Below are 72,089 nucleotides of genomic sequence, written 5' to 3' on the forward strand. Positions count from 1 at the left end.
CTCAAATGACTGTATGAAATTGCATGCACGCTTTGTATAAATCATTTTCGCTCTCAAATAGCTGAATTTTTCTCATAGCATATCCTTAATTCATTCGAATATCATTGTCATGGAGCTTGATCTATTATGCAAACTCATTGTCATGGCCGTGGATCTACATGGCAAGATATTCGTATAGCGGGATGTAAGGAGACCCATATATAGTTGAGCATGGATCCCCAAGACAAGAGAATCGTGAACTCATCATGATGTTCTTTTTTTTTTTTTAAAAAAAAAAAAAACAAATTGGAGAATAACTCATTTCCAGGTATCCATTCCACCAACCAAATTACCTCTTCCAAGGAGATATTAAAACAAAACTTATATGAAAAAAAAAACGAAGCGTCGATCGAACGATATCATAGAATTAAGACTTAATTCGATATATTTTTCAATATCAAAACTAGGAAGGGATTCCAAAAGTCTGAGGGAACATGCATGAACCCAGCCCTCTCTCTATCCGCCACTCATGATCGAGTACATGCTTATGCTATATTCTCCGGCCATGTGCTAGATCTATGAGGAATAGTTTCATTCGATTGATCATCTGCTAAACCAGTAACGTAAAGTTGAGAAATTCTGCATCCAGCTATTTTTTATACCCACAATGGGGACAACATTGGGATCGCATGTCCCAATGTAATAGACCGCTCAAAACATTATGTATATAAATATAAGTGAAAAGACAATGCAGATCATGAAATGAGGTGACAATGTTGATGAAAGTCGCATTCCATGAACCTATATCAAATTAGAAGCATCAACATGATAGACTATGTTCGTAGTACCGAATAAATATATGCGCCATTTTATGTCTCCTAAATGCACAGTTGCTGAAACAATAGCTGCCAAAATATGGTACAGATCATGAACATCCCTTCTGCTGTTCCACGAGAAAAAAAGGTGAAGATTTTTATAGCTATCCAGCAATATATACCAACAGTTTGACCGTTGATCGATCAAAATGGCACGTACATATTATATATGATCATGCATGTGTTATATATATAGTACTAGAATTTGTTTTAACAGTTTATATATATATATATAGTACTAGAATTTGTTTTAACAGTTTATATATATATATATATGTTAGTAATCTGGACCTCTCAAATTCACCCCTTAGGATCTACCATTTGCAGGAATAGTAAGAAAAAATAGAGAAATAATAACAAGACAAGGTTTTACATAGAAACTCCTAAATCGGAGAAAAACTACCAGATCCAGAGAATAAAATTTACTATGTGAAAAATTATTATAATCACACAATTTCTCTCATCACTCCAAATACACCCACAAAATTTTTTTCACTAACAAAACTTTAACTAATTACACCTCTTGTCATTTTACAAAAAAGTCCAACAGAAAATTTTAACTAAAGTCAAAAGTTACTAGATAAATTTTTTAACCAGTGTACGCACTTTACCAAAGAGGATTAACCTCCTTTTATAAGCCGTGGGTCTTGCTCTTCCTTCACTCCCAATCCATGTGGGATAAAAGCGAATGAGCAAAACCCAAAAATATATATATATATATATATATTTCAATCTTCAGGCTTCAGCACCAAAACGAGTCCGTTGAAACAACATGATATTGCTTAACTCTTAATACCGAGAAGCTTTTGGAATTGACCTTGTCAATTGCAAAGCCATATATCAGTACTCCTACATATATACTATCTCTACCGATTGTGGCAGATGTATGCGTCAGTACTAATCTCTCTTCTGGGCAAGTTAAGAGGATTTGATTAATATATGGTATTAGGAGGCTTGAAAGCATATATATAAATATATATATATATATATATAAACAGTTGAATATTGTTTCCCAGAATAATGCCACTAGAATTGGATTCCAATCCTAACTTGTTACAGAAAGCTGATGGATGATGGATGATGGATAAGAATGAATCATGATGTATTACCGTGCTAAAAGGAGCATGCATGCTTTCAGTGGCTTGAAAGAGATCATGCATCGTGCTAATAGTACTAAATATAGTGGAGTCAGGCTCAAAGCGATCCTCAGCAGCTGAATTTAGAAGCCTAGCTCGTTCGATATATATTATATGTATGTCGTGTGTGCGTGTGATATTTACCAGGGAATTAATGTCATCGATCTAAATTACTCACTACCTAACAAGTAGAGCAAACGTATGGTAATTAGATATTATATACATGCAATACACAAAAATGTCCGGACCATATAGACTCTGTTGCACCCTATAATAATGAATTTGGGGTGATAAATATGATTCTATTAGAAACGAGTATAAAACAACAGCAGATCACTAGAACGGCATTGAAAGAGGCCGGGATAACTATTGGTAATAAAAAATTGCTATTTGTATTTCCATTCAAAGAGCCCCACTGCATGGAGATAGAATAACTCCTCAACACAAGAATTTTCTAGAAGGTAACCACTTTAATGATCTAACTCATGCTCCAAGTCGATCCCACATGTGGCAAGAATCTATGGATCATGATCTATTTGATCGTGAGTCTCCCGTAAAAATGGGTAGTCAATCAAAATAGGAGGTAATGGATTCATTTTGAAGTTTTGAACTCTTTTATATTCATTGAATTTCTCTATATATAAAACAATGGATATTAATTTAAGGAAAAATCTAGTTGTAAGCGATTTTGCGCATCAATATATGCACCCTTTAATAGGATTGATCAGAAATTTAGATTTTAATAAAAATGGTGCCAATTTGAATTTTGAATATAAAGGTAGCAGTATTAGTACACAGATTGGTACGCAAATTCGCTTGTACATAACAAAACTCTTAATTTAATCATTAGAGTTTTCCAGTCCTCTGAACCTAAAGGGTTATGATCCATCCATGTTTTAAATTCTATTTTGGTGATCATTTTAGTTGAAATATCAGAACGAAATATTTTGATACCAGTGCATTTCGGTATACTATTTCAAGATTAGCTATATATATATATATAAGCTGATAATTAATAATAAAAAAAAAATACACTTATATATAAGTGTATATTATAGGTGTATTTGTGTGTCTATGGAAGAATTGAAGATCTCTAAAATGAATATATGTTGAAAATATTATAAAAGTATAGAGATATTCGTATCAAAAGATAATATTAAAAAAAATCATAAATTTGAGTTGAGATAATATAAAAAATAATAACAATAAATAAGAGCAGAGAAATGATTAAAAATAATTAGATTTAAAAAAAATGAGATGAGATATTTAAAGTTACGAAAAAACTAAACTTATATATATATATATATAGACACAGATACACACTAGTCTTGCCAATTTTTAGAGAATCTCTTGACCAAAGAAATTAACCAATTAGAAGTGATGCTTCTTTTTAATGGACGACGGAGCTGCAAACATGATCATGATATGATCGGCAATTGCTTTTCTATATATAGCAATTGCTGCAAACAAAGGATATGCCTATTAATGCACCTACATCAAAAATTTTAAGTGCAATTATTTTTGTGTATTTTTTTATGCACTCCAGTGATATGATTGGTTAGATATTAAAAAAAAAATTAATCCAGCCAATTATATCAGTGAAGTGCACAGAGAATACGCAAAAGTGACTATATGTAACATTACTCCATATAAGATTTGTATATAGCAATTGCTAGGCTGTTAGCTAACTAGCTAGCTCATGTTTTGTACCTGAAAAATGAATTTCTCTGCCAAGGACAAACCCATTTTCAACAGTGGCACCATGAAAAAAAAAAAATGGGAGTCTTCTTTTTGGGAAATTAAGTAAAGTCGCCATGCGCGCAACTTTTTTCTCTCTTAGTTCTAAATGGAGTAATGTTATATATAAATCTGATCTATACGTAATACAATATTAATTATTAAGAAATCCATCTTATTTATTAAAAAAACTCCAATTATAATTAAATAGCTTTTTCATATAAGCTGCTATGGTGATAAATTTTTGTATCAGTAATATGTTTGGTGCCTTAATAAACAGACAGCTTGTAAACAAACTTCATGTAGCCATTAAATTTCCATGCGAAATCGCTAAGATCATAGAAAATATATAACAATTTTGATATATATAAGAAGCAAACTGATACGTACTACCTTCACGCAGCCATTAAAATGCGCCATGTGCAATTAAACGCTAAGATGTCAGTTGCAAGAAAGTAGCTAGCTAGCAACTTTGAATATCTACCCATATATGAGAAGCACAGCCTCACCTGCCTTGACTTTAACATACCCCACCAGATGCTTGTGAAAAAACCCGTACGAACTCTAGGGTCAACAAACACAAAAGTCATAATCATATGAGGCATTACTCGTCTCTATATATGTCTCAATCACTTTTAATTCCCTCGCCCGCCCCTATGTGGCTATAATATAGCCAAGCTTGGTCCCAGCCTAATTTTACGGTACTCTAGTCATAGCTTGTGGGGGATAAACTATTATATCCAATTATCTATTTCATATTTTAATTCAACTATCTTGTAAATTAATAAATATCATAGTAAGGACAAACAATTTAGGTTTTGGACCCCCAGAAGCCAACCGGCCTAGGGGAGTACAAAAATTTGACCATACATTAGTCCGATATTTATCCCACTTTCTTTTTAATGTTAAATTTAGATATTGAAATGATTTAAGGTACTTTAAGAATAATATGAAAAAAATGATAAAAACATAATAATAAAATATTAAATAATAAAAAGTAGGTAAACGGTAATAATAATATAATAAATAGTAATAATAAAATAATAAATACTCCACTACTACTCAAATTGGAAGAACAGATTGTACAACATTAAAATATCGACATTGTCTTATATTAAGGTTTGACAGATTACATGAAATGTTTGATATTGTTTGTTATATGAATAAGATGTGTACAAAGCAACATCGTTGTGTAAACAGCAAGGTCGACCATACTGTTAGACCCTCTAGAAAAGTTGTCCCAGAAAAAGTCTCGACACACTCACTAACATGCCTAGTCAGCCCTCATGGTGAGCCATCAGCATGCCATGGCAAGCCCACGGATCAGCCAGCATGTTTCAGCACACTGGTGAGGCTGTTGGCCTTCCCTTGGTGCCGCACAGCATGCACCAGCATGCTGGTGAGGTTAGTGGGCTGGTCTGCCAGCCCAGCCTGGCCAGCCAGCACGCCAGCCAGCCAGCCCAGCGTGCATGGCCAGGCCACCTGCCTGGCCAGCACGTCCAGTAGGCAGGCCAGCATGCCCAGCTAGCACGCGCAGCCAGCCAGGCCACCTGCCTGACCAGCATGCCCAGCCAACCAGCCAGCCCACCAGCCTGGCCAGCACGTCCAGCAGGCCAGCCAGCCAGCTAGGCCACCTGCTTGGCCAGCAGCATGACCAGCATACAGGCCATGCATGCTGCCCATCAGCACCAGCCATGCAGTAGGACCAGACCAGCCGGCCAGCAACCATGGCACCAGCCATGCGGCCAGACCATGGCTAACCAGCCAGCACCTATGGCCCATGCCATGGGCCATTTTCAGCACCGGCCAGCACTAATAAGGTCGTGGCTCCCACATGGGCCCCACGACCAGAATTTTATCAGCATTTTATTATTTTAATAAAATCATCTAGTATTTATATATTTCATTATTTCCTTGGTTTAGTACAACTAGGAATTAATTCATTTATAGGATTTATTTTCTTGTTCAAGCACCATTCGGACTCTCCCCTTGTAAGCCTATATAAAGGCCACCCTAATCCCATTTTTCATTATCTTTTGACAAATTCCCTTTGTGGTTGGCTTATTTGTTCTTGAAATCTCTTTCGGTGCTTGGCACTTGGGCTATTTGGGTGCAACCCGTGTGAATCCCAAATAGAGATTCAACACCTTGACGTTTGTGGATAGGTGTTGCTTCATCTATCAATATATGAGCAAGTTTGTTTCTCTCTCCATTATTGAGTTTCAATCTTGTTATCTCCTTGTTATTTACATTACTCTTTTTGCATTTAACATTATATCACACGCCCCATATCATCCAAACACACTAGATCTACTTTGCCAAGTAGATCTATCCTTGTTGGATTATTCCTTTCATATTTCCTTCACTTCCATATCATTCCATCACCATATTATCATCCATATACCTTCCATAATCCTATATCTAAACCCCTTTCATCATAAAGTCCTAGATCTACACTAGATCTAGTGCCTCCATATTCCCTACCATAAACCCTAGCCTCCATAAGGATTTCTTATATTTTAGGAAATCTTAAACCCTAGCCTCACTTCCATATTTACCATAATACCACCCAAGGGGCGCCTACCATAGCCTAATCACACCATTCGGCCATCATCATACCATACCATACCATCATCATCCCATACACTATACCATCCCACCAAGATCCAATTCACAAACCACAAATACCCATCATCCATACTCACCAAATCTCATCACTCAAGTCTAGACTCAAGTAAGAAGGCGAGCAAGAAGAATAGGCTCATCGGTCATAATTGGCTGAAGCGGATCTAGAGAACCATAGTGTTTAGGGACTAGACTGAGGTTTTTAACACATACGTACGTGATAGTGTTGAAACTACAATCCAAGCCAAACTATACATTTCGGTAACTATTATCTGATGAAGTAAAGAGGTGGGTAGAAAGACATCTCTATTGAGCTAGCTAACACCGCTAGAAGGAGTGGCACGTGCCACACAAGCATGCAAGTAAATAGGAACTCAAAAATGATGTGGATGGTTGAACAAGCAATGGAGAGTTTCATTTGGAATGTGTCCAGTGAAAAAAGAAATAAAAATAAAAAACTATTTTTTGAAATGTAATGGACGTCGGAGAGGGGGAAGAGGTCCCAAAGTAAGAACTAGAGGGCAGCAAGGACATTATTGTCAAATCGATCTTATGAAATTGAAATGCTATATGTACCCATCATTTATAGATGATCCCACCACGATAATTTCTGTAAACAAATAACACGAACTAAACTAATGATGGAGGGCCTATTTTGTGCTTCTAGCCCAACGAATAAGGGTCTCTATCACACGACCCAAGCAAGAGGTCTCATGCCCAGTAGGACTCTATGTGCAGCCTTGCATTGGAGGATAAGAATTTCATACATGTACATGACCATTCCGGTTACTCAGAGATAATCCAAGCTGATAAACATCACGTGACATAGGTATCATGTGAGCATGATCTAACTTTAGTATTTATCTAATTCAACCTAATGCCTTTATATATACCAGGGAATTTCAAAGACAATCTTAATCTGAATTCTTGATTACTCGTGTGTTATATTTTATTGACTTAAGCATTGCTTGTAGGAGTATCATGCTGAAGTCCTCTTACATCTTGCAGGTGAACCGTTATGTTTGGGGGTGGTGTGACACATCCTTAATAGTGGCATCTTCTGTGTGATTTGAGTCTAGTTTCTCATTGCTAATGTGGTTCTCAAATGTCGACTGTAACCTATTTCTTAGCAAACTATGAGATGGATATGTTACCAACAACCATGGAAGCATGACTAGTAGTAATAGAAGAAAAGCTGAAGAAGGCATTGGATGCTATGAAGGCTTTAAAGAAAGAAAACGATGACTCGCTACAAATGTAGAACTTAACAACACCACCACACCTGGCCACAATGAGCAGGGTGAAGGCGAAGTGCATTACAATGGAGAACCGAGCCTAGGAGAGATGGAGAAGAAAAAGATGCACGACGAGTTGAGAAATCTGGTAGAAAAATATGAAGAGATGGTGAAGAAAATGGGAGGATCTTCTTTGGTAGAATGCCTATTAAATCCATCCTATCTGCCATATAGTGAAAAGATTATGGTCATGCCGCTCCAGCCAAAATTCAAGGTACCCCAAATAGATATGTACGATGGATCCAAATATCTAGTGAGACAATCTAGAGAACTTTAAAACCTACATCATACTCCATGGTTTTTCTGGGGAGCTTGTCTGCCCAGTTTTCCCCTAGACCATAAAGGAAACAGCAAGAGGGTGGTTTGGAACCCTTAGGCCGAGGTCAATAAACAATTTTGAAGAATTAGCTAAACAATTCCTGACATAGTTCAAGCCTAGCAGGAGACGTCGGTGTCCAACCGCCTATCTGCTAAATGTTAAACAGAAGGAGGATGAGAACTTGAAGGCCTACCTTACCTGTTTTAACAATGAAAGGTTTACAACGGCTGACCAAGACAAGAAGATTACCCTCGCCACCCTCTTGGGTGAGATTTGGCCATGCAGTCCCTTTGTGACTGAATTGGTTAGAAAGACCCCTTCCACCCTGAAGAAATTTATGAATAGGGCAAATGATTTTGTTAACACCAAAGATACAATACAAGTTTTCATAGATCCAAGGAAGGGGGAAAACAAGATCGAATGGAGAAATGGACAAGTTGAGAGGAAGCCTGAATCAAATCGTCAAGATAGAAGAATAGAAAGGCAGCTAGACCACAATCCCAGATTGATACACAGCAATCTAAACGTGCGAGAATATGAGAAGGACAACAAGGAAAGGCATCAAGCTAGGATAAGCAGTCGTTACTGCAAGTACCATCAAACAGGGTCGTATTGGACTGAAGACTACATAACTATGATGAAGAAAGTGATTGAGCTAGCAGGGACAGGAGAGTTAGAGTGTATGGTTGCAGAGCGCTCAAAGCCCAAAGGCACCATGAGTCTGGACGCAATTTTAGAAGAAGCAATAGTCCTGACTGAAGACACCAATATCGAACTGATGCCCACCGAGAAAACAGGGACAAGGCACCTCAAAGGGTGATAGGAACATGGCACCCATGAGGGAAATCCAGACGATAGCTAGGGGTTTTGCTGGAGGCAGCGTGTCCATGTCTAGCTGAATAGCGCATGCATGAAGGGCAAGTTATAAGCAAATATATGTGACAGACAGGGCCCCTAAACATCAAAAATTTGATGCCTAGGTGATATTCTTTGGGGAGGAAGATGGAGAAAGAGTATTGTACCGGTACGATGATGCATTGGTAGTTACCCTTATAGTAGCCAATTATACGACTAGGTGGATACTAATTGACAGTGGAAGCTCAGCAGATATACTATTTTGGAAGGCTTTCAAAAGGATGGGTATTAGTGTTAATAAGCTAAGACACACCCCGACACCATTAAAGGGTTTTTCTGGAGATATAATACAGCCAGTCGACTCTATTACCCTCCCAGTGACGGTCAGGACGGGCACCACCATGACCGACTTCTTGGTGGTAAAGGCCCCATCCTCTAATAAAGCCATATTGGGGAGACATCTCAAGGTGGTTACATCCACTTACCAGCTCAAGATGAAGTTCCCAACCGATGGCCAGGTAGGTGATGCACGGGGTAAACAAGCTCTAGCTCAAGAATGTTATGTATAAGAACTAAAGAGCAATCAAAATGAAGTGTGTGCCCTCGTAAGAGGAAGTGAAATGTCGACACCACCCTTACTGCCACATTTGGTGGTGACTCTAGAAAAGAGCGTGGAAGTTAGAGATGAACAGAGTCTACAGCAAGCCGAAGCCAATGAGCCACTGGAACTTGTAACACTGAACCCTGACCACCTCAACACTACCACACGTATTGAGACCCAAGTCCCTCCAGGGGACAGAGAAGCTCTAAAGCAGTTGTTAAAACAACACATGGATGTTTTTGCTTGGAGCCATGAGGCTATGCCTAGGATAGACAACAATGTCATCGACCATCGATTATGCGTAGATCCCGTGCACAAGACAGTGCTCCAGAAAATGATGTTTAGCAGAGAAAAGTACGCCGCCCCTAATGAAGAAGTAAAACGTCTGCTCATCATTGGATTCATCAAGGAAGTTGTTGCCCAGATGACTAACACAAGAAGAGGGGTGAATGGAGTTGTATTAAAAAAATAATAATTATAAATCAAATATATAATATAAAATATAAACAAAATATGAAATAACAATAAATATAAAGAGTAAGGGTAAGAGAGAAGGAAACTCAGTATGTTAACGAGGTTCGGCCCCACTGCCTACGTCCTCGCCTCAAGCTACCCCTTGAGGATTCCCCAATTCACTATTCAACCTCCTTCATGTGGAGATAGAAACCTATTACACCTTTGAACAACACCGCTACAAAGGATCCGTGTAGAACACCCTCTACACTTGCAATCACCTTACACGTGGTGATTCAACTATTTCCCGTGTAGAATACTTTCTACACGCACAAGGGTTATACACACCCTTTTTCTGATACAAAAGCTGATAGTGGGTAGGTTATCAGAAAACACTCCTCAATGAGTGAAATAAGAACAATACAGCGCAAACTATATCTCTCAAAATGAACAAGGATTAAGGTTCAATGCATAGAGAAGAGAGAATGAAAGTTTTAAATGAATGTTATATGCTCTAGGTGTTGTGAATGTGAAACTCTCAAATGATCTATTTATAGGCATATGAGACTTTATATTCAAATTTAAAAAGATTCACATGTCAAAGATAACATCATTCACTTTTTCAAAAAATTCAAATAAAAGGTTCTTCTTTTTCAATTGTCAAAGACAACATCATTCACTTTTTCAAAAAAATCAAACCTAATATTTTACTTTTGGCATATGACAAAAGGAGCACACTTTCCTTTTCAAAAAATTCAAACCTAATCTTTTACTTTTTGCATATGACAAAAGGAGAACACTTTCCTTTTCAAAAAATTCAAACCTAATCTTTTACTTTTTATATATGACAAAAGAAGCACACTATACTTTTCAAATTTTTCAAACAAAATCATCTACCTTTTGTATAAGTATAAAAAAGCATAAATCACTTTTGAAAATATTCAAATAAAACATGCACATGTGAAAGATGACAATCAATCATCTTTAATATTTTCAAAGTTCAACCATTTAATCAAGGCATGCACATGTAAAAGATGACAATCAATCATCTTTAATATTTTCAAAGTTCAACCCTTTAATCAAGGCATGCACATGTAAAAGATGACAATCAATCATCTTTCAAAATTTTCAAATTTAATTTAAAAAAAAAAATCATGCACATGTGGAAAATGTATTTTAATGCTTTATGATAAAATATTAATTTTGAGCATTAATCCTGATTTCGAATTTTAAGAGATTTACAACATTACTCTATAACTTTAATGTGAACTTATTTCCTTCTTGCTCATGCTTGGTTCTTTGATGTGCTTGACTCCATTGTGTGGACAACTTGAGCTTGAAACTTCTTTATTCTTTGAATTCATTTGTTATCATCAAAATCCATGTGTAGATTTATAATCACATGAAACTTGAAACCTTGGGTTCAACAGAAGCCCATTATCCGAAGTGGTTGTCCAATGTCGTTTTAGTGAAAAAGGCAAATAGAAAGTGGAGAATGTGCGTGGCTTTCACTAACTTGAATAAGGCCTGCCCAAAAGATAATTTCCCTTTGCCACATATTGATGTTATCATAGACACAACAATAGGACACAGGATGCTAAGTTTCATGGACGCCTATTTAGGCTACAATCAGATCTGAATGCACTCAACGAACAAGGAAAAGACGTTGTTCATTACAGATTGGGGACTGTATTGCTACCAGGTTATGCAGTTCAGATTGAAAAATGCAGTAGCAACATACTAAAGGTTGGTTAATCAAATGGTTAAGGAGCAGATTGAGAAGTCCATGGAAGTATATATAGACGACCTACTAGTGAAAAATAAAGAACCAGCCCGACACCTTAGCAACTTGTGTGAGGCATTCAGAATCCTACGCTATTGCAGGATGAAGCTAAACCAAGCAAAATGTGCTTTCGAGGTCGAGTCAATTAGATTCTTAGGATTTACTGTGTTCGAGAGAGGAATTAAAGCCTCTCCAAAGAAAATAGAGGTCATCCTTAACATGAAGCCTCCAAAAAATCTAAATGACACTTAGTGGCTGGCAGGAAGGGTAGCCGCCATGAGTAGATTCATAGCCAGATCGACAGAAAAATGCCTCCCTTTCTTCTGGGTGCTACGCAAGACACACCCTTGAAATGAAAAATGTGACGAGGCCTTTGAAAAGCTAAAGCAACACTTGACCAACCCGCTACTCCTAAAGAAACCAGAGAAAGGTGACATACTCTACACATATCTAGCAGTCTCCCCGCATGCAGTTTCTGCCATCTTAATAACAGAAGGAGTCACCCAACTTTCTTGTATACTATGTAAGTCAAGCTTTGAGGAGAGCAAAAGTAAGGTATCCCCAAGTGGATATGTTAGCCTTTGGTGACGGCAGCCAAAAGGCTTTGCATGTATTTTTAGGCTCACACAGTAAGGGTGCTCATGGAGAGCCCGTTGGCAAAGGCCCTACAAAAACTCGACAACTCAGGAAGGTTGGTGGGGTGGTCAATCTAGCTAAGCGAGTTTGATATAGAATATATGCCAAGGAAGGAGGTAAAGGGGTAAGCATTGGTGGATTTTGTGGTAGAATTCTCAGGTTTCCCCCAAGAAGATGCGGTAGCTCCGACAATAAAACCATGGGTGCTCTTCAAAGATGACTTCTCCTGCCAGGCGGGTAGAGGCTTGGAAGTGCATTTTCTAAGTCCCGACGGTTAAGAACAACACTATATGGAGACATTAACATTCAAGTAACCAATAATGAGGCAGAATATAAAGCACTAGTGGCAAGGCTATTTATAGCCGCCATAATAGGAGCAATCGAGGTAGAGGTGAAATCGGATTCATAGGTAGTGGTCAATCAGGTGTTGGGTCTATACCTCATGAAAGGGTAGAGGTTGAAGAAGTACTAGGCTGGGTCTAGGAAGCATGCGATCTTTTTTTGTATTTCAATATATCTCAAATACCTCAAGGGGATAACAAAGTGGCAGATAGATTGGCACACACAGCATCGAAAATGGAATAAGTGCTCCTCCCATGACAAGTCAAAAGGAGAATCATTGAGATCCCAGCCATCAGGAATGAAGTGGGTGTCTTAAGCTCGAATATTCCAGAATGGGCTGGTGACGTGGTTGAATATTTAGACATAGGTAAATTGCCCGAAGGAAAGAAAGAGGCAAGGAGCATAAGGAGAAGGGCGGCGAGGTTCATGCTTATCGATGGGGTCCTTTACAAAAAGGATTTTTCGACTCTGCTACGACGATGTATCTCACCACAAGAGGCACAATATGTTATAGTAGAAATATACGAATGAATATGCGGGAACCATCCTGGCGGAAAAGCCCTATGTGACGCCCCCAAATTCCGTTTGGGATCGGACGGACATTTGAAGCGTCGAGACATGCAACACAAGGTTACCTGCCCTCGTTCATGACATATAAGATACAATATTCCTAACATGCATATAACATTATGCAATATTCGCAGCGGATAATTTTTTTTTTCTTTAGCAATACTATGCACCAAATTGAAAATATCCCAAATACTTAAAACATACTTCATATATAAAGATCTATTGAATAACTAAGATCACAACACTAATCCAAAATAGTTATGATCCAAAAAGTACTGGAGATGCAACTCCATCGTACAAATAGTAATTTAACTACTATATTAACATTAATGACGCACCGTCGTTCAGTCGACCGTGTCTAGTTGGTCAGCTCCTGATCCTCCTTCAAGTCCTTAACAAGATCTACCATTCGGGAGAATGGTAGTTGGGACTACCACAGTGAGATTTGATTACAAATCTCAGTAAGTTAACAAAACAAACTTCCACATAGGCTAATGATGCATGGATGACAGTAAAAGTATGAATGCATAATCAAATTCATAAGCAATTGAAGCATAACTTGACGTACAATGTAGCATAATTGACATAACTTAAATTGAAACGTGAACTGAACTTGACTTGACATGAACTTGATCTGAAACTTGACTTAACATGAAAAATACATACTCCACAGTTGTTGTGGCCCCATGTATTCTACTCGTGATCCTTCAGTTGTCGTGAAGCATAAGCAACCACTTTCCCTTCTTGCATTAGCACACATCCGAGTCCTGCCTTAGATGTATCGCTAAATACCACAAAAGGTTTAAGAGGTTCCAGTAGTGTAAGTACCGGTGCGGTTGTGAGTCTTTTCTTCAACTCAAGAAAACTTGTTTCGCACTTGTCATTCCAAGTAAATTTCACATTTTTCTTAGTCAGGGCGGTGAGTGGTCCAGACAACTGGGAGAATCCTTCCACAAATCTCCTATAGTAACCAGCCAGTCTTAAGAAACTTCAGATCTCATGCACACTGGTCGGTCTCTGCCAGTTCGTTACAGCTTCAATCTTGCTTGGGTCTGCTGCTACTCCTCTACTAGAGATCACATGACCTAGAAATTTTACTTCTTCCAGCCAGAACCTACACTTACTAAATTTGGCATAAAGTTTCTAATCCTTAAGTATAGATAAAGCCATACTTAGATGACTTCCGTGTTCTTCCTTACTCTTAGAGTAGATTAAGATATCATCGATAAATACGACAAAAAAATTATCCAAATAAGGTCTGAATATTTTGTTCATCATATCCATGAATGTAGCTGGAGCATTGGTTAACCCAAAAGGCATCACCAAAAACTTGAAGTGGCCATACCTTGTCCTAAAGGCAGTTTTCAGCACATCCTGATCCTTGACTTTTAACTGATGATATCCGGATCTCAGGTCAATCTTTGAAAATACTGCTGCTCTTTGTAATTGATCCAACAAATCATCGATTCTGGGTAATGGGTATCTATTCTTAATCGTGACCTTATTCAACTCTCTATAGTCTATACACATCCTCATAGATCCATCTTTTTTCTTCACGAATAACACGGGTGCTCCCCACGGTGAAGAACTGGGGCGGATAAAACCCTTCTCTAAAAGTTCCTCCAATTGTAGCTTGAACTCTTTCAATTCGGTAGGGGCCATACGATATGGCGCCTTGTGAGTCGAAGTTGTTGTCGACTCCAACTCTATTTGGAATTCTACTTCTCTATCCAGTGGTAAACCAGGTAACTCATCAACGAAAACTTCAGGAAAGTCTTCAACCACAGATATCCCTTGGATTCCTATATTTTTGGTTGTCTCCTCTACAGTTATCAATAGAAACGCTGAGGCTCCATCATCGATACACTTCCTAGCTTGCAACGCCGAGATCAAAGGTGGGGTAGCCTTAACTGATGTTCCTGCGTAACTCATCCTGTCTTGAGTTGGAGGTTCAAACACAACCTCTAGTTTCTGGCAATCTATCTTAGCGTAGTGCTTGAAAAGCCAGTCCATCCCCAAAATCAAGTCGAATTCCATCTGACCGAATACTAACAAATTAGCCTTCAGTGTCCTTCCTTCTAGCTCTAACGGACAATCTTTAACTAAACGGGTACAAGATACTGTATTCCCGTTGGGAATTAATACTACAACTCGTCGTGGTAAAAGCTCAGTCTGTAAACTACAAATTCGTGCAAACGCTGTAGACACAACAGACTGCGATGCACCTGAATCGAATAGTGCACAAGCCGAGAACCTAAACAAATCAACCCTTCCTAAAAAAAAAAATATACACCAATATTAATACTAATTCTAACATGTTCATAATACCTGCAACATCATAAATACTAAAAGGAAAGGAGAAAAAAAAATACCAGTCAGGATGCCAGCTTCATCAGTTTCAGGTGTGTCAACATCAAAATCACCTAGTGTTACTGCATACACGCGTGCTGGGATGTGGGGCCTTGGCTTACGATCACCAGCTCCACTGCCTTGCATGGTGTTGGGACAATCTCTAATCATCTGTCCAGGTTTCCCGCATCGATAACAGACTCCATATCCCCTATGACATTCTCCAGGATGACGCTTACCACACTTAGAGCATGGTAAATAAAAGGACGGCTTCTGTCCTCCTGTCATTATTCCCTTACCTTTCTCCGGACTAGAAAAAGACCTCCTTTTCTCAGCACTACTACTGGCAGCAAATGGCATGGCTCTCTTTCGATCGGTAAGATTCTGGATCGCCAATTCCTTCTGCTCAGCCTCTGCTATTGCCGCTACATTTACCAACTCTTGGTAATTCTCTATTCTGAGGCAAGCTACTTGACTTCGGATTCTTGGCAGAAGTCCTTCTTGAAACTTTAGTGCTTGCATCTTTTGAGTTGAAATCAAGTGGGGTGCAAACCTTCCTAATGCCATGAACTTAGCAGCATACTGCTCCACAGTCAAATTACCTTGTGTTAAGGATGCGAACTCCTGGGCCTTCAGTTGTTTGACAGAGTCTGGAAAGAATCTGTTGTCAAACTCTTCCTTGAACCTCTCCCATGACAATGTAACCATACTTCCTAGTTCCCTAACTAGAACCTGCCTACGTGTATCCCACCATATTCCAACTTCTCCTTGGAATAGGTATTCAGCATATAAAACATTTTGGTTCTCAAGACATCTACAAATCTCCTACGTTCTCTCGAGATCTATAATCCATTTCTCAGCTCTTAGTGGCCCTTCATTACCAAAAAAATTCGGGTAACGATACATCAAAAACTTATCATATGGACAACCCCTAACTTCGAGTCTATGTTCGTGCACTTGTTGCTGTTGCTGATGTCTAAGAACGTCAGTTAGCATACGCACAGTTTCAGCTAATCCTCCATCCATCGAAGAATTATGATTATCCTGACTGAAGTCTTTCTCAGGGTTTTGAAGTATTCTATCACGAGTCATTTGTCCCTTCCTGAAACACACGAATATACTTATTACAACCACATACTACCTTTCATACTTTTAAGAAATCCAAGCCTAATGTCGACTAACTTATTTTGATTAACCTTTTGATCTATAACTTATAAAGATGTGATCTTCAAATCAAACAATCACATGATTTAAAAAGATGTCCTAAAACATATATAAGCTTCTAATTCAAGATCACATGGTTAAAAATTAACCAAAACATAAATTTAGCCAATAACATCCACACTTTGGCTTATCTGAATATATCTTTGCATAAAATTTCATAACTTTGAAATTAACATCAAATATCTTCAAAATAATAATATAACATGTATATAAGATACTTAGGATCCTCCAATAAAATTATCAAAGTCATTGGAATAGGTTTAGACCACCAAAGAGTTAAATTTTCTCAAAACAGAAATTGTTTTTCCTCTTCCAGTTTCTAAGTTTCTAAATCTAAGAAAATCTTTCATCAAAACCTTTAAACATGCAAAAATCCTCAACCAATAATCATATATACATGTTAAAAATACTCTATAAAAATTTTAGACCAATATCTATCCATTAGCTTGGTCAAAAACTCCAAACTATAACATATTCTCTAGTTTATCTCCCAGAATGACATTTTTATAGTTTATATAATATTTGACTAACCAAATGATCTTAAAATGGGACAAATAAGATACCCACATAAACTAGACTAAAAAATAAACAACTTATATGAAAGATACTTTATGTTAAAACATTTACAAAAGCTTCGAAATGGGCGTGCAAAAGAACTCCTAAAAACTGTCTGAGAGTAAGTGTTTGATATTCTTTTAATGGAAAGTGTAAATGAAGATAAGTTCGTAGGTTGTGACTGGAGATACTTATGGACGAGATATGGAAGAGGATAAGGCTGGAGTTGAGAGTTGAGTGTAGTTTTTTCCTACCCAAAATATCTATAAAAGATCATCTTAAGATATTTCTATCCATTAATATCTACAAAAATCAGCTTAAGATATTTTTATCTAATAATATATATAAAAATCAGCTCAAGATATTTTTACCCAATAATATTCACGAAAATTAACTGAAGATATTTCTTTTTTTATCCAATAATATTTACAAAATCAGCTTAGGCTATTTTCCAAAAGTGGAGAGTAGATTTGGAAGAGTAAGGTGGATAAAATATTTCCATGTGTCCAATTAAAACTTTCTAACTATCTCCAATGATCAAAAACACACTTCTAATACCACAGTGAGTAATAACATTAACTTTACGATTCATAGATTCGTGAAAACTTATCGGGTCTTCACGAGATTCTTAAAACCAATAGAAATTTCACCGTTAAATTTCTTGCGGGCTGTTACACCCTAGCTAGGAAAGTAGTAAGGGCTAGGTACTATTGTCCCAAGGGCTAAGGGTTGCTCAAGAGTTCACTAAAAAATGTGCCAAATGCCAAATGTACACACAGGTACCTCACGCCCCACAGAGGAGTTAACCTCCATGACTGCACCCTAGCCCTTTGCCTAGAAATATACAAAGTACAAAATGAAGGAAAAAGTACATAGGAGATCAGGCAGCGTCATTTCCAACAGGTGGCAATAGAGGAGGGATGTCCCTAAAGGTGTCTGGCATTTCAGCTCGCCCGAAAATGTTAACGCAGGGGCAGGTAGTTGCTTTAGGGTCAAATAAACTCAAATCCAGAGCCACAAGGTCGGTAGAGGGGTCAGCAATTAGACAAGACCTAAGCCTCAGGATACCGGTACCATAACTATAGGCGAATACACAATCTCCAGTTGCAAGGATAGAGGTTAACTCAGCATGCACGTGTGCAACCTCCTCTCGGGCGGCTGCTAGCTCATTCTTTTTCTCAATCAACTATTGGTTCTTTGTAAGGAAGGCCAACTTCAGTTTCCTGAGCTTCTCGCCATAGCCCTTAAGACTCTCTTTATACTGCTCATGACGTCGCCTTAGTTATGCCAAATCCCCCTGCACCTTGGAAACATTAAGAGAGGTAAGGCGACCATTTTCTACAACTACCGCCAACTCCTGGACCAGCATGCGACTGCATTCCTGAGAAAAAGCTAGCTCATTGTGAGAAGAGTCTAACTCCTTGGTGCAAGCGAGGAGGTCAACACTGAGTTGGGCTCGTTCGGACTCAAAGTCCCTTTGAGCATAAAAGAGCTGGGCCCTAGCAGAATCTCTTTTTAATTCTACCTTCGCCTCCTGGGCATAACATATTTCATCGCGAAGCCCACGGACTTCACTTTCAAGAATTTCCAGGTCACCAAACAAGGAGTGAGAATAGCCTTTCGACTGCTCTAGCAGTATTTCCAGCTCCCTCTTCCTATCGAAGAACACTTCTATCTCCACCTTCTTCACCCTCCATCTCTCGAAGGCGACCTTGGCAACATAGCACCGCTTCCGCCTCTCCTGGACTTCTTGCTTTAGGCAAACCAGGTCGCCAAGTCATTGATTCCCTACCGAAAGACACGATGCTCAAGTCAAAATCACAGATGAACAAACAAGGAAAAAGAACAGGTCAAACTACGACATTACCTCAGAAAGCCAATCCTATAGCCAGCTAGCTATCTTGGCGGTGGCCTCAGCTTGGGCTTGGAGGAAGAGAAGAAAGCACCACCATGGATTTCATCACGGCCATGGATGCCCCCTGACAAAAAACTCCCATAAGGTTCTGAGGTTGAGTTTGCCCCTCCCTCTAGGGAATACCCAAGACTCTTAGATTGGCAGGTGGTGCTAGTGTACGCCAAGTCTACATCAATCAAAATGGGTGCCTTCACCCATAAGGCCACCCAAGACCTCAAGAAGAAGGGACCCAGTCTCTCCACTGAAAGTGGGGGTGAAGGGGGAAGAAATGGAAAGGCATTCGCCGCTGACGTTTAGAGAAGGGGTAATGCCCCCTGAAACTGTAGGTGGCGGGGTCTCGAGGAGGGGGGTCATTGGCCTCGGCTTCTTCACACACTTCCTTCTGATGAGGGGGCACACTGCAACTCACGTTGCCCAGCCTTTCTCTCATGTTGCTCAGGTTTTCTGCGCTAGCAGGGACAGTATCCGACCCTCCACCTGTGGCAGTACTTGCCTCTCCACCGCACACACCCCCAATTGTGGGGTGTGCAAGATCTTCCATCACGATTGGGTGGATTCCCTTGCCCATGATGGGATCCAAGTTGAGGGCAACAGCTACTTTAGCGTCCAACTCGCCCTCCCCCACTAAGTCCTTGAACACAAGAAACTCAAAGATGGGGTTGGACACCAATGTGTGCGTCTGTTGAAGGGTCTTGAGTTGGATGGTGGCGGCCAGATCAAAAAGTTCCAGACTAGTTAGACCCTCAAGATCTCCTAACTTGGGGAGTGCAACCACAAAGGAGAGGTGCCAGGGACAAAGGGTAGAGTAACAAATGGTAGGGTGGATGTTTGGGAATAGTCGCCCATTAGGGCCGTCAGAACTCTTCTTTGCTTCGAGGCAGGGGAAAGGGCGTCTTTGGAGCAAGCCCTCTTCCTCTCCGTCTTTTCTTTTGTTTCTTTCTTCTCTTTCTTTTCTCTCTTTCCTTTTTTCTCTTTCACATCTTCTTTTCCTTTCTTCTCTCTCTTACTCTTCTTCTCTTTCTTGTCATGCATATCTTGGTCTTCCTTCTTGTCTTTCTTTGAGGGTTTCTTTGGCAGAGAGGGTGAAGCTATGACCAAATTCAGGAACAAACACCCTTGAACATGAGAGTGATTGGGGGACAATAGGAAATGATCAATGTAGGCGGGGGTCAGCAAGAAATCAATCCAAAAACTGTCAGGGTAAGCCTTAGACCGAAATGTATAAACTAGGCTGAGATAAGTTTAAATGTTTTATGGAAAGTTCAAAAAGTGGTAGGTCACATCAATAATTAGTTTAAGATGAGTTGAGATGAGTTAAATCTGATTCAACAATCAACCATAACCTAAAGCTACCCCTTTCATAAACCTCCCCAATTATCTATTCGGTCATTCTCATCTTTAGTGATGGTTTTCTTTTTTTTTCTTCTTTTTTTTTTTTTTTTTTTTTTTTTTGTGTCGAGAATGTCTAGTTGATGATTTGAATCAATATGAATTATTTGTATTTTTTTTATGAATTTTCAATAAGAAGACTTTTGACCCGCTATGACTCATGACTCAATCCGACCCATTGATTATAGTTTACTTATATATTTATTAAAATATTTGTACAACTATTGTATTTTAGTTTTGCTATAATTTAAAAATGTGTGACTACGTAAGGAGCTAAAAAGTTAGGCATTAACTAAATGGAATCTGTCGTGAAGGCAAGGGATTAAACGGTGCATGCTAAGTAAGTGAAGCTGTGTGTTTTAAGACAACCAATGGTATTAACTGTAAGGAAGTCGATACATGGAGTTTTGTTGTAGTGGTGTAATAAAACGTTAGCATTTCATTTCAATAACCAGTATAAAAGGCTTAACTCATTGTATTTTTAGTTGTTCAGAAAGATTGATAAGAATTTGTCCTGGAGGTTGGAGGTTCCTTGAAAGCCTCCTCCAAGAATCAAGAAAGTGATTCTTGGGTTATGCTCATTCTATGTTCATTGTTCTATGAATGTTTGTTCATTGTTATGTGGTTGGTTGCATGTTCATTTTCTTTAAAATGAAGTATACCCATTACAATTGGTAACAGCAGTAGTCGATCATGTGATGGAAGAAGGCACGCGAGAAGCTTTGAAAGGTCAACATGATGGGTCACAAAAGCAGCAATAAATGGTTCAAAGGCAACTATGTCAGAAAGCTTAGAGCAAGTTTCTGATATGCTATGTTCATTGGTTGAGTCTTTACATGTTAATTCTCATAGAGAGGTGTCTAATGAGCCTAGAAGTCATGAGGATAGGGCCGTTCATACGGGTTTTTCATTTGGATTTCCCACGTTTTAATGGTCGTGATCCTACTCTATGGATCTTTAAAGCCAATCAATACTTTGATTTTTGTCAAACACCATTTCATCAAAAATTGATTGTAGCATCTTATCACATGGAAGGTGAGGCATTGGTTTGGTATCAAACTGCCTTGGACTCAGGTCAATTAAATTCTTGGGAGTCTTTGGTTATGGCAATGCAAGTTAGGTTTGGCCCATCAACATACAATGACTCAATAGAGGCATTAACCAAGTTAAAGCAAACCACTTCTGTCACTAAGTATAAAAGTTTGAAAAATAAACTCAGGTTGCCAATGAAGATGTTTAATCTAGTGAATCTTGGGCTACTTTTGGATTAGCAAAAGTCTAAGAAGAGTACCTATTAGCTGTTAAGGAACCATGGAGAGGTGTCTCAGTACCGAGTGAGTCTATGGTGGAGGGTAATAGAGTGCAAAAACCTCCTTTAGCAGTCAAGAAAATTTTTTCTTCACAAATGGATAAAAAAAGATAGAAAGGCCTATGCTACCATTGTGATAAAAAAAAAATGGAATCCTGCACATGTATGTAAATCCCCTAAAGTGTATCTATTGCAAGTTGATAACACTATTACTATGGCCCTAGAAGTTGAGGAGGTCATGGATAAGCCTCTATTGACCAGAGAATAGTTGGTAATAGAAGATGGAGAAGGGATGGAAGTATCCATTCATGCAGTTTCTGGCTATTCTAATAATAATGTCATGAAGTTGTTGGGAAGGGTAGGAAGTTGTGTGGTAGAGATCTTGGTGGATTCAGGAAGTACACATAATTTTTTGGATCCATTAGTGGTGCAAGCAGCAAGAGTAAAGGTGCACGATGACTCAAAGCTGTCATTGAAAGTAGCTAATGGTGACACATTTGTTAGTAGTGGTAAATATGAAGAAGTCATAAAAATTCAAGACTCAAAGTTTAGAATTCCCTTTCATGTTCTGACTTTCGGAAGATGTGACATTGTCTTGGGAGTTCAATGGCGCCTGACAAACTTGAGGCCAATCAATTGGGATTTCAATTCCATGTATATGAATTTACAATGGGAAAGTCCAAGGTACTGTACATGAGCTGAAGTCTGATGGCATAAGGGTTTAGAATGGGGAATGCAGCTTGAAGTCTTCTTTGGTGAGATAGCAAGGTTGGTTTTTACAATTAAGGTCCGAGGATCAGACAAAAAAACCTAGAAGTCGGGTGAAAGAGGTGAAAGAATTGTTGTAGGAATTTAAACAGGTGTTTGCAGAACCTGTGGGGTTACCTCTCACCAGGTCTTTCGATTATCACATTCCTCTAAAGGAGGGAATTGGTCCTATTTCAGTCAAGCCTTACAGATATCCTCATTATTAGAAAACTAATTTTTTAAGAAGGTTTTTCTTGGTTTTTTTTATGAAATTTTGGTTTACAATAGAACCTTAGTGGATCGTGTTTCACATATGAGATCAGTTCTAAAAGTATTGAAGCAGCATATCTATATGCAAAGATGTCAAAGTGCATGTTTGCAATGCATGAAGTTGATTACTTAAGCCATATCATTTTTGGTTGTGGTGTCAAAGCTGATCCTTCCAAGATTTTTTCCATGGTTGATGGCCCATTCCAAAATCCTTGAAAGCTTTGCGAGGGTTCCTAAGCCTCATTGGCTATTATAGAAAATTCATCAAGGATTATGGATCCATTGCTTCCCCATTAACAGTTATGTTGAAGAAAAATTATTTCCATTGGACTGAGTTGGCATTTCAAAACTTTCCAACAGCCGAAAAAGGTTGTTACTAATTTACCAGTACTTTGATTGCCTAATTTCTCTAAAAGCTTTACAACTGAATGTGATGCATCTGGTATTGGATTAGGAGTTGTCCTCGTGCATGAGGGTTGTAATGTCTATCCTTGTGGTGGGTCTTTTGGAAAATGATTTTATGAAAATAGACGGGAATTACGATTCCTTTTCAAATTTCTTTTCCTTCCATGTCAAGATACAAAAGATTCCATATTTATAAATAAATTTGTTTCTTAATTTAAAAGGTTACAATGGAAAATATTGAATTTTTTAAATTAAAGTCTCTCATACAAAACGTTGTGCTTAAGCTTTCGTGCTCTTCCCTGGAGTCGTGTCTGTCCTAACATGTCATACTCATCTTGCCATTAGGAGGGCACACATAAAAACTAAAATGGGTCGATGACTCATAAACATTACTTCATACAATTAAAATATAATAATATAGGTTTTCAGTCATGCATTCATCACTCCATATATATCATATATAGACATTCATTTCATTTTAAAACATTGCGAGGTGAGGTTTTTCTTTAAAAAAAATGTCTTCTTCTCATAAAACAATTCATCATGCATCGTTGCCTTCATTTCTTAAAATGTCTTATCATGCATACATATTTTCTTATCATGCATCAATTCTTTCTTATCGCTTTTATTGGTCGTTGCACACTGTTACACTCTGTGTGTGAGGGTTAGCGGTCTTTTGGACTTGATTCCGCCCGTGGCCACGGGTTGGGAATCCATTCTGTTAGGGTACAGCACTCAGTACACTACCAGTACTACTTACCGGCATTGCAATCTGCCCAGTCTAGTCCTTTGATACCTTTATCCGTTCATTCATGTGGCCGTTATGTATTTTCATACATTAAAGTATTCAGTCCTTTCAGTTCGTTTATTCTTAAAAGTCATTTAAAAGAACAGACTTAAACATCATCTTTCATGGCATCATTTAAAATATCAGCTCATATGGACATTTTAAAACATTTTCTTTGCATCATTTAAAGCATCACTTAAAGCATGAGGCCTAAGCCTTGCATTTCCTTTTGTGAAAATATATCCATTACATACTACGTATATCATCCATTCACATGCATACACTTACATACTTGGGGTGCGTAAAAGGGGACTACCAATGAGGGTCGTTACATACTTATACTTAGCGTTCTTTCGTAAAGCGTGTTTCGTAAAGAAAAGCATTTCATTTTAATTTTTGTTTATTTAAAAAATTTTAGAAGAGTATGAATGTAATACTTACCAGGAATGCATGCCATACTCATTACATGCAATCTATTCATGTGAGTGTCAAATGGCAACCTACCTGTATACACATAACCTTGCATCATTTTCTATCTAATGCATAACCAACTATACTTGAAATAAAACTACGATTCACTTGGAACACTCTCCATTCATCCCTGGGTTCTTACGTGCTATTTACTATGCTAAAACCTTCGAAGTCCATTTACCGTCACTATCTCCATGTTTCACCTTGGGTTAAGATTCTAAAACCTTCGTCTCACTCTTCTATTAACCTCATTTTGATGCATGACTCAGAGCAACTAAGTCATGCATCCCGATCCTAGACAACATACCCAAATACTACCTTCACACTTCTTGGCCCATAGTCAATCCTCCTTCCCAACTATACATGCCACATGACTTTAAGCCAACTCTAATCCTTAAATATCGTGCAACCATGTTTAGGACAGATTACCTATTATATATAGTAAATCCATCTGGTACACGTGTCTCACTAGATGCACATGTACCTAATCATTTTTCACCTAAGATCAACTTATAGTTCAATGAACACCCGCTTGTATAAACAAGCTCTATACTTCAATACCAGCTTCTACTCAAACCCGGTCAGTAGGACCTTCCTACTTTCCAGCCCCTTTACAAATTTATCCCAAGACTTGACACGACAGGGCTCCATTTATCACTACATCTTTGTCACGTCACGTAACTTGAGATAAATCTCAAGTTACGTCACAACACCTATCATGCTTTCGCCGCACTACTCTTATATTATCCCATCACTTCACACATACTCTAAACCATAAGTCAACTATAAGGTGACACCTGTCACCTTGGACTGCAAGTCACATCCCAATTATTTCGAGACACCGTTACACAGATCCTGACGCTATAAAACATGCTCTGCATTCCTCTACTATACGACCATTCTTTTCTTCGCGACACGCCATATGGTGCATCGCTAAACAACATGGAGTACACATCGTGTGTACTCCCTTCACTACATCTTGTATTATCACGATGCACACCACATGGTGCATCGCTATACAACATGGAGTATTCGTCACATGTACTCACACTATGCCACACGTCACCATGGTGCACGGAGGAGGCACAGTGGTTCATGGAGGTGTTTTGGGCAGTGTATTTCAAAACATGGAAATGGAGAGGGAGAGCTAAAGGAGCTTGGCTGGGCATTGAGGATTTTGAGAGAGGTGTGGTAGAGTTATGGTGGCGAGGTGGTGACTGGACGATGGTCCCATGGAAGATCTAGGCCATGCAAGGAGAGGAAACACCCATGAGAGAGTGGGGGAGAGTAAGAGAGATGGGGATTTCGGTTGGGCATGGGAATGGATAGGGGAGGTTGTGGGTGGCTGAGGATTACGATGGTCGTAGTATGGTGGCGTGGGTAGCCGTGCATAGCGGCTCGTGGAGGAGAACCCGTATGGGTTACGTGCGTGTGTGTGTGTGTGTGGTGTCGGTGGAAGTGCTCAGAGGCCACGTTGGTCATCCACGACAATGCTAGGAGGAAGAATGGGTTTTGAAACCCATTTTAGCTAAGCTATCGTGGGAGGAGAAGGAGAGCTGTGTGGAGCTCACTGGTGGGAGGAGAGACTCACCGGCAGGGAGGGACGCTGCCGGTGGTGTAGCTAAGGTTGGGCGGCGTGTGGTGGTGTCGACTGGAGGAGATGAGAAGCACGAGTGAGGGGGGGAGAGAGTTGTACGTTGGGTTGGACAAAGGGAGAGGAGAGAGAAGGGAAAGGAAAAAAGTGGAGGAAGAGATAGGGACTTGGGTATTTAATCCAGACCCTGCATCTTGGGATATTCAAAAATATCTAACGGTGAGTTTAAATATTTATTTGAAAATGCGTAAGTATTTATTTAATTTAAAATACTGAGAGGATTTAAGATGGAATATTCTTTTATAAACTAAAGTTCATAAAATAATATTATTTCATCATTAGTTAAAATGATGAAGTCTTGTTAATTATTTGAAGAGAATAAAACCATTTAAATAAATTCAGAATTTTTAACATATTTTAAATATCATAATATTTTTAAATGATCAAAATCATTTAAATTAAATAGTTTTCCACAATTATAATATTTTTGGAGCTCTTCAAAAATATTATAATTGTGTTATTTAAAAACAAGTTTAGTCCGATAACACTGGAAATATCACATATAAATATTTTCAAAATATTTAAAATATTCATAAGTTTTAAAATACTGAGCTTACTTTGAAATCTACTTAGTACCTTTAAAAATACGCCATCGAGATTTAACACGTAAAACGAAGCTTATAATTAGAGAAGAAAGAATAAGCGAGTTGTTACTTGGGTCAGCCTATTGCTTTTTATAGCAAGGCATTAAAAGATAAGGCATTGCTCTTGTCTACCTATGAAACGGAGTTATTGGCTCTTGATTCTAGTATAGCTAAATGGAGATCTTATCTTTTGGAGCGTGTTTCTAAAGTGAAGAATGATCGGTAAGCTCTTAAGTACTTATTAGAGCAGAGGGTTGGCACAGAAACACAAGATATGGCTATCAAATTTGATAGGCTATTATTTTACTCTTGATTACAAAATAGGGAAAGAAAACAAAGTAGTAGATGCTCTTTCTAGGAAGTCTGAAGAGCTGTTAGCAACTTTAGCACTAATTATTTTCCCTACTTCTCTTTGGGTGGAGGAGATGAAACAAAGCTATCAGCTTTGTCCCATCATTTAGGATATCTATGAGAAAATGCAGCAAGGATCAGAGGGTCCTAAGCATTTTACTTTATAACAAGGCTTGTTGTTAAGGAAGGGAAAGGTCGTGGTGGTTTCAGACTCACCATTCAAGACTAAGGTCTTGCATCACATTCACTATAGTCCACAAGCTGGTCATGTGTGCTATCACAAGACATTGCATAGGGCTAAATTGAATTTTTACTGGAAAGCAGTGCAGAGGGACATAAAGGCATTAGTCAAGGAATGTGAGGTATGTCAGACATGCAAGCATGAAAATGTACATCCAGCTAGCCTCTTGCAGCCATTACCTGTTACTTCTTCACCATGGGCAGATATTTCCACAGATTTTATTGAGGGTTTACCTTTGTCAGGTGGCTACACTGTGATATTTACTGTGGTGGACAAATTTACCAAGTTTGGACGTTTCTTCCCTTTGGCTCATCCCTATTCAACAAGTAAAGTGGATTTGGTCTTTTTCTCTTGTGTCTTTAAGTTGCATGGATTACCTAAATCTATTATATGAGAACGAGATGCCATCTTCACTAGTAACTTTTGGAATGAGCTGTTTAGGTTACAAGGGACTTCACTCAATTTCAGTTTTGCTTATTACCCACAATCGGATGGGCAGACTAAGGCTTTGAATAAGACTATTGAAGGGTATTTGAGATGCTATACTAGTGACAAACCTAAGGAGTGGAATTTATGGATTCCTTAGGCTGAATGGTGTTATAACACCACTTGTCACTCTTCAATTAGAATCTGTCATTTTGAAGCACTTTATGGTTACTTACCTCTCGAATTAGCTTCTTATGTAGTAGGTACTTCTGTTAATTCTGCAGTAGATCAACAACTCAAATTCAAGGAGCAGCTTTGGTTGATGTTGAGGGAGAATTTGTTGAAGTATTAGAGTAGAATGAAAGAGTTTACAGATAGAAGAAGGACTAAGAGGGAACTTCAAGTGGGAGATTGGGTGTTTCTCATATTACAACCATATAGACAGAAAACTATCTCTTTACGCCACAATCTGAAACTTGCTCCAAGGTTCTTTGGACCTTTTCAAATTTTGGAAAGGATTGAGACATTTTCCTATAAACTCAATTTGCCTCATTCTATGAAAATACATCATGTGATCCATGTGTCATGCCTAAAGAGAAGCTAGCATAACGCCACTTCCTACACTGCCTCCTTTAGACTCTCAGGGACAAGTCCAACCTGAACCTAAGTTGATTTTGCAAAGAATAATAAAGAAGATTATAAACCATGCTGTTTCTAAAGTTTTGGTGAAGTGGTTAGGGGCTTCTGTTGAGGAAAATACTTGGGAGCTCCACTGGACATTACATGACCAATACCTACAACTTGTGGGCAAGGTCCTTTAGAGGAGAAGGGTGTTAGGTCCTTGTGGTCAAGGACCCTTTTAAGGAGAAGAGAATGTAAGGGGTTGAAAAATTAGGTATTGACTGAAAGGAATCTATCATGAAGGCAAAAGATTAAACTATGCATTTGCTGAGTAAGTGAAGCTATGTGTTTTGATTAATGAAAAGAATCTATCATGAAGGGATTAAACAGTGCATGTTGAGTAAGTGAAGCTGTCCGTTTTGAGAAACCAACACTATTAACTATAAGGAAGTCAATAGGGGGAGTCTTGTTCTAATGGTGTAATAAAACGTTAGCATTTCATTCAGTAACTAGTGTAAAAGGCTGAACTTGTTGTATTTGTAGTTGTCTAGAAAGATTAATAAGAATTTTGTCTTGGAGGTTGGAGGTTTCTCGAAAGCCTCTTCCAAGAATAAAGAAAGTAATTCTTGGGTTATGTTCATTCTGTATTCATTGTTCTGTGAATGCTTATTCATTGTTTTGTGATTGTTTGTTCATTTTCTGGGTAAACTAAAGTATACCCATTACAGATTAATTTTTTTTATTCTTTTATTCTCTTTTTGCTGCTAATACTTAATTAAGAATATCGTATTTGATAAACAAACTAGAAACATTACGGAGGAAAGTCACAAAAACCATTGGGCTAAGGTACCAGTAATGAAGTAGACATAACAATGAAGTTTTCGGCCTTGTTTGCTTAGCAAGTTTAGATGAACTCATCTCATCTGGAGTTGTACGGTGCATATATTTTGTCTATCCAAACTGTTTATTTCATATCTAAGTTTTGAAAATATTCACAAAAATAAATAGTAAGTAAAACAATGTAAAATAGCAAAAAACTAACAATGAATAATGCAAAACAGTAAATGAACAATTCAAAACTAACAGAAACGATAACTAAACCGTAAGAAACAGTAAATAAATTGTGCAAAACTGACAAAACAATGCGTGAACAGTGCATAATCTGGTACTCTCCAAACCTTGGTATCCACACATTTTTTAAATACTAAAAAATAAAAACTGTCTTATCTTATCTCATTATTCAAACATACATTTTTTTACAAATTATTTCATCTTATTTTAACTCAAAAATTTCACAATTATTCAAAATATCTTATCTCATCTTAACTACATAACCAAATGAGATATTGAGTTTAAATGTTGAAATAATTTAAGATGAGTTGAATTTACATGTAAATAGTAATATTTTATAAGTTTTAATAAAATGTATTTAAATTTAAATAGATTAAGATATATATATTTTAAATATATGAAGATGGATTTAATTTTTTATAAAAATTTAAAAAAATAATAAATTTTATTAATAATTAATTTGAAATTAATCGAATAAACATCCCATTCAAGATACTTTATTTCAAGGAATTGATTGAAGCGATTTATTTTAAATTATTTTTATGATAATCAGTGAATCAAAATATGCATTTCATATCATTATCGGTCAGCAGAAACTGAAAAAATGGAAAGAAAGCAAGGCAGCATTGCCGAACGGAGAGATTCATAAAGAAAACCAAAGGAAAAGAAAAACTCGTCAAAATTGATCCAAAATAGGTGAAGAATTCAAGAATTAGCAGACGCAGAAGAAAGACGCCGGGGGGGCGCCTCGCGGTACTCCGAGCGGTAGCGAAAACCGGGACATGACCGTAGGGGGTGGGGCCACAGGCATAGGGGTGATGGTGTGAGTCATCAGCTCTCCCTAAATTGCGAGGCCGCTCCCTACCCCCATTCTAATAATGACTGATATGACCCCTTCCTTTTGTCTTCTCTCTCTTTCCTTTTCATCCCTCCCCTACGGTCACTTCTTTCTTTTTCTCTTGACGTTAAACTAAAATTAGCAGACATTTTACCATATTCTCCGACTTCGACAAAGCATTCAAACAAGAAAGCAAAACAACGCCTACAACAACAAAAATTAGAAAAGATATTATTTTTGTTGATTGCCTTCCTTCTTTTAATCCCCTTTTTTTTTTTATTAAGAGCAATACTGTTTGCGAATCTGCGATTCTGAGATTCTGCGGATCATTAAGATTTGGTTTGGTAAAAAAAAAAAAAAAATTCTTAAATTTAAAATTTTTATCTCATTTTTATAATTTTTTTTAAATTTTTATATAAAATATAATAAATAATTTAATTTTTTCTTAATTTTTTAAATATTAAAACAATAATAATATTAATATTTCATCTTAAACTCAAAATTTTTATCTCACTTATCAAACATAATTTAAATTAAAAAGATAAAAAATTAATATACATCACACCACTATCTTATTTATATCTTATTATATACAATAAAAAAATATATAATAAATAAATATATAATAAATAATCATTTAAGAATAATAAATAATGTTATATCTTATTTCATAAATACAAATAAAATAATAATATAATATATAAAATTTTTAAAAATAAAACAAACAAAACCAATTAATCACTTTTTTCAACTTTTTTAAAAGATTTTTATATATTATATTACCATTACGCTTTACACAGTAACAACCTTACTTCTTTCTCTTCTTTCTTTTTCATTTCTTTCTTTTTTTTTTCTTTTTTTTTTTAAATGTTTGTTTATCCTTACTGCAAGAGTAAGGACATTAAGGTAACTTCGATTTAGCTTGTCCACTCCTCGAGAAGAAATGAAATCCTCCCGTCCTTTCACCTTGCTTCTTATAACCCCATCAAAGCTCTCTTCCCCATAGAAGAATCTCTCTCTCTCTCTCTCTCTCTCTCTCTCTCTCTCTCCATTAAAGTTCTCAACTTTCAAGCTCTCCCACTCAGAACTCTGCTATAACTCTGCTCCATACGATCGCGCATGATAAGTTTCTTCCGTCTTCGCTGAGAAATTTGGTTTGACGTAGTGAGAGTGATCTCTCAGCCTATCAAACTGCCTACATTATAGGAATCGTCACCGCCTGTTTCTTCGGTCATAGGCTTTGGAATTTAAACTTCTGGGGCAAAATTCTATGTCCGTTGCTTTTTTCTTTCTTGACTATGAACGGTTAACCTCTGGGAATTCAAACTCAGAACTGAAACTAGAAAAAAATAGCTATGGTGGGTGGTGAAGTCTATGGAAGTGCTGCAAACATGAGCGTCTTACTTCAAAACGAAAGGCTTCCTCGTTCATCTGAGGTTCTCGAGCCTCTTTGGATTCCCGGCCCTAATCCCTCTTTGCACGGTAATTTTCCAAACCTGTGGTGCAATTTTGTCGTTGCCTTTCAGATATTATCAGTCCGTTCTGTGCCTTCTTTGTTGTGGGGGATTGTTTCTTTTATCTTTTCTTTTTTTTAACACTCGCTCGTTACATATAGTTCTGGGTATGTTTTGGTCGATTTTGGACATAAATGATTTTTTTTAAGATATTGACGTAAATTATTTTGACGCTGTGATTTCACATTCGTCGATCTTGATTGTTTTTCAATTTTCATTTGTGCATCTGAGTCTTCCTTTTTATCTATGTTACGTACTTTCTCTGGTGAAATTGGATAACATATGTTGATTATCTTGTTTGTGGAACAGAGTAACCGCCGTTATGTCCATATATTTTGTAGAGTTCGAAGCTTTCGTGGTGTCTGGCATTAATCAACCAAGTGTCTGTTTGAATGTGCGTGTTTTCATTTGCTATTGCTGCGGTTGATCTGCTTTGGTCGTTGTTTGTTTTTGGGATTATGCCCGGTAGACCATGTGTAGAGTAGGTGGCAAATGATTAAGTGATTAATATCTTTTGTTTTTTTATGGGACAGTTGCATCAAGTTATTTCCTTCGTTAATTTAAAATGCATTACTTGTGATAGAAACCCCCAAATCCCTTCCTTCTGGATACTCAAATTTTGCTTTTGATATGACCAACATAAGGAGGAAAATATATGGGATTTGAAATGTTTATGAGGATCTAATTCTGGGTACCTTCAATTCAGCTTCAAAATCCATGGCTAATTATGAGGATGTTAGTGGAGGAGACGCAGCAGTTAGGCCATTTTTCCAACCGCCCGATAAAGATGAAAGTGTTGATGATGATTATGATGGGTGCTTTCATCAACCCGGAAAGAAAAGGCGACTCAATGTCGATCAAGTTCAGCTTCTTGAGAGAAATTTTGAGGTGGAAAACAAGCTGGAACCAGAGAGGAAGGTCCAACTTGCAAAGGAACTCGGGTTGCAGCCTCGGCAAGTTGCCATATGGTTTCAAAACAGGCGTGCTCGTTTCAAGATCAAACAACTGGAAAAGGACTATGACTCATTGAAAGCAAGTTACGATAGGCTCAAGGTTGACTATGATAATCTCCTCGAGGAGAAGGAAAGCTTGAAAAATGAGGTCAATCCCATATGCTTAAATTACTCTTTCGAGTACCAGCTAGTTGGTGTAAACTAACTGATGGAATATTGGCTCATCGTTTACTGTTTAATATGCAACAGGTTATTTCCCTGAAGGAAAAATTCCTCGGTAGAGAGAAAGTTAAGGAAAATGTGGAACCACTTGATGCCACCAAGTTGTCAAGTGCAGAAACCCAAGAACCAATTCCTAATGCAGTTTCTGAAATTATGTCCATTGTAGCAATACCGGTGTGTAAACAGGAAGATGCGAGTTCGGCCAAAAGTGATGTTTTTGACTCTGACAGCCCACATTACAATGATGGGAACCATTCGTCACTGTTAGAGCCAGCAAATTCGTCCCACGTCTTTGAACCAGATCAGTCGGATTTCTCACAAGATGAAGAAGATGATCGCAGCAAGATACCATTGCCCCAAGCATTCTACATGAAAGTTGAAGATGGCTGCAATGAGCCTGCAAATTATTGTAATTTTGGATTCCCTGTGGAGGACCAGCCCCTTCTTTTCTGGAATTACTGAGTTGTCGTTTGTAACATAAGCTTTTAAATCTCTAGTTGATGAGACTGTGCAATGTTTATTAGAGTTCTGAGTCGTAGTTATGGTTAAACAATCAATAAATCCAATCACCTTTGGCCTGACCAGATGTTGCGTCTGGCATTGTTTCCTTTATGGGTTTCAGATTCTTAGCTCTCTCTGATATGCATATATATATAATTCTTGCGTGTTTGGGAAACAAACCAAATTTAATTGGAGTAATGCGTTTGTAAAATGTTGGTGGGCTTCCCATGTCTATGCAGTATGCCCCACCGATGAGCCATGATGCATAATCTAGTCAATAATTAGGAGCATGTTCGGTTTATTACGCTCCGCGTTGAAACATTTGTCATACAGCACAATAAAATGAACTTGATCGCAAGAAGATACGAATATTTCATGCTTCTGTCGAACAAATACGCATATTTTATAACAGCGTGACGAAGTCCGTGTTAATCCGGAAAGAAACAGAAACTGAAAAGGATCGACAGATGGTGAATAGTCCCAACTCCCAAGAAATTTAAAAAAAATGATGAATAGTCCCAACTCTCAAGAAATTTAAAAAAAAAAAAAGTCATGAATTCGGTATGGTTCATCTTCAATAAATTGTTGGCGTGGACTTTTGAGGCCCCCTGTAGCTTCATGAGGATGTTGACAGCTGACTCTTTGAATTATAAACAATTCCAATCTCATTTTTCTAGTGAAATGTTTGCTTATTCATCGAGATAGCGTCTGTTGCAGAATATCTTGCTGATGCAAGTTGATTCGCCTGTGGAAAATCTCTCTTAAGATAGGATATATCAAATAGTTTATTAGTACGAAGCAATGTGCAGTGCCAACATGGGTAGGCATCTAAGTTGGAGAGACTTGTGATGGATGAGTGCCACTGATTTCTCACAAATCACGTGGAAGAGTTCTTTCCTGTTCACTACACATAAAACTTGTGCCAGACAGGAGCTGTAATGTTTTCCTGCGACACCCAGCAGTAAAAACTTCTTATTTGGAGGCATAGATTTAAACCAGAGTCTGATCTAATTTTTTCCTTATAATGTGGAGGAACCTTTCCAGTTTTATCTCGTGTGGAACAAGGTTAATGAGATTTATAGGAGAAGAAACTGAGAAAATGTTAGATGGTCAGAAAAAAGGGTTTGAAAAATGTAAGGAGGAAGAGGAACGCTGCCTGCAGAAGACATTGAGGGTAGGTGTTAAAAAAAGTCAAGGAAATCAAGCTGTAGTTTCGATAAGGAGAGTTTACCACCAATTGGGGGGATGCTTGGAAGGAGCAAAATGTAGAGCGGTCATTGGCCGCATTTCTACATCTGACTCTGACTGACCCTATATTAAAATTTGATAACAATAGAAAGAGCTCGCAAGTGCATCCGGACGCTGCTTAAGATATAGATAAATAGAAGAGCAGCAAATCTGGACACATCAAATCAAGGGTGAAGGTGACAAACGTACATAATTTTAAATGAATTCAGAAATATCAGTATTGAGAGACTTTGATATTTGCAAGCAAGAGATGAACTAATTTCAAGACAGGGACTCGAGTTTATACATAAAATAAGCCACACCATGACAACATCTTTTTTTTAATAGTAATGTTATGTATAATTATTTTTGTCTACTTTCTATACATTTTATTAATATAATTGATTTGATTAATTTTTTTTAATATACAACCAATTATATCATTAAAATATACAAAAAAAATCCGTAAAAATAACGTCACGTAGAATTTTTCTTTTTTCAAACATTTGCAGAGCTTTATTGGGATCAAATGGTTTTGATCCAAAACTGTAAATTAAGGGTAAGCTAAGCTTTAGATATTTCCCGTGTCCGATGATCTCCATCACCATTGTGGAAAGCGACGGTCGTTGTCTGCCAAGTATACCAATCTGCGGAGGCAAACGCCAAAATCGACCATCCACGTGTCTTGGTCACGCAAATCTAGAAGACAGCAATCATGCAGGCTTGATGGGAATGGGCCCCACGGGAGGCTCGAATAGTAAGTAGAACAGATATCGCAGTGAGACGTGGCAGCCAACCCATGGTGGAAAAGAGAGGGTGGGGGCCCAGCGCAGAAGTGTGGAGAGAAGTGATAAGAATGTGATGTACGGGAACAGGGCCCCCGGAGGGGAAGGCTTTGTGTCTGCCAAGAGTGCACGAGCGTCGTAAGAAATGTTGTTTCTTTTATGGACGAGATTCGCTTTTGAAGGGTCCCACAGTCCACGTGCCTCCCACGCCTTCTTGTCTTGTCAGTGCAATCCCTGATTAGACGAGAATTGTAAGAGATTTTATTAGGAGTAATTCGATCGCGTAAATATTATGTAATTATTAAAAATAAATAAATAAATAAGATTTATTATTAAAAAATTAAAAATTATTGTTTTTCATATTAGTCATATATTTTATTTATTTTTTAAATAATTATGTAATAATTTTACAATTCAAGATTATAAATATTTATTATATTTTTTCTCTTTTATTAAAAAAAAAATGCTTGTTGAAATTAAACGGAAAAAGCTGTGCGCAACCAGCGTCCACGTGAAAAAATTAAACGGTTTATTTCGTTTGTTTTCGGCTGCCCCTTCTCTTCCTTTTCCCTTTGTCAAACCCTCCATTTTGTTTCTTCTCCAGTCTGTCCTTTGTTTTCCTTTTTTTTTTTTTTAAAAAGTAATGTCATATATAATTATAAAATATATAAATACTGTATAATTATTTTAAAAAAATAAAATTTATAATTAAAAAATTAATTTTTTTATATAAATTTTATATTAATTTATTTTTTTAAAAATAATATACAACACTTATACAATCACGACCGTAAATATCATTCACCTTCTTAAAATCCCGTTCTCCCCTTCGTTTCTTTTTCTTTTTCGAATTTTCTCCTTCTCACTCCCGATTGTGCTCCTTTGTGTTTGCATCCTCCCCATTCTTCTTCGTTTAATCTAAATTTGTTATGTTCCCTCGTCACCCTGTCCTCGGATACAATTCCAGTAGTTGGGCCAGGCAATAATTCTAGAAAGTGAAGGTTGTGAACCCTGATCATACGTCCATCATCCTCTACACCTAACTACTTATTTTCAATTTTATTTAATGAAAAAGGCCAATTCTTGACAAAAAGTCCATCATCCTATACACTCATGCGACTTCTTATTCGATAGCCAAGCCAAAAAAGACCACATGAGATCTAATCCTAACATTTCTAGATAACATCTAAATGTTTCTATGCTTACTAGTTCAAACAATTGCCATGTGAGATACAGAGCTTTGGCCTCTCTTTTTTGATTTTGACGATGATTCTCCTGCATATCTAACTCAATATTTTATTGCTCATTAAAAAAAATATATATTCTCTTTTCATTCCTCAGGAACCTACCAACGGTAACAAACGGAATAAAGAAAACTCATAAAGAAGTTCAGAAAAAATTTTTACCACGGTGCCGACAACCGAGACAGAGGAAGTGAACAACTGGATTTTCCATGGGAAAAATGCAAATCCTTCAAAAAATTTTCAAATGTAGAAATGTAGAAGAACCCACGAAGAGAACCCTCGGTGAGAATTAAGGTGAAAAGAGCAATTTGCAAATCCTGAATTTTTTATTAATAAATTCAAATGCAAAAACTCTTCGCCGATCTGTGGAAGAAGAGAAGAACTCACGAAGAGAACCCACGGTAAACAGATCGATTTTTGCCAACCCACGTAGAGAAGCTCGGTTTCGCACAAAGAGAAGCTCGGCATGAACAGAAGCTCTGTTACGCATGAAGAGGAGCTCCACGAAGAGGAAGAGAAGCTCCGTCTGCCTGTATTTTTCTTGTTTTCATCTTTTCGTGTTTTCTCTTTTCAATATTTTTTTTTTTTTTAAAAAAATGGGCTGACGTGGGCCGTGGAATGGGCATTGCACAGCAGTTACGGATGCCGACTGTCCGTAGAAGAACAGTAAATAAAATGATAAAGATAATAAATTATATATTAATTAAATAAAAGGAAGTAATTAAGACATATACAAGCTGGGATGCTGCAGTGAAGAGAGAGAATGGAGCTAGATTTCAATTCTCGTTGGTTGGGTGTGGGCTTTGAACTCACATCTAGGGCCCATAGAGTGAGCTTATAACCTAAGTTTCCTAAGTTCTAAAATCTGCGTTCTATTCTTTTCTGTTTTTTCTGGTTTTTAAGAAAAATTGAATAGAAGATGTATGACCTCCACATCACACGCTATGTTGAGATAAGGAAAATGATCAAGGTTAAATGAATGGTAGTGTTGTAAAACTTAATTTTATTTATCATGATTTGGCATGTCTATTACACTTCCTTTTATAACTCTTTATTGAGATAATCCTAAAAGTCCAACTCTATAATTCAGGATTGCTATTGTAATACTCGGCTTAGGGCCCAAGCTTAGCCCATTACAAAACCCACAAGTATAGCCTTGAAACCTCCCAGACGTTGCCGTTCCGGTGAGTACCTCTTTCCTTCAACTTCTTTTCTTCTTCTTTCCGAGATTTTCTCTCTCCTGAGTTCCGTATGGCCCATGTCCCTGTAGTTACACGAATTGGTTCTCATACTCAAACTTCCCATATCAAACTCTACTTCTCACTTTCGCTCTCTCATTTCCACTTCGTCTTTGCTGCAATTTCCTTGGTGGATTTTTCAGTTTTAGTGTTTTCAAACTTTGATGAACGGTGGTAAGATCTACCCTCTCTTTTTCTCTCTCTAAATCTGAAATTTCTTATTTTTCTTGGTGTTCTCCTCGCCACCAGAAATTTAAGTTTTCACTTTTAAGTGTAATCACCTCTTATTTCTTTTCTTTTTTTTTTCTTTTTACTTTTTTTTTTCATCTTTGCCCATTTTTGCATAGCCATACGATAACCTCATTGTTGCAAACATCCTCATTGCCATAATTTTCTCCTGATTTCTCTAGTGAACCAAGGTAAGTGTCCTTGCTCTCTATTATTCCATAAAGCTTAGAAGTTTCTATTATAAACGTCGAGTGGGAGTTTTGTGCTATTTTAGAAATCTTGAATAAATTAGTGAATTACATGAAACTTTGGTGGGGATGTTGGATGAATTTGGAATTGTTGTGGCTGGAAGTTGCTTGAAAGTTTTATTTGGTTATGCTTATATTGTAGGATCTATAAAGGAGTTGTTTTTCTTGTTTGTTGTTGGTCGGGTTAATATTGTTGGTTGTTTTAAGTCTTTAAGTGGCTATTTTGTTGAGATACGACTGTGTGTATAAATACATGACAAATTGGAGTGGAGGAGTGATTTATTTGAACTATTATAATTTGCTTTAAGAGTTAATAAGTAACCCAGGGATTGTTTGAATTGGGTATTGTATTTATTCATGAATATTTGACTTTGGTTACATGTCAAGAGTAAGTTGATCAACTAAGAAATAGGAATTTTCACTTGAAGTAAGCATAGCTGCAAGAGTTGGACATGACTGCTTGTTTGACTTATATATGTACATATAATAGTCCATAAAATTAGTGGCGATGATTTTCAATAATTAAAACTCTTAACGATTATTTTCTGATGTAGGCGGTGAAGAGGTTGAACTCAAGATTAAGTTAATGCGCAACAAAAATGAGATAAGTAGAGTTTCTATACTAGACTTTGCATAAAAAAAAAAAATGAAACAATGTTGACTTTTAAAATATGCATGTTTTATTTTTGAAAAGAGATGTGAAAAATAATCTCAATTATTTGTTTCGACACTACTCATAAACTCTATATGAAAGAGAAAATACTTTTGCCATGAATGGTGTAAACATGAGTTCATTTTTGCATATTGTTTCTAAACTTTGTAAAAAGATCAAAAATGAGATTCTTAAAGTTTTGTTGTGGTTAAGATGAAGGTACTTTGATTTTATTCTATTGAATACATGAAATGATCTAAAGCTACTCAGTATTTTGTTATGATAAGATGTTTAAGTTGAAAAAAAAAATCTTGGCATGAGTTTCTGTTTCTGTATTTGATTATGATCTAGTTCCGATGATATTTTGGTACTATTTCTATTGAGGCCCTTCCATGGGTATAATAGTTGCATACGATCCCGCCTGGATATACCACTATTATAGTTTCTGTGCTTACTAAGTTGTTGATAGCTCACCCCCTTATTTCTATAACATTTTTTAGATGACTTTGATGATATAGCTAAGGAGTAATGGAGTAAGTGGCAAGAATAGTTGAGGGTTCTGGTTGAGTACCTTGGAGTGCAAGTGCTGTTGGAAGATTTATTTATTAAGTAATTTGATTTTAATATATTCAGATGATTATGAAGACTTATGTATTATTTAAGTTCATTATGTTAGTAGAGACATGTGGAGAAGTCGTTTTATTTTATTTGGATTATAGTATTGAGGAGTTGATGGATTGATTTGTGTAGTTAATTATATTAGAGGAATTTATGTTTGGTTTTGGAGTCTTTACAAATATATTTTGGATATGAAAGATATGATAGAAGTTTGTGGAAGTACTTATCAGGTTATAAGAGCTAAGTTTCCAAACCTCTGGGATCAGGGCGTTACAACTATTCTTTTTGTGTGTGGAGTTTGGTGCAAACATCACTAAAATACAAATATTTTTAAATTTTAATTTTCTTATCTAATCATTGCAACTTTATCAAAGTCCTAAATAAAATACAAAAAATAATATAACCTTTTCAAAATTTAAAATAAAAATAATATTAAAAAAGTATACTTTATAATATTTTTATTTAATTTTTTTCTTTCATTTTTCGAGACTCAATAAAATATCATAAGTCAAATCATTCTAATCCTATTCACAGATATCTTGAAACATTATAAATATTCAAATGGAACTTATTATCTTATAAAATGCAACATATATGTAATATGAGTTCAACGACACTCGATCGAATCTTACCCAAAAAAGACAATTGATCAATTACAGAAGACCAATAACCACAAATAATCTCTCAAAGTGATTAAGATAAGCCACAAGAAGTACAAGAAGATCAAGCACAGTCAAACACAATTAACAAGATAACAAGTAGATTCCTACCTATAAAAGAAATTGAGTAATTATGAAGTTATGTTTCCTAGTCAAACTACTTCTCTAGGTTGGTGTTATTCATAGATTCCTAGCCCAACATGTTTTGAAGTTGTTACTTATAAATTAAAAAAGGGTCGTCTTGATTGAGGGCAAGTCAAAATAAATTAGATCAATTTATTCTTCAACATGGTATCAAGAGTCTTTTTGACTTACATCAGTTTTTTTTCATGGAGGATCAAGGCAATCAATAGCTTGACCCCACCACCTCTTCCCCAATTCGACAGCACATGAGGGTAAAGATTTTGAAGATCCCTGTAATGGGCCCGTATTGTGACTACTCCAGAATGATAAATTTCTAAGAATGAAAAAGAGTTATGTGATAGAAGAGGAAATGAGAAGAAGAGAATCAGAGAGAAAGAGAACTGAGTATTAACTTTGTATGATTCCTTCATTCATTCAAGTCTGTTTGTATAGTTGAGAATCATTACAACGACATCATATTACTACTTATTACACCCTTGAACCCACAACAACCTTGCACAACTTAAGTCCCCTATTACAGAATAAACGGCAAGCTATATGACACATTAACTACTAACTGTCTTCAAATTTGTCGTCTACGCCTCCACACAATTCATACACTGCATCTTCTTCACACACAGCTCCTTACACACTCCTCCTCTTTAAAGCACCTTGCCCACAAGGTGGGGATATTTTTCCCAAAGTTTCTAGTATGGCTCCCATGTGGCCTCCTCTGGTTTAGCACCTAGCCACTGAACCAATACCTCCACCAAGGCTCTATTGTTCACCTTCCTACTCCTCCTCTGCAGAATCTGTTGTAGTTTAGGCTCAATTGCTCCATATGCATCAACTGGTAGCAAGGTCAATAAGGGAAAATATTTTGTCCCAACTTCTTCTTTAAAGATGACACATGAAAAATAAGATGTAAACGAGATTGAGGTGGCAACTCCAATCGATAAGCAACCCTTCCAATTCTGCAGGCAATCTGAAATGGACCAAGAAACTTTGATGCCAGTTTCATATTTCTTCTAAGTGCTCAAGAGCTATGTCTATAAGGCTGAAGCCTTAAATAGACCTAATCACCCACCATAAATTCCCTCTCAGTGTGTCTTTTATGAAAAAATAATTTCATTCTATCTTGAGCCAAAACCAAGTTATGTTTTAAAAATGCTAAAACCTCTTCACTGAGATAAGCTGAGTCAGCTTATCATAAGCCTTTCGAATTTCTTCGAGCCATGTTGGATTAGGGATGGTAATAGCATTCAAGGAGACAGAATCATCAAGCTCATCCCTCCTTGAAAAAGCATATGCCACTTTATTGTCCACTCTCTTTTTATACTCAATAGTAAACTCATAGCCTAAAGCTTAGAGAGCCACCTTTGCTGAGCTGCTGTGCCAATCTTCTGCTCAAGGAGATACTTCAAACTATGGTGGTTTGTTCTTACCATAAAGCACCACCAAGAATATAAGGCCTCCATTTTTTTACTGCAAGCATCAAAGCCAAAAACTCATTCTCATATGTTGAAAACAACAAATTCTTGCCTCTTAAAGCTCAGCTGAAGAAGGCCAAGGGTTTGTGGTCTTGCATTAGTATAGCTCCCACCCCATTTGCACAAGCATCACATTCAATAGTGAAAGCCTTTGTGAAGTCTGGCAATGCCAAAACTGGTGGGCTAGTAACAGCTATCTTCAATTCTTCAAATGCTTTTGTTGCTTACAAACTCCACACAAACGCATCTTTCTTTAACAAAGCTGTCAATGGTGCAGCAATAAGACCATAAAATTTAATGAACTTTCAGTAATAACCTGTTAAACCAAGGAAGCCCCTTAACCCCTTCACATTCTTTAAAACAAGCCAACTAATCATAGCACCTAGCTTCTTTGGATCTGCTTTAACTACCTCTTGTGAAATGAGATGCCTAAGGTACTCGATCTCCTCACAAGCAAAATGACACTTTGATCTTTTGGCATATAGTTTCTTCTTCTCTAAAGTTTCTAACACAGCAGCTAGATGTGCACAATGAGATTTTATATCCTTACTATACATAAGGATATCATTAAAAAAAAAATTACAAATTTCCTTAAGAAATGCCTAAATACATCATTCATGAGGCCTTGAAATGTTGAGGGTGTATTTGTGAGACCAAAACACATTACAAGAAATTCATAATGCCCTTCATGCATTCTAAATGCAGTTTTACGAATGTCATCATCCTTCATTCTAATTTAATGATAACTTGATCTAAGGTTTAGATCAAGCTTAGAAAAAACTGCTACTCCAAACAATTCATCAATTAGCTCATCTACAACAAGTATAGGGTACTTATATTTTATTATAGCTTCATTTAGCACCTTGTAATCAATACACATCCTCTAAGAGCCATCTCCTTTCTTCACCAACAAAATAGGAGATGAAAAAGGAGACTGACTTGACCTTATGACACCAGATTGCAACAGCTCCTTGACAATCTTCTATATTTGAATTTTTTGGTATTAAAGTTATCTGTATGGTCTCACACTCACAAGCATAGCTCCTTGCTTCAAGTTAATCTAGTGATCCTGAGATCTCTGAGGAGGTAGGCCACTTGGTTCCTTAAATACCCTACTGAATCTAATAAATAGTTCTGTTATCCTCTCAAATTCCTTAGCAAAACCCTCTTGAGGTTACACAAAAATCATGTGCAATAACATACTTCAATGTTCTAATCTAGCTAAACTGGAAATTTCTCCATCATCAAGCAAAGGGCTACAAGGAGAAGATAAACCTTGTAAAGAAACATATTTTCCTTCAATTTTAAACTGCATCTGCAGCTTCTAAAAGTCCCAAAGAATGGGTCCTAAGGACAATAACCATCGCACTCCTAGGCAACATCACACCTCCTAACTCCAAAGTACAAAAATCTTAAACAAATGTTGTGCCTTGAATCTGAATTCTCACTTCACTACACACTCCTTCACTGCTAACCACATCTCCATTAGCAATTTTAACTTGCATAGGATTGGACTTTTGTAAGTACAATCCAAAATGAATGGCTACCATGGTATCTACAAAATTGTGGGTACTGTCATTATCAATGAGTATCACCACTCTTTTCTTTTTTTACTATCCAATAACCCTCATAATTTTAGGACTTAGTGTTCCCATCATTACTTGAATTGAGATTGAAGAAACTTGAGTAGCAACTTGCACCCCGTTGTTTCTCATCTTCTTGTGGATACCCAATTTCTTCCTTTGACTCCCATGACTCCATATTAGACAGATCCATATCCTCTAAAACATACAATCTCGGCTTAGCACACTTACGCCCTTGATAATACTTTTCCTCACAAAAATAGCAAAGGCCATTTTTCCTTCTCTCTTGCATCTGAGCATCTGAAATTTTTTGATAAGGTGCCTTAAAAATAGTCTTCCCTTTAGAAGGAGTTCCTAAAATGGAAGGAGCTTGTACTAATTTCTGCACACTAGCCCCTTGATCATAAGAACTAGTCTTCCAAGTTTTTCTTGTACTCCAAATGTTTTGTTCTTGAATTTTAGCCAAACCAAACACATCATTCAAGTTCTTGGAATTAAACATCTTTACAACAAACCTGACTTCATCCTTTAGGCCACTTATAAAGCAGCTTAACCTGTTCTTTTTAGAAATTCCTTTGAGTTTGTTGGAAATCAAATCAAACTCTGACTTGTAAGTTGCTACTGTGCCCAACTACTTCAACCTTGTAAGAGCTTCCACTAGATCATCATAAACTGATAATCCAAACCTTACTTGTATAGTTTGAATAAAATCATCCCAAGAACGAAAAAGACCTGCTTCACTTGAATTTTGAAACCAAACCAAGGCTTCTTTTTCCATGTAAAAAGAAGAAAAAAATATTCTTTGCCCTGGTGACACTTGATAATACAAGAAGTATTGATTAGCTTTATACACCCAACTCACAGGATTCCCACCAGAAAATCTTAGAAATTCAATCTTTATGTTCTTAAAGACCCCTCTGTCAACTAAGTCATGATACTGTGCTTCATCACTGCTTTCATGCAACTCAACATTTCCCTCAAGATTCCTATCAACATCTTCATGAGCCATTGACCCATTCATTGAGATTTTTGAAATCTGCTAAATAACCTCTGCAAACCTTTTTTCCTGAGTCTCCCTATCAATCCCTTGTTGTTTCTTGCTACTTAACCAAAACAGTAATCGTGTCTTCAAGCTACTTTTGTTGTCAATCTTGTTGCTGCCTAAGGTGGTTCAAAGAATCCACCACTTATGCATAGGATCTCGTCCCTTCAATTAGGGCTCTAGATACCAACTATAATGGGCCCATATTGTGACTGCTCCAGAATGATAAATCTCCAAGAATGGGAAAGAGTTACGAGATAGAAGAGGAATGAAGAAGAAGAGAATCAGAGAGAAAGAGGTTTGAGTATTAACTTTGCATGCCTCCTTCATTCATTCAAGTTTGTTTTTATAGTTGAGAATCATTACAACGACATTGTATTGCTACTTATTACACCCTTGAACCCAAAATGACATCGCACTACTTAAGTCCTTTGTTACAAAATAACCCTCGAACCCACAAAGACATCACACAACTTAAGTCCCCTATTACAGAATAAATGGCAAGCTGTAAGACACCTTAACTACTAACTATCTTCAAATCTGTCGTCTACACCACCACACAACTCCTGCACTGCATCTTCTTCACACATAGCTCCTTACAATCCCAGTCTATATAGAAGCACTGTGAGGGCCCTACAATATATTTCTTTAATAGTGCCAGACATTGCCTTTACAGTTAACAACCTTTCTCAATTTATGCACAATCCCAAACTCATTCATTGGTAGTCTATGAAGCATCTCTTACGCTATCTCAAACAAACCATTGATCATGGTCTGATTTTACAAAAGTCGGAATCTACTCAACTGCAAGTCTTCTCTAACACAGATTGGGCAAGCTCAACAGATGATTGTCGATCAATTGGCGGTTTTTGTATTTTCTTGGGACAAAACCTAATATCTTGGAGCTATAAAAAGCAAGTCACTGTTGCCAAGTCTAGTACAGAGGCTAAGTACAAAGCCCTATCCAACACAGCTGTTAAACTAAATGATTACTTTCATTGCTCAAGGAACTTGGGATCTCAGTTCCAAAGCCTCCAATTTTGTAGTGTGATAATATAGGAGCTATTTATATCTCTACAAATCCAGTGTTCCATGCACACATAAAGCACATTGAGATCGACTTCCATTTTTTCGGGACATGGTTACACGAAACATCATCAAAAATGCAATTTGTTTCCACAAAAGATCAACTGACAAACATCTTTACAAAACCATTATCTTCAGCCAAATTTGCTTCACTTAGAGTCAAGCTCAATGTTATATCACCACCATTGGGCTTGCAGGGGCACGTTAAGGAAACCGCAATCAAACACAAAACAATCTCTCAAAGTGATCAAGATAAGCCACAAGAAGTACAAGAAGATCAAGCATAATCAAACATAATTAACAAGATAAGAAACATACTCCTACCTACAAAAGACATTGAGTAATTATGAAGTTGTTCCTAGTCAAACTACTTCTTATGATTCCTAGTCAAACTACTTCTCTAGGCTGTTATTATTCATAGATTCCTAGTCCAACAATGTTTTGAAGTTGTTTCTTCTAAATAAACAAGGGTGTACCGATTGGGGGCAAGCCAAAATAATTTGTTTGGAAATGAAATTAGGAGAAATTTTGAAATCTTATCTTTCACTAGGGCTGAAATGCCTGCAATAGATGAGGTCTTCATCAACCATCTCATCGCTATTAGGTTTGATAAAAATTTGTCATCGGATTCAGTTACAGCAGATAGCAACTATCCATATAGCCTATTTGATCAGACTTTTTAGTTCAAGCAATGCCTAGAGTTAGAAAAGATCTCGTAATGTAATATTATTGAGTATTTGATCCTAATTGGTATAATTGTACGAGGGGTCTAAATAGCACCACAATCCAACAAGCGAAAAGTTTTCTTAGGAGTGAGTACTTATCAAAAATCAATTCAACTGTGGAATTCAAAGTTGCCCTTAATGACTTGAGGTGGGAATGTATGTAGTTCTTGAGTTTTAGTATACTTTAGATTGTAACAAGACTGTTATTATGTTTTTTCTCCCCTGAATTTTATTTCTGAGGTACCTGATTTAAACATGTACATTTTTGTTATTTTTTACCTAGAAACAAGAATTGCAAAATGTGACCCAAATCGGTAAAGGGAAGGATTACCTTCTGAACTAGCTAGGGATTAATATGGCAAAGCCCAACTCAAATCACAAGTGAATAAAGACAAGCCTAATTAGACATAGTCTGCAGCTGCCTTCCCAGAAACCACTCTAGACAGCCTAACTCCTTCACAGATTAACCACTGACAATAGAGAGATTGCTGAGAAGCTTAGACGTTGAAACACAAACATTAAAAACTAAATGCTGCACATTTGAAGACCAAATTCAAAGATGCAGACAATCCCTTCAGGCTTCAACCTCAAGATCTGGATATATCGTGTAGCAGCCCATAACAGACCTCGCTACAACTTAAAACTTCCTGTCAAGGTGCTTTTCAATGCAGATCTCTCATCGCATGAAATAAGAAAAAACCAAATAAGCCATCCCGTCCAACCAAGAAGAACAAAAACCTACTTTTCAGAAGAATGACTCCACTTCCCATTAAAGTTCATCATCAAAATAAATTTATCGAGAATATCATTCAGAAAGAACACAACGAAGACCCAAATTTATCAAGAAGTCTGGCATCCATTTGAAACTTGCATTGGATAAACTTGTCCAAACAAATTATCACTCTTGGCAGGCATAGATAGAGATGAAACTGATTTAGAATCAAGATACGAAGATAATTTTCAAGATATATTCATCGTATTGTGTCCATGCAATAAGTAAAAAGTATTAGTGGAAGGAGCAGCCTCCGTCTGCTCTCCAAATCAAGATTCTAAACAGGCCAGATATTGTTTCAAAAACTAAGGTGCTTACTAAGATAAAGCTAAAGAGTATCATCTGGAACTAGAATTAGAGTTTTTTGGGGTTGAGCAGCATTCTCAAAAGTTGCAGCCAGGACTTGGGTTATATCAGAAAATAAATGGTTCTCCTTTTGAATGAAAGATGCCCCCATAAGTAATTACGGCAGAACAATTGATAGAACAAATCCTATGCAAAGGAAGAAGATTACAAAGAAACAGCGGGAGGATTAGAAATGGCTTCATATCTCAAACCTAGGGGTAAAATTTTTTCAAAAGCAACATATGCAGCCATTCCTTCCTATTAATCTTAGCTGAATGCCCTACTTCATCCAACAGCAAGTGAAGACAATGACTAATATTGAAGACAGGAGCACACATTGGCTTTACACTTTTCTGTTATTACTAATCATTCTATTCCTTGCATTCCTTGCAAAAAGGAGCTCATACAGTAGACAAAAAAGCAAATTGATCGCCATAACACAGAAAAGTAGCTCCTTCACTAGAGCAGCTTCGCTCAATTAATGCTACAAAATTTCAGCTGGGTCTAAGAATGTTATTTTTGCTAGTGGATTGGATTGGTTTCACTATGCCGTGAACCTCCTTTTGTGAACCTAACAAAACCAGAATGGAATTCTGTAGCATACACAAAACTTTTTTTTCTAAGCAACCAAGGTTTTTAGGGGAATTTGACCCCAGGACCATGACCCAAGCCATCATTATGTAACAAGAGTGCCGTCAGACCAAACGCCACTGCAGACAAGACACATTTATTAGTGCTCCCTTGTCTTGGAGATCAGAAATGCTCATTGCATAGAAGCCACATTGCTAAATCTTAACCACAATCTCCTCCAACTTGCCCAGCACAACTTCTCTCACTGTTTAGTAGATCCAATAAAAATTAAGATTGGGCATAAGGTAATTAATTGCTAATGGTCTGAGGAACCTGAAGGTTAGACCTGAGGTATAGGAGCACGCTACTAGCAGAATATCAGATCAAGGCAGTGTGGCCCAACAAAGAAGCTGTAAACTTGTCTATCTAATCAACAATAAAAATCCTTTTATATTGCAGCATAAATGGTAAAAGACGCAACAAATCAACTATCCCAGCCAGTTCTAGCATTTTACAAGTTACTGTAACAGCACACTAGAAGCTTTTGTTTAATCCCCGTTAATTATGATCAAAAGGATCTTATATGGGAAGCAATATGGGAATGTGATCAAAGGTGGGTATATAATATATGACTACAACAATTGAAGAAAGATTTTTTGGGCATTATTCATAGCCAAATTTGAAGTACAACATCGTATTAGCAAGGGAGGCTTACTTTTTCATTTCTTATCTCAAATATAAAAACATTCTCTCTGCTTTGAGCAGCATTACAAGGGGAAAAAACCAATGTTGGTAATATCAAAGTTCGCAGGTAGGTAGGTAAACCTCAGCAGAGAGTCCACAATACAAAGTAGCAAATGCAAAGGTAGTCACTCCACAGCTATGATGGAAAAAATACTTCAAGTTTGTTAATGTATCACTTGAGTGAACTTGAAGACGTCCTAAAATTTCGAAGGATGCTCCACATGAATGTGGAAATAAAGAAGAGGATAACTCCAGTAACAATGGCATACTTGACACCAAGATTTACCAGCAAGTTTACCAGAAGCCCAGCCAACACAACACCACAGAAATTTGCAGATACAGCTGACCAGAATGGCATCTCAAGAATAGAAGCTATGATGGCTCCTGTCCAAGCTCCTGTTCCAGGGAAAGGCACAGCCACAAACAGCATCAGACCAAGCCATTGGAACTCTTCCACAGGACCAGCTTTCTTTTTGGCACTCTCAAATAGCATGTCAAGGAACCGAGATGCAGACCGGTTTCTCCCAGCAAGAAAAGATGCAAATTTCTTCAAATATAGTATGATGATGGGCACAGGAACCATGTTCCTGCAGTTATAGCCTAAATGTTTGTTAATTTAAACTCATCAAGTGGCCAATTTACTAATATTAATCTGCCTTGCACCAATAGCACACGGACAGCCTTAGACACAACAATTCACTAATAAAGAAACATTTAACATCAACTATAAGCTCAAATTATATCAAGTGGGCTTGAGGGCACTGACAAGTATGAGATAAAGATAAATATTCCACAAAATTAAGTGCCTTTCTTCTCATATCACCATAAATTAAAAACTCAACCAAACGTGTTGAGAGGAACTGAACAAACCAAAGTGATAAAGCAAGGATCAAATAAATATTTCAAGAAGACCCAACTAGAATTTCAGAAATGAAATTTTGAGAATAAGGGAAAAGATTAACCCGAGAATGGATAGGATGGTTAGGACAACAGGTTTGAGTTGCATCCAATAACCAACGGGAATAGCCCCACGAAGTTCAAGCACAGGAAGCGTAGCGAGTGCAAAAACAACGGCCGCATCAGGCCAGCCCGAACTTCGAAGCTTACTTGCAATCTTCAGTCCAAAGCTCGAGGCTATAATTGAATCACTAGCAGCATTAGCATCCCCAGAAGCCGCAAACCAAGCCAGGGATACAGAGGCCCAGAATATTACCAATAATAGCAATTTGACCGGCCGTTCCTCGAAGGACGGCAGAGTCCCATTCTCCTCAACTGCGTCAAAAACCCCATCTGAAGAAGCTCTTTTCACAAGAAGGGGACCAAAATGGTGGGAAACTTGAAAGGTTAAGTGCAAGCCTGATTTGAAAGGATGTTGTTTGATGGGAACAACGGAGGAATGGTCATGGTTGAGAGTAAATTTTAGGTGGGTCTTTCGAGTAGAGAATGTTGAGGTTAATGGTGATGCTGATGAAGGTAGAGAGGCAGCCATTGCTAAGAGAAAGACACAGAAGGGTTGGGGGCTGGGTTACAATTTTCAGAACTTTCTTTTCAGCTCCATAAGCTGAAGCAATTGAAGACGTTGATCTTTTGAGACTGAGACGCAGTGAAATTGTGGAAAGTGGAAAGAGATAATAATATAAACAAACAAACAAACAAACGAGGAATAATCGAGGTTCGGTTTAGAGAAAATGGGAAAGCCCTTCGGGTCTCTGATAGGGCGGGCAAAGAGGTGGGAAAAAGGGGGGGCGAATGGGGTTAATCCATTGTAGAGTGTTTGAGGGTAATACCAAGTACAAGTAAACAAGGAATTATGATTACCGAACCCTCAGATTCGAGAAAGAAATAATTGCCGATAAAATCAATGTAGTTCAGTTTTGTCGGGGCCAAGGCGTGATAATTATTTTTTAAGTTTAGGATATTTATATAAAGTTGAAATTATGTTCATTAAAATAGTACATTTAAATTAGAGATGATTTGAATATGAAAAAAGTAAAATAGAAGTAAATTTATGAATTAACATGATTTGACGTAGTATTTAATATTATAAAGAAAAATATTGAATGCAACCAATTGGGAGAACCAGTGGGTAGTGGACTGCCAATGCATATTCGTATCCTACGTGGCTTAATAAAACAATGAGTTTCATTTAGCATAAAACGGTAAGTTTTGCACATCTTCAGGTCCCCTCCCCTCCAGTTCACTCATTTCCCATTTCTTCTCCCACGATTCTTTCATTTTCCCTTCTCCGTCATCTGGTTTCCTTCTCCCCTTCTCCTTCACCTTCTCCACTTTGTCTCAACCCTTCTCCTTATCCTCTCCTCCAATCTTCTCTTTCTCATCTCCTATGATCTTTGTAATATCTGGTTCCGTGCGACATTGCAAGGTTCCATGCGACAAAATATCACAGGCTCAAATTAAAATCCAACGAAAGGAAAATCCACAGAAACAAGAAAAGCATACCCAGAATTGACAAAGGAAAACATATCCCAACAAACTAACCTTGATGGTGAAGTCGTGGAGCGAGTTGCTATGGGATTGACTAGCCATTGCTCTAACCGATCTTGCAAATTATAGAACACAAATCTGGATAACCCTTAATTGACTTGCGGGGGACCAAAGAAATAGGCAAAACAAGTGAAAAGCACAAATGAGTTTGCTTAGAATTGGATGAGATTCCCTTTATCGAGACGAAGGATAAGAAAATGGAGAGGAAGGACAAGAAAACAGGTCCCAAGATTATATGTTTAAGGAAGAGAAAGCGACTCGTGGATTTACTAAGTCAACTTAGAGAGTTATTGATGCAGACCAGCTTTAGGCATCGTGGAGGACTGTCTAAGCAAGGGCAGAGTGCTTCAGACGTGGCTATAAGGGAGTAAATTAGAAGAAAAATACTAAATGCAATCGGCTGGTATTGATGTCGTGGAGGACTATCTAAGCAAGGATGGTATTGATGTCGAACCAGACGAAGACGAAGCAACTCACCCACAACAACACCCGTGTGCACAACACCTATTTTGCCAAACACCCATTTCTCTTTCTTTTCAACTATGGAAGACAAAGATGAAGAAGCTACCAAATGTGCCGCTGCATTTCTTTCCTCTTTTAGTCAGTTCTGATTTACGTTTTCTTTTCAACTATGGAAGATGCAGACGAAGAAGCTCAACACGCACAAATGCTTCTTTCCTCTTTCCTCTTCTGATTTCTGTTTTCTTTCTAATTTCGTATGGTTTCATTTTTTTTTTTTTTTTTTACTCAACTAAAGTGGCCTATCTGCTTTTCCTTGCGGTTACACATCCCAACTGTATGTAGAAGAATTGTATTATAAAATAATTTATATTATAAATAGATGATGTAACATATAGTCCCTCTTCAGAACGATCGGTCCATTCCTGGGACTTTAAGAGCCCACAATAAAAATTGGCCACGTTAGTAATTCTACACTGCAAATAATGAGACTCATCACATCATATTAAAAAAGCCAAAACTACAAAAAGCAATTCCATTTTCATTTGACTTTTATAAACTGTAAATATCCCGAACGTCCTCCAACTGCAGCAACAGAAGAAGATGTTAAATAAGGGAGTCCCTGTGACGCTTTTCATGACGCTAGTTGACGTCGTCGTGCTAGCCATCATATCTTTTACAGCTCCTAGGTGAAGTAATCCCCTATTCAAAGAAAGAAACTTCTCTCTCTGTACTTCCACTCCTCTTTTTCTCTCGATCTTTGTTAAATGGGTTGCTTCACTTTCTTCAACTCATTGTACATTTTCAATCCCTATAGCTTCAACTTTGCGGAGCTTCCTTCACTCTTCAATTTGGGATGCTTCTTTGAATTTCGATACTCGAACTTCATATGCTTATTGGAGCTCTACAACTCGGGTTTTGGTTTGTGTTTGTAGAAAGACTCTATTTCCATTGATGAGAATCTTATGCTAGAGCTAGACTCTGAGGAGCTTAAGGTTGAAATGAATAGCACGGAGCTATGAATACTCTACTTCTCCATCCAATCTTCGATCATGACTAACTGATGAAAGGATATTGATGAAGATTCTTTACCTTCCTGTCCTCTTCTTGTACCCAACTGCCACGCTTAGAGCTAGAGATGCTCTATTTCTTGAACACGGTTGTTTAATTCTCTCTCTAGCACAGTATCAATAATCCTAATAATAGTCCAACTGTTCCCCACCTTCTCATTAAAGACAACTAGGAAGACCTCAACCTCAAGCACATGATCGAAGTCAATCCAATAATAGAGATGGAAGTGGTGGTGCCAGTCCCTCCTGCGGACTTTAACCTCGAAAACGGTTGCTCCTCTCTAGCTGAGAGAGAGAGAGAGAGAGAGAGAGAGAGAGAGAGAGAGAGAGAGAGAGAGAGAGAGAGAGAGAGAGAGAGAGAGAGAGAGACCTTGCAAGGAGAGGTAGAGAAAGTTTGCTAAGTGAGAAGAGAGAGTTTGCTGAGAGGGAGGAGAGGAAGAGAGCACAGAAAAAATTTTTACTATGTGCTGTGGGCCTATTGTTAGCCTCATGGATGGACTACATGGCAGGAAGATATTAGAAGCTATTTTTAGCCTTTAAATAACATGACGGGCAAGAAGATATACTTTTTAACATATCACATGAAATCATATCAATTTATTAGTTTATTTTTATAAAAATAAACTTATGACTATAGCACTTCTCTTTAAAATAATTAATTGGTAAGTACCTAAACAAAAAAATACCGATATTGATATATCTTACAAGTATAAAATTTTATGATAGTTTTGAATAACAAAGTAGTAGACATGTACAATAGTGTCTCAAGTCTTTAGTACTATAATTAGGGGTGAATTCGGTCCGGTCCGGTCCGGTCCGGTTTTACGGACCGGACCGGACCTATTCGATCCAGGGTTTTCCAACCCTGGACCGGACCGAACTTCATACGGTCCGGTCCGGTCCGGTCCCATTCGGTCCGGTCCGGTCCGGTCCGTTCGGTCCACCCTATGAGTTTTTTTTTTTTTTTTTTCAATGACATTTTGTTTAATACTTATGTAATTATATTGTGACATATTTAATATATATACATATAGTATACTATTATATATATTAATAATACACTACTACTATTAGTAATAGTGATAACTATATATGTAACTATATCATGTAATAATAATAGTAATAATAGTAATATATGTAACTATATGTAATATTAATAACTAATACTATTAGTCTATTAGTACTAATAACTATACTAGTACTAATACTATAACTAATAAATATATGTAATGATAGTGATAATATATGTAATATTATATTAAATAATAGTAATACTCTTATTACTAATATTCTATGTAGTTATAGTGATTTAATGCTAACATATTACATATTAAGTTAACTATACTAATACTATTATAAATTTACAAATATATGATATATTATAATTGATACTATAACTTTTATAATATGTTAATACATTAATATATATACTAGTACTATATATTTTTTTTGATCGGTTGTACTAGTACTATGTATTATAGTTAATAGTTATATATTAAAGAATATAGTAATACATTGATACTAAATATATATAATATAGTTATAGACTTACATTGATTTAGTTATTATGAATTTATAATTAGTATAACTATATAATTGTATTAGTATTAGACTATTAGTAATTCAATTTGACTATATTATATTAGTAATATTAGTTATGTTGAACTTGAATCAGTTAGTTAGTATAACTGTATTCTATATTATTAGTATTAATATAAATATTAGTATTAGTTATAACTATATAGACTATATTAAAATTGAGAGTCTTAGACTATATAATATACTAATAGTATTAGTACAACTATATAAGTATACTGTATAGCTATATATTAGTTTTAATTATAGTGATTAGTATAACTATATAATATTAGACTATTAGTATAACTATATAATAGTAGACTATTAGTATAACTATATATTAGTTATACTGTTATAGTGATTTAGTATATTATAATTTATATATTATATTTATACTATAACTCTTATAATATATTAATATATACTACTACTATATATTATAGTTATATATTAAAGAATATAATAATACATTCATACTAAATATATATAGTTATATTTCTAGTGATTTAGTTATTAACTTATTATGATTAGTATAACTATATAAATTATAATAGTATTAGACCATTAATATAGCTATATATTAGTAATATTAGTTGTGGTGAATCAGTGCTTTAGCATAACTATATAAGTATTAACTATAATGATTAGTATAACTATATAAATTATAATATTGTGATAATTATATTAATTAAATATAAGTATATTAATAATTAAATTATATTAATTATAGTGATAAATATACTCTATAGCTATACATAGTATTAATTATAATGATTAGTATAACTATATAAATCATATGATAGTATATTAGTATTAATAGTAAACTATTAGTATAGGTCACTATAACTATTGTTGAAGCCTTGAAGTATTAGTTATAGTGATTTATATAACTATATTAGTATAAGTATAACTACAATCTATATTAGACTATTAATATTTTTTTATACCATATATAATTATATAATTAATTATATACAACTATTATATAAATAATAATTTTTTTTTTAATCTATTCGGTCCGGTCCGGTCCGGTCCGGGGTGAAAAACCCCCGGACCGGGACCGGACCGAATACCTTCGGTCCCTTAAAAATTGGACCGGGACCGGACCGAACTCATTCGGTCCGGTCCGGTCGGTTTTTCCGATCCGGACCGTTCGACTTACAGCCCTAACTATAATATCCTCTAAATTTTAACTCTATTTTACTTTCAAGATTTCTATTTTAATTTTTAGCAGCTCACTTCTTAAAGAAGCACAATCCTACTTCTTTCTTTCATTCCATTTAAATTGTCTCTTTATCTTTATTTTTTCTTTCTTATTCATATATTATGATTTATACCAAAAATTATATTTTTAAACACTCTCTGATAATTAAATTCTCTCTATAATCGCATTTTTTTCTAACTTTTTTTTGTCCCTACTCTCTACTCCGGCTTTTCCTCTTGTACTCAACAACGGTGCTGCTTTAAAAATTATTTGCTCTAGGCCAAAGGCTCATTAAAAAATAACATTAATGTCATATGTTACATTTTAATTGTTTTTTCATTTATTACCAGGTCAATTTATAGTGATTGCAATTGATTTAGATTGATTCCAACTCATTTATTTCATTTTTTTGGGTTGTGTTTGAGAGATGAGTTGGAGAAAATGTCACCACTACCACGTCCTATTCAACCAATGGGCATGTTTGGCAACTATAAAATTTTAATTTGTGTTTGAAACATGTCCAATAATCATAAACTTCATAAACTTTTCAAAAATTTTCAACGTTTCTAGTAACTTCATTCTTAACCACAAAAATTTTTCTATTTCAAATTTTTGACCTTCTATATAATCATTACTCAAAACAAAAATCGATACAATTTTAAATGATAAAATTTGATTTGTAATATTTAAATTTTAAAATTTATCTTTTACATTAAATTATACTACATAAACAATATATAGGATAAAGACCTTAAAATAATATTACCTAGATATTCTTGATATGCAAACATCAACTTGGATCAATTATTAAATAATTCTAAATTCGATTTCAATATTTCAAGTTTCATGCCTAGGAGAAAATAATAATACCATCAACATGCTTATGATGGATCACACTGTCTTTGAAAGTCGTAAAATCTTCAAAATAAGGGTCCTGCTAGTCGAAGGTATGGGTGTAACCGGTCCGATTTGATCCAGTATTGTACAAATTTTGGGATTGAACTGGTATATATCAGTTTTGCATTTTCAAAAACCGATCCTAAACTGGTTACCTTCTTAAACCAGTACTTCCAATTTTACTGGTTCCAATTCGGTTCAGTCCGATTTTTCAATTTTAATAAAGTGTCAATGTAATTATATATATTTAAGATTAAAATTTTATGTTATAAATTATAAGATAAAATTATTTCATATATAATTATGTATAATGTTAATGCATATTTTCATCAACAGGCCGAAGAGGAGAAGGATTCCCCCCTTTGCTTGTCGAGGCTGACGTGAGCCCAGGTTGGCGATGTGCAGGCCCAGCGGTGCTTTGCTTGGACAAGGCTGTGGAAGCGCCTGGTAGGTTTGGTGCGGCTATACGAAGTCCATGCATATGGCTACGGTAAACAGTATATGAATGTAGGAAAAATAGAGAGAAGTAGACATACGAATTTACGTGGTTCGACACTAGGCCTACGTCCACAGGAGTTTGGGGAGGGAAAAATCCATTATATAAGGTTTATTTATAGTCTCTTGGGGTCCTTCATCCTCACTGTATGACAGATTTACCGATCACTTATCAGTTTGGACACTATCATTGGATGCCAGATCTAGAGGTTAGAGAAGTTATCCCATGAAACCTTTCAGAAGTCTGGCCAAGCGTCCCTCGAAAAGTTCCCCTGTCGATTCCAGAAGCCCTCCAAAGCCCCTTAAGTCATTCGTCTCCTCTCCTTTTTATCTCTTCATCTCCCTCTCTTTATGTCATATCAACTCACCTCACGTCCTTTCTCTCATCTCTTGCCTTCCTAACATTACTTTCTCTTCTTCTTTTTCCTTTCTTATAATCCCTTATTTCTCCCTATTTCGTCCTCTAGTAAAGTTTCCTTAGAAGGTTTAAGCTTTGAGGGTCCTCATAGGCCTAGGACAAAAATACTCCTAACATATAGTATATATAAAAATTTAATATATAATTATATATAAAAATTATATATATAATATTTTATATAATATTAAAAATTAATTTATGTATACATATATCTTTTATAAACCGGTCCGGTACTGAAAAGTCAAGAACCGAAACCGAACCAGATCGATTCAAAACTGAGCCAAACGGTCCAGTTTGGGATGGTTATCCGGTTTTCCAATTGGGCGGCCTAGCTCTTTATTGTTGATTTTGACCGCTAACTCATTATCTCTTTTTAAAATATTTAAAAAAGAGTAATATTATACTTTATACTCCAATCATATTTTTATCTCATTATGTAAGATTATTTATCATCATTAAATAATAAAGAATCATTTAATAAAGAATCATCTAATGGTAATAAATTTGCTACATTTTAAATAATAGGATGAGAGTAATGATAGTGTAGTGCATAACATTTTTCTCTAAAAAAAATACACAAATTTACTAGTAATAATTTTTTTAATATTAAAAAATTAAAATTAAAATGGTCAAACTTAGGGACAAACTTCTAAAAATAAAAGAAGCTCTGCCCCTAAAGTGCCCCCAATTTGCTTTCTAGAGCAATTTGTTTTTAAGGGCCATTCTATTGTACCGCCCAACTCTTCTTGTTGGACATGTCTGCTTGTGAAATATGATTTTTTTTCAAATATTTTTTTAATATTTAAAAAACACAAATTCAATAGTTGTAATTTAAAAAAAATTAAAAATAAAATAAAAATAAAATTTACTAGCTGTCAAATTTTAGAATAAACTAGCATTTTCACTAAAATGATTCAACTAAGATTTTTTTTAAAAAAATAACCTTTTGCACTAATGGCAGGCAAACTAACATTTTCCATGAAAGCAACCCTGGATCAGCTACAAGGAGTTAGAGCATTCTCATTGGATTATATAAATATAAATGTAAAATTTGTATAATATGACATAATTTTGCATTTAACTATTCAATTCAAAATTTATCTTCACATTAGATTATCTATCTATTGAATAAAATAATAAAAAAAAAACAGCCAAGCTAAAGTAACAATCAGTTCCCATGAATTGAAGTATTCATGAAATCAAAACGAAGAATTTCATAAACTATAATTTAAATCTATTTGTTTCTAAACTTCAATCTCACCAATAAACATTTACAAATTTCCATTACCTTCAATATCCCAAGAAACACGAGTGGGTACATCCAAAAAGCTACCTTGATCATACAAAGTCATTGCTTTCATGGCTACAATACTCAATACTGGAAACATCATCAATAGTTTTTGCTTAGTTGCCGAGAAAATGCAATAAAAAAAAAATATAAACAAAAGATAGAATTAAAAAAAAAAAAAAAACATTAGTGTAGTAGTCCTTCCAGACTCTCTGAGAGATCTGATGCCCACCCAAATCAAAAGACTTGAACTTTATGTTCCCAATACTCAGCTTCTTTAACACCTGCTGCTATGTCCATTGATACTAAATTATTCTTTGCAAAAAGATTCCAAACAAATCAACAAAAGACAAGGAAACTGAGGGAAAGCTATAGGAAATAGGCGATGTAGAGAGAATTGAGAGAAATCTCATAGGAAATAGACGACGTAGAGAGAATTGAGAGAAATCCGAAAAACCCCACAAAAAATAGACAGCATAGAGAGAGCTAAGAGAAGTCGAGCTATGTGCGCAGGAAACCTAGGGAAAGTGAGAGGAAATCTTACCCAATGAGTGTGAGTGTGAAAGACAAGAGGACAAGACAAGAAAATAGAGAGGAAGAGAAGAGAAGTTTGGGTAGAAGGAAAATGGAGAGGAAGGGAAGAGGAGTTTCCGTAAAAAGAAAATAGAGAAGAGTTTTGGCAAAAAGAAAATGAAGAAGAACACGTGGGAGGAAGAGAGGAAAACATAGCAATTCACTATAGGGAGAAGAGAATTCCTTCTAGTCGGTCGGGCTGACCTTCCCCATTTAACAGCCACCCACTAATATTTAGACACGTAAGACTTCCACTTGAACTAATGTGGACTTTTGATACACCGAATAGAATTCTCTAAATGAAATCCATCCTCACCCTTGGATGTGCCCGTGCCCTTCCACCCAACCAGACCTAGACCTCTGTTAGAACCCCTTCCCTGCCGACGAAGGGAACCACCGCACCCCACCCCTTCCCTACCGACGAAGGGAACCACCACACCCCACCCCTTTCCTGCCAACGAAACAAACCACCGCACCCCACCCCTTTCTTCCTTTCGCAGCACCCCCCACCCCTTCCCTTAATCTGAAACGAAACCCCCCCCCCCCCACCCACCCCTTCCCGTAAGCGAGAACGACTAAATCGTGGCCCATCCCAGTCGCATGTGATTATCGAAATCGGAAAATACTTCGCCGAACTCTCCCTCACCCACAACCCGCATCGCCATTGTTTCTTCTCTGCGATTTCGAAGCCGGTAAGCATTTTTGCAGCCACTGATTTCAATTTCATACTCTTTCTTATTACTCACTCACACTTAGATTCTCACCACTCACGCACACACACTTCAATTTCGTGAATATACAAATAGTTATGAAATAGTTCTGGAATTTTTAGGGTTTGTAGTCTCGATCTAAAATTTGAAATTTTGCCCCAAATTACTGAAATTGGATCTCAGAACCTAGGTTTGTTAATTAGTTTATCTATTTAGATTGTCAAGAAAAATTATCAAGCTACATAAACAAAAATAGCTTGTCAGATTTTTCAAGTTGTTTACTACTGCAGTCTGTATGATTCTTACTAGCAGGAATTGGAGAGACAACTGGCTGCAAAAGAGGCTTCTTTGCCATAGGTGAACCATGTGAAGGAAATATTGTTTTGCTTAATTACTTGGCTCTTTGCTAAACATGCATTGTTATTTGCTTTGCAGTTTCTCTTTGACTTCATAGATATTGGTAGAGTTGTCAAACCTGGATCTTACAGATTGGTAAGTACTCTATTTTATACTATATTCCCTCTTGAGTTCTGCTAGCAAATCCCATGCTTCTATAAACTACAACTTACTCAGGTTACAAGGATAAGTTCCTGTAGGCATTAACTTGTCTATGCATGCTAATATTATAGAAAATTACAAACATTTTATTTATTTATTTATTTATTTTATAAAGAGTTTTCCCTAATTGTATATGTTCTAATGTCATTGAGGGTACAGGTGAGGGCATACCCTAGGTGAGCTTTCGGTGACAGAGAGAGGGCTTTGACACTGAATAGGTTCGGGCTGACCAACAAATAACTTGGTTAGTTTGTGTTAACATTTTCTGAAATTTTTAAGCTGCTTGGTTAGTTTGTGTTAACATTTTCTGAAATTTTGTCCTGCTTGGTTAGTTCGTGTTAACATTTTCTGAAATAACTGGACTGCTTGGTTAGTTTGTGTTAACATTTTCATGAAATAACTGGACTGCTTGGTTAGTTTGTGTTAACATTTTCTGAAATTTGTAAGCTGCTTGGTTAGTTTGTGTTAACATTTTCTGAAATTTTTACGCTGATTGGTTAGTTTGTGTTAACATTTTCTGGAATTTTTAAGCTGCTTGGTTTGTTTTCAGCATAAATTTTCATGCCTCTTTTTTACAGCAAGTTCTAGAGAATGGCCTCCTCTTCTGCTTCAAGTGAGTGTACTGGAAAAGGAGAAGACAAAGCATGTGTTGAGCGACCATTTTGCTATTGTGGATGCCAAGCATCGCTACGGATTTCAAGAAAATCCAATAGTTTTGGTAGAAGATTTTACAATTGTCCAAATTATAAGATGAAGCAACAATGTGATTTTTTTGAGTGGATTGATCTTCAAAGTGACCAAAACAACTGCTGTAAGATGACATTGGAGTTAGTGGAACAAAGGAACGAGAGGGTACTTCATGAGCGTCTACGCATCGAACAAACTAGATTCAAATCAATGGAGAAGAAGTACAATAGAGTCTTGATTGTGTTAATTTTTTCATGGTTTTATTTTTTTTGGTTTGTGCTGTAATTTAAGACGTCTTAGTTAGTGTAATTTAAGACATGTTTTGGTTAGTTAGTGTAACTTGAACAGATGTTTTGGTTAGTTTATGTAACTGGATGTAAATTGGTCAGACCTGTACTTGACTATAGAGGTCCTTTTGTTTCTGAAAACGGGCTTCCAGCTTGACTCCTTTGAAGAAATTGAGTAGTTTGTGTTAGCTCACTGTACAGGGTCATTGTATTCTTTAAGTCACGCTCACTTGCGCTTTTTATTTCCCTTACTCCTTTTAGATACTACCCCCAAAAAAGAACCCAAAGAAAAAGAAGAAGAAGATTGTTTTGCATGCATAATTGACCAAAATAATTCTCATCCACATCCTACTCAATTCTAAGCATCTATCTTGTTGAGTGCAATTTTTTGGAATAAATTGCAATGTTCAAATGCTGGAAAATACCCTGCTATGTTATACCTACACCAACATATACTCCCACCCATTAATATGGCTAACAATTGACCTTTAAATTCTGCATGTTCTCTTCACCCTTATAATCATAAGGGTGCCACCGGACTCCAAAAAATAAAAACCTGCATGTCCTCTCAACCCTTTAAATTCTGCATGTCCTCTTCAATTTTCATTATACAAAGCTTCCAATAAATAAAATTTAACAAAGTTTCCAAAAAATAAAATTTGTTATATGCATCTTCCAATAAATAAAATTTAACAAAGCTTCCAAAAAATAAAATTTAACAAAGCTTCCGCCCAAATTTAACATAGCTTTCAATAAACAAAAATTGACAAAGTTTCCAATAAACAAAATTTAACTGAGCACCCAATAAACAAAAAATTTGCCAAGAACTCTACTACTAGCTCGGATTTCAGCATGCCCACTCTTCCAAAGCTTCCACCCACATTACTCCCTATCACATTAACAATAAAAGCGGATTAAATTAACAATAATCTACGGATTAAATTAACAATAAAGGCGGATTAAATTAACAATACCGACCAATACATAATGTTAAAAGACAAATAAGTCACATACCATAAATTTTGCACTATGGATCAACATGTTGCGATATGTTGTCAATTGATGGCCCAAGATCCCTACATAAACAACCCAATAAAACACCAAATTTATTACCTTCTTCAATTAAAAAATAAAAAAAGACAAAATAATCATAAATCAACATTACCTCACAGAAGGACAATTGTTTTTAGTATGCCCCTCATTCTTGCAAATGCTACAATGTCTCTTATTTGTCGCATGTGTTTCTTTTGGGTTCTTCGCTCTCAAAGATTTTGGACATCCTTTTGTTGGCACCCTTGGAGGATCCTGGACCGTTTGTGAGAAGTTTGATATAACTTGACTTCCCATGTTGTGATCATCATTGGTTGGTTCAAATGCTCGTGAACATTCTACATTATCCTCCATGTCAAGTAACTCTTTGTGAACCTTCTCCAATGCAACTGTGAGGTGATTATGTTTCTCTGCTGACTATGACCCTAGTTCGACAATGTTGTAAAGTTGTAACATTGTTTTGGTTTTTCTCATCATAGGCTCATCTAGTCCTTCCCGAACATGCCCTTCAAGAGATGGTATGTCAGGAATTGGTCAACTCTTAGCATTAATAGTCCATATTTCTAACACATAATGTTGTGGCAATCTATCTAACTTCATTTTCTTGCCAAAAACACACAAGATATGCCTACAAAGAATTCTCATAAACTCCCACTTATGGCAAGTACATGTTGCATGTTCTTCATCACCCTCAAGTATCACATGATAAAGAGGTGTTTCTTTACCGTAAGCATTGACTCCATATGTCTTGGTCTCACCTTCTTTTGATAATTTTCTTGCTTGGTATCGTAGACTATCGAAAAGTTCATTTTGAAAGATCATGAAGGACTTTCTTGTATAAACCATTGCCGCCTCTTCTTCAATTTTAAGAGGTATCTTCATTATCGCCTGCGTAGATTTTGTCCACACATCCTTCTCTTTCTCTTTGAAATAACGTGCATCTATAACTTTTTCATATTGATGCACAAAGTCACTAACCATAGTGCTTGATTTGACATAGTCTTTGAAAAATTTATTCATACTTTCACTCCTTTGAGTTGTTGACATACCAGCACAGAATGTTGAACGCAAGTAAGCCGGAACCCACTTATCCCGTCGGGCATAAAGATTTTGCAGCCAACCATTTTCTCCTAACTCATACTTCACTAGTATCAAAGCTCATTCCTGCTCAAACTCCTAAGTTGTAATTGTCTCATGGATGCAATGACGGAAATCTTTTTGAAAGTCTGGATATTTGTTATATGCATGAGCCAAGTGTTCGGGAAACTTTTATAAAATATGCCATAAGCACAGTCTATGAATTGTATTCGGGAGTACCTCTCCAATGGCCTTTGTCATCGCCTTGTCATCATCGGTAATTATAGTTGAAGGAGCACGACCAAGCATTGCCTCTTGCCATGTTCGTAATAACCATGTATATGATTCGGCTGTTTCACTAACTAATATAGCACACCCAAACATAATGGTTTGATGATGGTGATTAACTCTAGAAAGTGGCACAAATAGCATCTTATAAATATTAGTCAAGTACATGGCATCAAATGTAACAAAATCCCCAAAATACTGGTATGCAGCCCTTGATCAAGCATCAGTCCAAAAACAACTTCCCATACACCCATTTTTGTCAACTTGCATGGAGAAAACAAACCCAGGTTCTTTGAGTTGTCGATCAACAAAATAGGAATATAACCTTTGTGCATCTCCCTCTTCAAAAACTTTTCTCCTTTTGTTTCCCACGTAATTTTCAACATCCTTACCAATACAGCCAACATTAAAGTCACCACCAAATTCTTTACTCAAGACCGACATAATCTTTCTTGTCGGTACACCGGACTCATTCAAAATCATAATAAGCTTTTTCTGGACTTACTAACTCCCATGTGTCCATGAAGAAAACTAGTACTTCTCGGTGTAAGTAAAATATGGTTATGTCCAACCACAAACTTGTTGATTATCCACTTTTCACCATCTTTTTTTATTCTCATTATTGCTTTACATCCAATTTTCGTCTCAGCTGGTTCAGGGATTGTTTGATCTTGTTCTTTCTGACTTACCCGCCGAAATCCTTCTCTTGTGCATACATAGTCTACTGCACAAAGAGTTTTATCATCTTTCGACAACCGAGTATGATTCGTTCTAATTGCAAAACTTTTTCGTCTTGCATATGCCTTATAAAATACTTGGGCGTCTTCCACATCCTCAAATAACATACCAATGAATGGCTCCGAAGGACCACTACTCGACGAGGAAATGACATTGGCTCCTCCATCCACATTGGCTCCATCTTCCACTTGGACTTCATCTTTCATATTCACAGCATCTTCTAAATTCACATATTCCAAATTCACATTTTCTAAATTCACACCACCTTGTACACTTGTGTTACTCATCAATATCTCAACTTTATCACTATCATAACTCATTGTTTCGTCCTTTGTTACAAAGTAAGAAATAAAAGTCAGTACACGGGCTATTTCTATGGTTATATTTACAATAAAAAAATATATATTTCATCTTAATATTTGTAATACAAACTGCATATTAATAATAAGCTTAACAATAAGCTTCAGATTAAAAAAGAAAAGGCTTTCATCTGGTCGTATATTTCATCTTAAACTACATTTATATTTCAAAGCCGTGGGAAATATTTTGGTCGTATCCATAGGTTCCTTCTAATGTGGAATTTGATTTGAAATGGGCTGTCATTATTCTTCAACAACCAATCAAGATAGAACCTAAAGCTGTTGACCCAAAAATTGAAAAACCAAAATAAAATAAAATAAAAGGTTTGAGGTACTACATTGTGAAGTGGCTTTATTCAGAATAAAGGCAAGGTGGAACATTTTAGAAGATAATATATGTAAAATAACATTGCAGACTACATTAAAGTCGTGCTCTCAATCACATCCAAAGAAGGCTTTGCTTAACAACATATCTAACACTATGTTTGAGTTAAGAAAGGCCAATTATATACGACACACACACTAGAAGTCGTGGGTTACAGGGAAAATATTTTACACATATACAGGGCAATCTAATCGGAGGTTACAGGGGAAATATTTTTGTCGTATACAGGCCAAAAACACAACATAATAATCAACAAACCCGCATCTAAGGGGTCCGGTCGATTCTCGATGGAATTCTGAGAAATCCAAAAGGAAAATCAGTACACCCAACAAATCCGATTTTACCCAGCTATTTTATCTCCTCTGCTAACCGATTCAAAAAAAACCAAAGTGGGCGAAAAAAAATTACCTGGAGCAGAATGAATATCAACTTCGTTGGACGACTAAATCGTGGGCAAAGCTGGTGTATTTTCAGGCACTGTGGTGGAGGTGAGAGCTTCGGAATCGTGGTGGTGGACTGCTGGAGGTGGCGTCGGGAGGTGGATGACGCTCAGGTGGAAGGTGCTGGGGTTGAGGTTATTCAGAAACGGGGGCTGTTACTTTTTCACTCGGGTTTGTATTTGTTGTTCCCTTTAATCGTGTGTGACTGGATCTACTTCCTTTGTGGTGTAACAACTGATGTGGCTTTGTTTTATTGGCTGGCTGTTAACAGTCCATTATCAACCCGACCGCTTAGAAGCGGCTTTGATAGGGAGAAATCGAGGGGGAGAGAGTGTCTAATACAAGAAAATAGTTGTTTATTCATTTGATTCTGTAGAATATCAATCAAATATAATCGATTTTACTGTAGTTAAAAGTAAGGCCAATTTGAATAGTAGATTAAGTTGAGAAAAAAGTTTAAAATATTATTTTTTAATATTATTATTATTTTAGAATTTAAAAAAGTTGAATTATTTATTATATTTTTATATTAAAAATTAAAAAAATTATAATAATTAAATAAGATAAGTTTAATTGAATTGAATTGGATTCGATAACCTAACAGAGTCTTAAAGTTGCATAATTTAATAAGATGTATTTTAAAATTTTATTAGCTAAATTCCTGGTTGAATTTGCATTTGGATAATCAGCTCTCAAAAGTAGGCAGATGTGGTAGATAACAGCTAGAGTCTCCATGTCGCAAAACCCGGTTCTCACTCTTCACGGAGAATTATGAACCGAAACCGAAAGCGTGACAAACCCTACTTCTCCCGCCACGTCCCCGCCTCCCTCTCAAAACGCCGGCGTCCTATGCCTTCCCACCCTCTTCCAGGCGACGATGCAGACATTGTCGACACTCCGATCGCGAAGCCGGCACCGGCGCCGGCGCTTGTTGTCATGGGCCTCCCTGTTGACTGCTCTGTCCTGGACGTTAAGTCCCGGTTCGAGATCTATGGCTCCATTTCCCGGATCCGAATCGACCGCGATGGGTCCGCGTACATCATGTATCGTACCAAAGACTCCGCCGAAGCCGCCATTGCCGCTGCCCTAGACCCCTCTTTCGGCATCACCGTTGATTCCACAGAAGTACTCTCTCTCTCACTCTCTCTCTCTACCTATGTGCGTTTGGTTTCTAAAAAAGTGTAGAAAATTTAGTAGAGGAACAGTTAAAACCAGATGTTTTTTAAATGATTGATTTATGGAAGGGTGATTGGGCTCAATTTTGGTTGATTTATTTGAATTAAATGCAATGCAAAGCATCAAAAGCAAAAAAATTTAATGATTTTTTCCAAGTACCCGAACGAAGTATTACTTTAAGATTCTGGGAACTCTGCCAGCAATTATTTTAGAACAGAGAGCTGAAATTGGAATTTTAAATGTCAAAGTTTTGGCCACGTTAAAAACTTGGGGAAATCAAAATAAGCATCCTTTCAGCTTCCTAATGAAATCGCATCTGGTGTGAGAAATTGTCTTTTAATTTTGGGAAAGCGAACTGTGTTCTAACCTTACCTTGTCAAAGTTTTGGCCACGTTAAAAACTTGGGGAAATCAAAATAAGCATCCTTTCAACTTCCTAATGAAATCGCATCTGGTGTGAGAAATTGTCTTTTAATTTTGGGAAAGCGAACTGTGTTCTAACCTTACTTTCTCAATGAAATTTTGTTGTTTTCGTCTGTTTTCTTGGCAACCAAAGCAAGGGGATCCTTTTTCTTCGCTTTTGAGTATTGAGTGAGGGCATATGTTGCAGGTAAAGGTGATGTGGGCAACCGATCCTCTTGCCCTCTGGAGGCAAGGAGTTGGGCTTGGTGCCAGCAAGGATAAGGGCTCATCCTCGTCCAAACTTTTGCGGGCCGAGGTACCTCTGAGCAGACATGGTAGAGGTAATAAACTTGCTTCAGCTATAGTGAAGCCCAGAAGTAGTAATGATGGTTCTTCTAGTGTTTCAGAAGTGCCTTTTAGGAGTAGAGAAATGGTGGCTTATGATGATATACTGTAACTATAGAATTGGTGCAGGGATTAATCTATTTTGTATTGAGGGAATGGATTTTAGGTCTAGCTATAGATAGATTTTTTATGTATATGTAGCCCTAAAGCTGCCTTATTTATTTATTTATTCTGGCTTTTTCATATTTTGCAGTGTAATTGTTTACGAGTTTGGGTTGCCTATCAAAGAAAAAAAAATTGTTTAGTATGGAAGGGTAAAATTCAGTTGTCAGGTTATTTCTCAATAAAAAATAAATTCAGTAGTTAGCTTGTAAATTTTTATTTTTGATTGGTATAAGTTGTCAGGGTGTAACTCTAGTGGCCAGACTTCAAAGGGCAGGCTTGCAATTAACTGTAGACTCAGACATCTTGGGTTCCACATTGTATAATTCTCTTGATTACCTGATATACGGTTTTTGTAGGACAGTTTTGTGTATTTGGGTTTACCCACCTAAACAATCAGAAGGTTGCTAACTTTGTGAGGTTTCACATCATCAAAAAGACAAGCTTGAATATGTTAAATTAAGCCTGAATTGAGTTTGATGTTGAGAGTACCAAATACGAAGTAAGCATGCAGGTTTCCAAGTTCAGCAATCATATCGGCCTTTGAGGGCGTTTTTGTTCCTCTCTGTTATTATCAGAAGATGCATTTTGTATACATTGTCTGAGACTTGTCTGGGGGGACATTGTTTTGACAGATTAGAGAAAGTAAGAATAGTTTCGAACGAGTTGAGTGCCGCAGCTAGTTTTGTGTTCCTTAAATATTAATTTTGCAACTTGATAGAGATTTTTTATTTTTTATTTTTTGGCAACATTTTTAAGTTTTCGTGTATTGGATGATGTTTCCCTTTTGAATCCAATTGTATTGAAGTTAGCATTTGAAGCACTTTTGCAATTCAAAACCACGCAATGGTTGTGCTGTCAAAATCTCACTGCTTTGACTCCCAGAGCATTGCTTGGTTCTGGTTTATACGTTCTGGCGCGGGATTAAAAAAATCTGCAGCTTTTAGTTCTCCTAAAACAATTTTGACCCGATCCGATATATGTTCTTGGGCGCAATTATAGCACCCCTAACTTCACAGGAGGAATCTATACGAACATTATGATAATTGAAGTTGAATGATGAGATATGACCATCATCCCACCCTCGTGGACTTTTGATGGAGCCTTGTTTCATATGATTTCCATTTTTGTTCTTTTGTTCTTTTCACATTTTTGGTTTTGCCTGTGGTGTAAAGCCAGTTTTTTTAAAGTACAAAAAAAAAAAAGTGAATGATTTTTTTTTTTCTCTTGCTTGTGTATTTTCCTCCCATTGTTGATGAAATAATTGGTGATATGATGAGGAACGGATGCCATCCATGCTAGAATCATCGGTAAAGATGAAAAAAACTGTTTGCATTAATGGGTTATTACAAACAAAAATACTATTCATCATCCGTTCATTATCTTCTAATATACTATCAAATGATTAAAAAATTATTTATTATTTTCCACTTATCTATCAATATGAACTTTCAATATATTGTGATGAACATGATCAGTGTATCACAAATTATATAAACTTTGAAAAAAAAAACAAAAAAATCTTCTCGAGTAAGATCATTCTATGTAAGTAAGATGTATTTACATCAACAGGCAACAGGGAGAAACCATAAACCATTCGAAAAGACAAGCATCTAAGAGTGTTGCAGATGCCCAATCCGCTAAGGTGAAAGAATCAAAGAAAATATATTTAAAAAAAAAAAAGCCCACCGTTAGTACCACAATCGTGCCTTTATGTGACAACAAGCAGGTTGTTCTCGTATCCATTGTTTTTTACGATAGGGCGTAGTTGATCAACCCTCCATTCACCGTCGACAATAAACTTGATCTGTACGACCAATTAAACATGTCAGTAGGCTCAACGTCTAGAAGGAGCAGTGCTCATTTCAAACTAATAACCAAGTTGACAAATAAGAACTACCTCGTATCTGCCCGGGTACAACTTGAGGCAAACAGAAAAGAAACCCGTACCTGACTGTTCCATCTTTCTCTGCAAAATAGAACCATCTTTGCATCTTGTGTCAATGTTGTTAACCAACTTAAAAGTACCGTTAAGTGTCTTTTCTATCAGGGTGTAGCAGCACATGATTCCACGGATGATCAAAACAACCAACAAACAAACAAAATTCTCATGCAGTCTATTCAAATGAAGATGAATAACTTGAACAATGCCATTTTTTCCAACTGATTCCCATAATAAACCAACCACTAAACGGCAGAGGTGCATAAAAAAATTTAATTGCCACAAGAGGGTAAAGTTTCTTCTTCACAAATGACTGAAGCACGCACAATTCACTCACATCTCCGATCTTAAATAAGAATCGCAAGGTGGCAAACCTACCATAAGAAAGCCATACCCCCCCATCGTTCAGCTGCATACATAATTTCACGGGTGCCAAATATAAATTTCCTTACCAGACAAAATCATCCTAAACATATATACTCTTTTGGAGAAAGGACGTCAAAACACAATTAATTCAAAGCAATCTCTGGTCAGCAAATTATTAGAAACACAAGCATGCACATTAGAATTGAAGATTTTGGATGAATGATTCATATATTTAGGCAGCACTAAACCTTGAAGAGAAATCTGCCTGCATACTCTAACTACAGTAGACAACATATTACTTGCTCTGTTTAGCACTAGTGCTGCTTGCAACATTAATCATGATTCTAGTTTAATGTTACCATAGATTTATTGTTCTTACATATATCACTGATTCAAATTAATATATCAGTTGATGTTTGGTGTGGAGAGCGTGCTCTTGAAAGGGCTTTCCCAGCTCTCTACAGTATTACAACCAACAGGGAGGCTTTGTGGCAGATCTACTTGCATTTTCTCATGGTTCTCACCAGTGGAATGTTCTTTTTAATAGGAATAATCATGATTGGGAATTGCATACCGTTGCAGAATTTTTTAAGAGTGCTCTACTCCAGGAAGAATAATGGCACAGGGGAAAAGGATACAGTGGAGGTCCAAAGGCAGCAAGAAGTTCACAGTGAAGGCATATTACAAAATTCTGGAGTCTCGAGGTAATGTACCTTTCCCATGAAAAGTATTTGGAGGTCCTGCATGCATTCCAAAGTAACTTTTTTTGTATGGACAGCTGCTCTTGGGAACATTCTGACCACGGACAACTAAAGGAGGAGGGGACTCATTGTGATGGATTGGTGTTATTTGTGCAAAAAACATGGAGAATCAGTGAATTAGTTATTATTGCATTGTGAGGTGACTGGAACATTGTGGAATGAGATCTTTAGAAGAGTTTATGTTTATTGGGCAATGCCATTGAGGGTGGTTGACTTGCTTGTTGGAAGGACATTTATGGCTGTCCTCAGGTGGCGGCAGAATGGAAGATGATACGTTGTGCATTATGTGGAGTACTTGGTCGGAAAGGAATGCACAGTGCTTTGAATATAGGGAGCGCATTATGGCGGGGTTTCAGAATTTTTTTTTTTGCACACGTTATTGCTATGGTTTTCAGCCATTGTGCTTCATGCAACCACCTTCCAGGACTTCTTTTCTTTAATTTAGTGCCTCTAGAATGTATTTAGGCTTTTCTTCTATATACTTCTGTGTACAATAGGCTTTGCCTACTTCATTCTCATTAATATAATTTATCTCTTACCTATCAAAAGAAAAATTAATATATCAATGCAAGATGAGATCAAACCTGGGTAGCCCAACCATCGAATGAACCTGCTAAGAGCACCACAGAGGCTGGATTGACCCAAACTATGCATGTAGTACGAAGATGTTGTAAAGCCCTAAGATTATCGTCAATTCTCTTCTGCTTCTCCTCCACCATCTTTTGAGCATCACTGAAAATAAAGATAAAAAGACTGTCACGTTGTGAGGGCATGTTAGAGGTATATATCTTGGTAAATGAACATAAATCTTGCACACATTATTGATAGTGCCATTTTTCCCTCTAGTACTGCTAACTTTGCACGTATTGACCGTAATCTGCCTTGAGC

At 36.6% G+C, this 72,089-nt stretch overlaps 4 protein-coding genes and 1 long non-coding RNA gene across 6 annotated transcripts in view; 3 read left to right on the forward strand and 2 right to left on the reverse strand.

Annotated features, from left to right (window-relative positions):
• Positions 1–31,376: 31,376 nt before the first annotated feature.
• LOC122311943 (homeobox-leucine zipper protein HAT5-like) lies at positions 31,377–33,686 on the forward strand. The gene is made up of 3 exons (XM_043126729.1): positions 31,377–31,895; positions 32,634–33,028; positions 33,130–33,686. The coding sequence occupies exons 1-3, from the start codon at positions 31,769–31,771 to the stop codon at positions 33,562–33,564; spliced, it is 957 nt and encodes a 318-aa protein (XP_042982663.1). The 5' UTR covers positions 31,377–31,768; the 3' UTR covers positions 33,565–33,686.
• Positions 33,687–36,948: 3,262 nt separating this feature from the next.
• On the forward strand, positions 36,949–40,024 carry LOC122311808. The gene is made up of 2 exons (XR_006242869.1): positions 36,949–38,271; positions 38,445–40,024. It is a non-coding gene; the product is annotated as an uncharacterized LOC122311808 (long non-coding RNA).
• An 8,909-nt stretch (positions 40,025–48,933) lies between these two features.
• Positions 48,934–50,781, reverse strand: LOC122311448. The gene is made up of 2 exons (XM_043126001.1): positions 49,945–50,781; positions 48,934–49,569 (listed from the first exon to the last, which is right to left on the reverse strand). The coding sequence occupies exons 1-2, from the start codon at positions 50,469–50,471 to the stop codon at positions 49,155–49,157; spliced, it is 942 nt and encodes a 313-aa protein (XP_042981935.1). The 5' UTR covers positions 50,472–50,781; the 3' UTR covers positions 48,934–49,154.
• Positions 50,782–66,722: 15,941 nt separating this feature from the next.
• Positions 66,723–68,345, forward strand: LOC122309804 (uncharacterized protein At1g27050-like). Its single transcript, XM_043123469.1, has 2 exons — positions 66,723–67,173; positions 67,834–68,345. The coding sequence occupies exons 1-2, from the start codon at positions 66,820–66,822 to the stop codon at positions 68,080–68,082; spliced, it is 603 nt and encodes a 200-aa protein (XP_042979403.1). The 5' UTR covers positions 66,723–66,819; the 3' UTR covers positions 68,083–68,345.
• Positions 68,346–69,635: 1,290 nt separating this feature from the next.
• Positions 69,636–72,089, reverse strand: part of LOC122309803 (protein PTST homolog 2, chloroplastic) — a 13,703-nt gene continuing 11,249 nt past the window's right edge. Inside the window, exons 5-8 of one of the 2 annotated variants that reach the window (XM_043123467.1) lie at positions 72,019–72,089; positions 71,786–71,933; positions 70,033–70,101; positions 69,636–69,939 (exon numbers count right to left, since the gene is read on the reverse strand). The exon at positions 72,019–72,089 is cut by the window's right edge and continues 75 nt beyond it. In XM_043123467.1, the coding sequence (XP_042979401.1) occupies positions 69,844–69,939; positions 70,033–70,101; positions 71,786–71,933; positions 72,019–72,089 (384 nt within the window). In that variant the 3' untranslated portion in view covers positions 69,636–69,843. The remainder of the gene's footprint in view (positions 69,940–70,032; positions 70,102–71,785; positions 71,934–72,018) is intronic. The other variant, XM_043123468.1, reaches the window with a different exon arrangement.

This window comes from Carya illinoinensis, chromosome 5 (assembly GCF_018687715.1).
Source record: "Carya illinoinensis cultivar Pawnee chromosome 5, C.illinoinensisPawnee_v1, whole genome shotgun sequence".
In the NCBI taxonomy this organism is placed as follows: Eukaryota; Viridiplantae; Streptophyta; class Magnoliopsida; order Fagales; family Juglandaceae; genus Carya; species Carya illinoinensis.

Coding starts and splice junctions, on each gene's coding strand:
- LOC122311943 (XM_043126729.1), top strand. CDS start 31,769: ATGGTGGGTGGTGAAGTCTATGGAAGTGCTGCAAACATGAGCGTCTTA. Junction 31,896..32,633: donor CCCTAATCCCTCTTTGCACG/GTAATTTTCCAA, acceptor CCTTCAATTCAG/CTTCAAAATCCATGGCTAAT. Junction 33,029..33,129: donor AGGAAAGCTTGAAAAATGAG/GTCAATCCCATA, acceptor AATATGCAACAG/GTTATTTCCCTGAAGGAAAA.
- LOC122311448 (XM_043126001.1), bottom strand. CDS start 50,471: ATGGCTGCCTCTCTACCTTCATCAGCATCACCATTAACCTCAACATTC. Junction 49,570..49,944: donor ACCATCCTATCCATTCTCGG/GTTAATCTTTTC, acceptor CTATAACTGCAG/GAACATGGTTCCTGTGCCCA.
- LOC122309804 (XM_043123469.1), top strand. CDS start 66,820: ATGAACCGAAACCGAAAGCGTGACAAACCCTACTTCTCCCGCCACGTC. Junction 67,174..67,833: donor TCACCGTTGATTCCACAGAA/GTACTCTCTCTC, acceptor CATATGTTGCAG/GTAAAGGTGATGTGGGCAAC.